Here is a 71,507-nt window from a genome sequence, read left to right on the forward strand (position 1 = left end):
TCAAAATAAGACGGATCACTGATTGTCTGCGCTTCTCTGTGTGAGTCTGCTCTTGTTGAATGGACAATGGACATGTGAGTGCATGCGCCCGGCAGGGTTATGTGTCGATTGGACACTTCGTTGCGCGCTGTATCGCGTACCGAAAATAGACGATCTACAAGCTCACAATGCTTGGTGCTGGGACGCAGTGTGAGCTTGTAGATCGGCTATAATTCTGTGCGTGACACAGCGCTTGATTAGTATACTAAAGCTTTACTGGAGATGCGGCGTTTAGAGAGTAAGAAAGGGCACATCTCTTAGCCTTGAATGCTGCCTGGAGAGGACACCTTTTTTTACCAAGGGGTAAAAGGGCAGGGGCTCAAGCCCCCTTTCATGTCTATAGTGTGCACGTGCATGGTTCTGTAATCAATGTGAAAAGCAAAACATTGGACATATCAGTTTTAAATGTCATGTTGTATTTGATGGGGAGGGTTAGGGGTGTCAAGAATTTCACAATACAATACATGTTGGGCATGATATCTATATGATATATTATACAGCAAGTGTTCTCTATTGATGATGCGTCGGGAGCAGTGCTGAGCGCTACTTTGAAAAACCCAGACGGGCGGTGCTAAAACCAAGTGTTTCTGAAAACTCGTTCCTCCTATCAGGATCGGTAGCTTTTGTGTAAATCGTCGGACTGTGGATCCGTGCGCTCCGTAGTATGCGGGATCGAATCCCACTCCAGTCAGTACTTTTCCGCGATGCAACGTTACTGTACTGGCAATTTCATTCCTCCTTTGTTTGAATATTGCACATTACCTTCACAGGTGGTGAATGGAGTGATCCTACGCAGTAGAAAATACATAAAACATAACAGATGGAAGTCCAGTCCAAAATCCAGGTTTAGGTGCATTTATTGTAGTTTTGCAGTTTTAAGTGAACATACCATTGAATGCAGGGTTATGTCTAGTGGTTCTGTCTGTTTGCTCTCGCTGCTACTGGTAGAAACGGTGTGGCTCCTAACCACCCTGTGTCCTCTGATCTCTGATCTACCTAATCAGTGCACCTGAAACCCCTTAAATAACCACCCAGTGCTGTCCAAACTAGAGCCCGCCACCCAGTGTCCAAAAGTAATAATGCCAACTACGAAATAATATACTACCATCAAAATGGCTCCTACATACCGGCCCCTAATTGTCTCAAGTGTAACGACACAATTACAATAGAACATAGGGAGCCATATTCAAATTCACAATCGTTTGGCATCTTTTTTTTTCACAATGACTTTGCCAATTTCAAAAGAAAACAAAAAGTGTGTAGTGTTGGCATTCAATGTTCATTTGTCTTTCAGTCTTTTCCTCTTCCTATGGCCAGAGGTTCGAGTACATAACCCGTGTTGGGATCTGTATGATGGAATGTGTGTGTTAAAGTCCAGAGGCACCACTTCACGGGAGCCGTCCGTGTTTCCATAGAACCTCACTGTCTGAGGTGTTTTGCGAGCCTTAGCTGGCATCTTCTCCTCCCTGTGTTTCTTTGATGAAAGTGGTTCAGTGTTTGTCGAGAACTTGTTGTCTCTCCTTTTCCTGTCCTCAGTTGGCTGTCTGTAGCCACTTTTCCGTTGTGTGTACTTCCTGTTGCGCTTGTTGACTTTCACCACCTTAATGGCTCTTTCACAGAAGTCCTGATTGTTCTTCAGGACGGAGATTTGATTGACAGCAGCCGCAGGGCAGCCAATCTCATCCTTGACATTGTAGTCTCCCATCAAGGGACCATAGATGACCCACCCCAATAGGGTCCTCACAGCATATGGTCCTTCAGTCTGGCTGTTGACCACCTCCAAAGGTTCCAATAACTTTGAAGAATTACCGCCAATCAGTAGGTCAACACCAGAGTCTATTTCATGTAGTTTGATATGTTTCAAGTAAGGCCATTTTGACAGGTCCTGTTGTCTTGGGATGTTGTGTTGTGAAACGGGCATGGTTTTATGAGTCAGCACATCAGGGAGTTGAATGAAATCATTTGTGTCCATTTTAGCTATTTCCAAACCGGTGATATGGTAACTGGTCTCCGGCTTCACTTGGTTCATGGTACGGAGTAGAATATTGGTTTTGTGTCCGGGAATGTTCAGCCTTCTCATTAGGTTCTCAGTACAGAATGTAGAAGTGCTTCCATTGTCCAAAAAAGCATAGGTTTGCAACACTGTGTCTCCCTTGTGGCTCTTCACCTGAACAGGTACGATTGAGAAGATGGAACTTTCATCACCGGCCCCAATATGACCACAGGTGTGAGGCGAGATGACAGCATTGTTTTCTATTGATTTCTGTTCTGTTTGTTCAATGTGGAGCATGTCAGGATGATTTTGTTTACATTTATCACAAGTTAGACGACTTCTGCAGTTTCTGCTTATGTGTCCTCTGTTCAAACAGGCAAAACAGACTCCCTTTTCCTTTAAGAAGTCTATCTTCTCTCTGTGTCTTTTCTTCATCATCTGTGGACACCGCTCCAATGTGTGACCAGTTTTATTGCAGAACAGACAGTAATTATGAGAGCTGATGAATACATCCTTCTCCAATCCATTTGACTCCATGGCTGTTTTTATGGGTGTTACTGATGTGGCAAAACTGCTTCTTCTTGGAATGTCTCTTGGTTTGCTGATGGTTGAGGTTTTGACAGTTGTAGCCTGCTTAACATCCTGGATGTTTCCAAAAAGCGGGTCAGACAGTATTTTGACCTGTCGTTCAATGAATTTGACCAGGTCTGAGAATTTAGCACGATGTCCATGCTTCTCCAGTAACTCACATGCCTTGTTTCTCCAGTTTTCCCTGAGCTTGTAAGGCAGTTTCATCAGAATGGTCCTCATGTGTGAAACAACATTCAACTCCTCCATATAGGCTATATGTTCCATTGCATTGCAACAGCCTCTTAAGAAGAGAGAGAATGCCTCCAATCCTTTCACATCCTCTTGCTTTATAGCTGCCCAGTTAAAAACCTTTTCCATGTATGCAGTTGCAATTTTGTGCTCATTTCCAAAATGTTCTTTTAACAGATCTTTTGCCCTGTCATAGCCTTGTGATGGTGGTAGATGTTGGCAGCTGCGGACCAGTTGTTTTGGATGCCCTCTTGTGTATTGTTCGAGGAAGTGTAGGCAGTCACTGTAATTGTCAGTCTTGCTTTCCACTCCTCTTTCAAATGCTCTGATAAACCCTTCATATTCTAATGGGTCACCATCATAAACAGGGATATCTCTTGGGGGTAAAGTAGCATACAGATTCTGTTTAACCAATAAAGCAGTTATATCATTCTGTTTTGTTAGCACATTGAAAACATCACTTGCAGGGGGTGCAGTATGAATGACATGACTTTGAACAGCCTTTTTTCCATGAACCTGTATGTAACAGAGTTATTATTGTGTTTGAAGTCCGTCAAAATTCATTTGTATTCTGTTCTATCTATGCAAGGCTCCCTTTTATTTTCCCCCTGGTGTAACTGCGCCCCTTGTGGCGGGTGGTGTTTATATTAGTCCCAGGAATCCAGCAGCACGCCCCTTTCTGCTGCTGCGTTTCCTTGTTATGGTATGTCACACACAGCTCCGCGAATTTTCATGTATTAAGTTACAAAACGCTAATTTCACTTAAATCAAAGTATATGTTGAGTGATATGAATGTTGTGGACATGTTTTGCAATTGTCAGTAAGATGAAAAATGTACTGTTTTGTCTTTTATTCTGACGTGATAAGCTGCATGCAGCATGGTATTATGACACAACAGTAATGGCGGTCCCATTTGAAATGTATTGTTTCTGCTCTGATGTTTAGGGGCTGTGTCTTGATACTGCACACCACCAACCACACTGTGTCTGTTGTTGTTGTCTGACAGGTATGTTTTGTGAAGGGAAATTAGTTCATTGATACATGATTGTATTAATTTTATGAGCCTTTTTGCATAGAATGTTGTATTTTATTTTTATATTAATTCATTGTAGCATTTTCTAAAAATGCTAAAAAGAAAACAGGTTCATGGCTAAATTTATGTCAATTAATTCATGTTGTTAAAAATGTTAAAACTATACGATCACATTGTGAATATGCCCTTTCTGCTGCTGCGTTTCCTTGTTATGGGGCTGTGTCTTGATACTGCACACCACCAACCACACTGTGTCTGTTGTTGTTGTCTGACAGAGTTGGCAATAAATGCTATGAACCTGAGAGAAGTGTGGCGTCATCAATCTGCTGGGAGTGAGCCAAAATATAGGGGTTACATCTGGTGCCGTGACCTCGTGTCTACAGAAGATCAGCCTACAGCCGATCCGACTTCCAGCAGTGTGTGGTTCGACTACCTTGGAGCTCTGCTTGAACAATCAGGTTTCAATAGTGTTATACTGTGGTGGTATTGAAGCAGAGAACTGGCACTGGCCTTTGGCAATTTATTATTTTGTGGCTGCTACATTACATGCCACCCATGCAAGTGTTTATTTAAAAAAAAAAAAAATCTAAAGTCCTGTTATACTCTATTGTATTTGACTGTATTGTATTGGGAGTGGTCTTGAGGGACAATTACCGGACACTCTGGGTGATACAAAAAGAGAGACAGTGGACAGTGAATCATTTTTTTTTGTTCTTGTCATATTTTTTTTTTTTTTTGCACATTATTATTTTTTATTTCAAGAGTTTGGTAAATCAATTTTTCACTCATTGACTTTGTGATACAGTTGAGTGGATATGGCAGAAGGTACAGACACAAAGTTACAGGGTACAGACCCTGAGAAAATTGATGTACGTGCTAAAGTGGGTTTTGGTAGGGGGATGATGTTACCACCTGCTTCATTGACCTTGCCGAGTCATGTGGGTTCTCTTGGTTTTCGGGAGGGTGTTCTCGATACGTGTGGGCGTGGGGCTAGTCTTTTGGGTGACCATAATGCCACTTATACTTACTCCTCCACCCCCACTCGTCCCCATAACGGTGCCCCCCAGACCCCTTACACCCCCGGCCCCGTCCATCCCGTCCATGGTGTTCAGTTCCCCTACACTTCTACCCCCTTTCATCCTCATAATGCTGCCCAGGCCCCTTGCCCTTCCGCCACTACCCCCGTGCCTAGTGACACAGACAGTACACTCAGACTATTGGGTGTTTTGATTACAGACCTGGGCAAACACATTGGAGATTCAGTCACAGCGAGATTGCTGTCGGATAGAGAGGCTACCAGTAACCTGGGCAGTGAAGGCGGACATTCACAAGCTAGTAGCACTGCAGTGGACCTCTCTCAGCTCAGCTTGACCCTCAAATCTGACAGCAAAGAACCTCCTGTCTTCCGCGGTGAGCTAACGGATAAATGCTCAGTACATGAATGGGTGGACCTGATGTCGATGTACCTGAGAAAGAAGAATGTTAAGGTTGCTGACCAATCTGATGAGATTATGAGCAAGCTCATGGGCAGGGCCAAAGACGTGGTGAGGATAGGGATACGCAGTGACCCATCGCTTACTGTCGAGAAGCGGCCTGACACAATCTATGCTATTCTAAAGCAGCATTTCAGTGACCTGTCCTACTCATGCATGCCACTGGCTGATTTCTACAGCACGCTTCCCAGAGCTCATGAGAGTCCCATTGATTACTGGGTGCGTCTGAATAAAGTGGCTGATGTAGCAGAGGAGTGCCTTCAGCGTCAGGGGAGGAGCATGGGCGACCTGACCAAGGAGGTGGCTATGATGTTTGTGAGACACTGTAATGAGCCTTCCTTGTCTGTTGTCTTCAAGTGCAAGCTGGCGAATAGCTGGACAGCCAAAGAGGTCCAGGAAAGGATTGACGAATATCAGAGGGAGGTGAAGTCCAGGCCCAGTAGGTCTCCGGTGGAACGTTCTGCCAGACAAGCTATTGCTGTGGTGGATGATGGTACCCAGTGTGTGGAAAACGTTGAGCCTGAAGCAGTGTTGCAGTGCCATAGGCAGGGTGTGGGTCAGTACCAGCGTCAGCCCCAGCGTCAGCCCCAGAGTGTGGAGCTTGCTTCGATGCAGGCCAACATGGATAGGATGTCTAAGATGCTTGGTGATTTGTTGGGTAGCTTAACTACTTCTGCAGGTGCTCCTGCCTCCCAGGGCCAAGACCCATCATTTCAGAAGAGGAGGGTCTCGACGACCAGAGTTTGCAACATTTGCAGTGACAATTCTCACTCTACCATTGCACATTGTCAGCTACACCGCCTGTGTTTCACATGTCACAAGCCAGGCCACATGAAACTCCAGTGCCCCAATAGCGCGTCCCCACTTGCACCACAGTCTGTTCACCAGTCCGCCCCTGCCTCCTCTTCTCAAGAGGGAAACTAGATTGCCCACGCTTTGAGAGGGGAAGTGTGGGCCTCAGTGATGACACCCTCAGTCTAAGTGATGATTTGCAGTCAATATATGAGTCAGTTTGTGAGAGTCTTCCCAGTACCCAGAAAGTCATCTTTCAGAACACGCAACGTGTGGAAGCCAGTGATAGCTTGTTTTACACGCCAGTAGTTGTCAATGGGTGTGAGACAGTGTCTGGCATGTTGGATTCCGGTTCTATGGCGTGTTCTGTGAGTGAGGCTGTGGAACAGAAGCTCATCGATGTTGGCATTATAGACTGTGACGATGGGAAGGCCGTGGATATTGTTCTGATCGGATGTGGAGGGCAGAGAGTGCGTCCTAAGAGAGTTTGTGACCTACAGCTCGAAGTTTATGGGTGTAAAGTGATTGTACCCACTCTTGTTGTTCCCGGTCAGGAGGATGAGCTCATTGTGGGGACAAATGTGATAAAGTGTCTGACACGCAGATTTAAAGAGTCACACAAATACTGGGAGATGATTGCTGGGACGGCTAGATCTGATGTTGGAGGGCATGATGAGTTCCTTGCCATGCTTGCTGGCATCCATCGGTGGAGAGGTGAGGTTGTGCCTGACTTCGTGGGGACAGTCAAACTCAACAGTGCTATAACACTCTTGCCTGGACATGAGCATCTGGTGTGGGGGAAACTCCCGGAGAAATCACGTGGGGCCCCAGGCTGCACCGTGGTGGTTGAGCCGACACGGTCTCATTCTGTCCCAAGAAATATTCTCGTTGGCAGGGTGGTGACACCCTTGTGGGGGGATGGGTGGGTCCCTATGAAAGTCATGAACCCTACAGACAAGCCAGTAACGATCAAGAGAAATGCTAAGTTGGCAGATGTGTACCCGTGTCTGGCTGTTGAGGAGATGCAACCTGCTGAGAGTTCATGTTTAAAGTCCAACAGCCACCATGTTGCAGCAGAGCAGACCCCTGACTTTGACATGGCAGAGGTCCTGAGGGAACATGGTTTGAGTGACTTGGATCTCAACTCGTGTGAAGTGTCAGATCAGTGTAGGGGAAGGATGTGCAAGCTCGCCCTGAAATACTCTGACATCTTCTCCAAGCATAAACTTGACTGCGGTGAAGTGAAGGACTATGTCCACAAGATCCACCTGATGGATGAGAAGCCTTTCAAGCTCCCTTGGAGACGTGTTCCACCAGCTCACTACCAAAAGCTCAGAACGACACTAAACGAAATGGAGGAGAAAGGCATCATAAGAAAGTCGAATAGTGAGTTTGCTTCACCACTGGTCCTGGTGTGGAAAAGGGATGGAGAGTTGCGCATCTGCACCGACTTTCGCTGGCTAAACGCCCGGACAGTGAAGGACGCTTATCCTCTCCCACATCAGGCTGACTGCCTTGCTGCACTGGGAGGCAACGCTCTGTTCAGTACCATGGACCTCACGTCCGGATTCTATAATGTCCCCCTCGACGAAGATAGCAAGAAGTTCACTGCCTTTGCTTCACCTGTTGGGCTGCACGAGTATAACAGACTTCCTCAGGGACTATGTAACAGTCCAGGGAGTTTCATGCGCATGATGATGAAGATTTTTGGAGATCAGAACTTCATGAACTTGCTCTGCTATCTAGATGACTTGCTGGTCTTTGCGCCCAGTGAAGAGGAAGCTGTGGACAGGCTCGAGATGGTCTTTGAGCGGTTGCGGGAGCACAACCTCAAGCTTGCCCCGAAGAAGTGCCACCTTCTGCGCCGCTCAGTTCACTTTCTGGGCCACGTTATTGATAGTAGTGGCGTGTCAACAGACCCTGCTAAGGTTGACGCCATACAACAGGTGTCCAAATCAGACTTAATGTCTCCCGATGGTCGGACCCCATGCCCCAGTAAGATCAAGTCGTTCTTGGGTCTAGTAAACTATTATGGGCGTTTTGTCCCACACTGTTCTACACTGGCGAAGCCTCTCATCCAGCTAACAGCCGAGACAAAGGTCAACAAGAATAGCAAAGGGAAGACGAAGAAACGTGTACATGTGTACAGAAAGCTGTCGGCTGAGGATTGGACCACAGAATGTGACAAGGCACTGCAAGATCTAAAGGATGCCCTGCTTAATAATGTCATGTTGGCCCACCCCGATTTCTCCAAGCCATTCATCCTGTCCACTGACGCGTCGACTGACGGTTTGGGTGCTGTACTGTCCCAGGTTGCTCCGGGTGAGAAACGGGCTCGTCCAATAGCCTTTGCTAGCAAGACTTTGAACAAGGCCCAGAAGAACTACCCTGCTCACCGTCTGGAGTTTCTGGCGCTGAAATGGGCGGTCTGCGAGAAATTCAGCCACTGGCTTAAAGGGCATGCTTTCACCGCTTGGACAGATAACAATCCGCTTGTCCATATCCTCACTAAGCCGAAGCTAGACGCAGTCGAACAACGCTGGGTTTCGAAGCTTGCTGCCTATGAGTTTGATCTCAAGTACATCCCCGGGCCGAGAAATGTGGTGGCAGACGCCCTCAGCAGGAAGCCTTTTGTGGGGAAGAAGATCGGTGAGCGCCTCGTCTGTGAGCCTTATGAGCGTCTGCTGAGGGAGTCCGAGGCTCTGTCTGGAGGTGACGTGCAAAAGGCCTTCAGGTCGTCAAATGTCCGCCAGGCTACTCAGAAAGCCTCAGAGTTAAGTGAGTACCTGTCACCTGTATCTGCAGCGTCCTCCGCTTGCTCCATGTCTGGGGGTGAGGTCTCGGCTCTCCTGGACTGCCACAATGAATGGGATACAGCTACGAGAATAAGGTCCACGGTGCTGGTTGACCATGTCCAGACTGTCATGTCCATTGGCCAGGACGTTCTGCCTTCTATCTCCAAGCAGGAACTCAGAGACAGGCAACGGGGAGATCCTGATTTGGCGAGGGTGTTGTTCTATGTCGAACGGCGTCGCCGAGCTTCGAGGAGGGAGAGGCCTAATGAACCTGTGAGCGCTTTGAGGCTTATGAAGCAGTGGGACAAGTTAGTGGTCGAGGATGGCATACTGTACCGTGTGTCCAAGGATCCAGTCTCCAGGAAGAAGAGACACCAGTATGTGGTGCCTTTGTCACTGAGGAAGGATGCTCTGTGTGGGTGTCACGATGACGCAGGTCACCAGGGTCAGGACAGGACCTTCTCCCTTGTAAGACGGAGGTTCTACTGGAGCTCTGTGGAGCGAGATGTACGTGACCACGTCAAATGCTGTGCCAGGTGTGTGATGAGCAAGACGCCGGAGCCGGAGGGCCGTGCACCTCTCGAAAGCATCAGAACTACTGCGCCGATGGAATTGGTGTGCATAGACTTTTGGTCTGCAGAGGATTCCAAGAACCGCCCTGTTGATGTTTTGGTCGTGACGGACCACTTTACTAGGCTGTCGCATGCCTTCTACTGCCCTGACCAGACTGCTAAGCAGGTTGCGCGGAGGTTGTGGGACAACTTCTTCTGCTATTACGGGTTTCCGGAGAGGATTCATTCTGATCAGGGTGCGAACTTTGAGAGCGAGTTGATAGCGGCCCTTCTTCAAGTCTCTGGTGTCAAGAAGTCCCGCACCACTGCTTATCATCCAATGGGGAACGGTTCGGCCGAGCGTTTCAACCGTACTCTTGGAGGTATGATCAGAACCCTCTCACCTCGTGCAAAGCAGGCTTGGCCTCAAATGTTGCACACCTTGACCTTCATGTACAACAGCACCACGCATGAAACGACTGGTTTCCCCCCTTTCTACTTGATGTTTGGCCGTGTTCCCCGCCTGCCAGTTGACGTTCTGTTCAAATCTGCTCTGAGAGACGACAGTGAAGTTTCGTTTCCGCAGTATGTTGAGGAGCTGAGGAGGGACCTCCGTGAAGCCATGGTCCTGGCAGAAAAGCATGCTGGTGCTGAGCAGAGACGACAGACAGACTTGTACAACCGGAGGGTTAAGGGAGTGGAGGTCGAGCCCGGTGACAGAGTTCTCCTGGCAAACAAGGGAGAGAGGGGACGAAGAAAGTTAGCGGACCGATGGGGTGATGTGGTTTACACCGTGGTCAACTGCAACCCACAGACCCACACCTTTGAGGTTCGTAATCCCATATCGGGCCAGTCAAGGATCGTTCACCGTAACTTGTTGCTGTGTGTCAATTTCTTGCCAGTCCTGCCTGAGAATGATGAGTCAGACTCCTTTATCTCTTCCTGTGCTTTGGAAGAGGATGTTGATCTCTCCAGTGGGCGCCTCACTCAGCCTGATGCTGCCTCTCTCATCTCCACCTGTGATGCAAGTAGGCTTGATGCCGTGGACCTCTCTGTCCAACACACTCACCCTGACTGTGCATCTGTGATCTCCTCCAGTGGCCCGAGTGAGACTGATGCCGTGGATCTCGCCTCTGTCCAACTCACAAAGACTGTCTCTGGGGTGGACAATGCCACCCGTACCCAGGACTGGGTCTCTCAAATCCCTGTGGTGGCCCTTGATTCGTCTGCCCCAGTCCCTGTTTCATGTGCCCCAGCCCCTGATTCGTCTGCCCCAGTCCCTGATTCGTCTGCCCCAGTCCCTGATTCGTCTGCCCCAGGCCCTGATTCGTCTGCCCCAGTCCCTGATTCGTCTGCCCCAGGCCCTGATTCATGTACCCCAGCCCCTGTTTCATGTGCCCCAGTCCCGGTTAGTGCTCCGGCCCATGATTCATTTGCTTCAGCCCCTGCTTCATGTGCCCCAGTCCCTGTTTCGGGTGCCCCTGGTAATGGTCCGTGTTGCCCAGGTGACCGTGGGTTTGTTTCATCTGACACTTTCCGGGCAACGCCGTCTGGTCGTCGTAGGACCAGAACGGGCCGTGTTGTCAGACCTGTCAACAGGCTTATCCAGACTATGAATAGTCAGACTCTACAGGCGATTAATTAGCTGAAAACGTGGGCTGATTATGTCTTCAGTGTTGACACATTCCGTTGTGCTCTCTACCTGTAAATGGGTTGTAATTCCTTTTTGTTTATTTCCGTATCTCTGAACTGTACTGTTGTGAATGGTTGGACTGAGATTGAAATGAATTTGAGAAGTGTATACAGGCACTTTTTGTGTCGTCAGTGAAGGGTTTGTGTAAAGTACTGCACTGCCCTCCTGGGTTCTTTATTGAACAGCCTAGTGGCTTGACTGAGCGCATTGATTTTGTATGTGTGCTATGTTCGTTCAACGTGATGCTCATGTGATACGTTGGGATTCACAGGACACTATGTGTTACTACTTAAATGTTTCCCATGCCATGTATGTGTTTTGGAATTTTGCCGAATTCAGGAGAGGAGAATGTAACAGAGTTATTATTGTGTTTGAAGTCCGTCAAAATTCATTTGTATTCTGTTCTATCTATGCAAGGCTCCCTTTTATTTTCCCCCTGGTGTAACTGCGCCCCTTGTGGCGGGTGGTGTTTATATTAGTCCCAGGAATCCAGCAGCACGCCCCTTTCTGCTGCTGCGTTTCCTTGTTATGGTATGTCACACACAGCTCCGCGAATTTTCATGTATTAAGTTACAAAACGCTAATTTCACTTAAATCAAAGTATATGTTGAGTGATATGAATGTTGTGGACATGTTTTGCAATTGTCAGTAAGATGAAAAATGTACTGTTTTGTCTTTTATTCTGACGTGATAAGCTGCATGCAGCATGGTATTATGACACAACAGTAATGGCGGTCCCATTTGAAATGTATTGTTTCTGCTCTGATGTTTAGGGGCTGTGTCTTGATACTGCACACCACCAACCACACTGTGTCTGTTGTTGTTGTCTGACAGGTATGTTTTGTGAAGGGAAATTAGTTCATTGATACATGATTGTATTAATTTTATGAGCCTTTTTGCATAGAATGTTGTATTTTATTTTTATATTAATTCATTGTAGCATTTTCTAAAAATGCTAAAAAGAAAACAGGTTCATGGCTAAATTTATGTCAATTAATTCATGTTGTTAAAAATGTTAAAACTATACGATCACATTGTGAATATGCCCTTTCTGCTGCTGCGTTTCCTTGTTATGGGGCTGTGTCTTGATACTGCACACCACCAACCACACTGTGTCTGTTGTTGTTGTCTGACAGAGTTGGCAATAAATGCTATGAACCTGAGAGAAGTGTGGCGTCATCAATCTGCTGGGAGTGAGCCAAAATATAGGGGTTACATGTACATTTTCAGTTTAATGTGTTATATTTTGGGTTTGAACATTTTGCCTGGGGAGAGAATATTGCATTAGGGGTGTCATGTAGTGAGCTTTGGCAGAGTTTTCCTGAAGTGATTGTTTTGGCCTCACAACCTGTGGCTGGGAGGGAGGAATTGTAGTTTCCATTGTCACATTTATTTTTTGTAGATCAGGTAAGTATGTATTCGCATTGAATGTGGTTGTTTCCCTTGGAGCAGCAGCTCCTTTCTTCGAGTTTGTCTTGCTTGACACTCTAGATGAACTCCTTGATCCCATTGTTTCCAGTATGTTTGCTTTTGCATTTGCTGCTGCCAGTTGAGTTTCCATTTCTAATTGCTCCTTTAGCATTCGGAGTTGTTCCTGTTGCATTTCAATGTCATGTTTTTTGTGCAATGCAGCCATCTGTTCCGTGAGAGCAGCCCTTTCAGCCTGGGCTATGATGCGAGCAGATGCAGTTGAAGATGTTTTTGATGCAGTTGATTTGTGTGTGGATTTTGACTTTGAAACATTTGATACACTGTCATGGGGTCCAATATCATCAGAATGTACTGTACTTAACATCTCACTTTCAACAGTGACCTGTGTTTCCTTTTCAATAGTGATATGCATTGGTGGTTCATTCGGAACAGTGACATGTATTTTCTGTTTCACTTCTGAGATCCACATTTGTACATCCTGCACAAAAGCTTCCAAAATATCAATTTTTGGTCGAAACCATGCATTTTGTCTTTCAGTTTCATCCTCAGGTAGTGGCAACTCCACTAATGAGGAATGACTTTCTCTTGCTTCTCCACATAGATTGATTAATTCCTCCAAATGACATTTTACTGCATTTACATTTTCATTGGAATTCATGAGCTCTTTCAATGTCTCTCTGGATTTAGCAGCCTTTTTTACACACAAACGTCTTGTCTTCTGACATTTTTCAATCAACATTTCCAAGCCCTTGCTGGTATGTTTGATAACTCTTTTTTCCTTTTCAGGATCCTGTCCAATGTCGCCATCTTGTGGCTGGGCATCTCCATTGCCCCCAGACATGATTGTTCATTCACAATTTTCCAACAGCTTCTGCGTTCACAACTCACCCTATAGAGCTGCGCAGGTGTTTCCAATCACCCTAATCGGCAGTAGCGTTTGGCTGTGAAACAATCTGTCCTGAGTCCTCTGATGTCCAATCTTCTTCACTCGTCCTCGTAGAGCGTCGTTTCTACTGAATGTACTGGCAATTTCATTCCTCCTTTGTTTGAATATTGCACATTACCTTCACAGGTGGTGAATGGAGTGATCCTACGCAGTAGAAAATACATAAAACATAACAGATGGAAGTCCAGTCCAAAATCCAGGTTTAGGTGCATTTATTGTAGTTTTGCAGTTTTAAGTGAACATACCATTGAATGCAGGGTTATGTCTAGTGGTTCTGTCTGTTTGCTCTCGCTGCTACTGGTAGAAACGGTGTGGCTCCTAACCACCCTGTGTCCTCTGATCTCTGATCTACCTAATCAGTGCACCTGAAACCCCTTAAATAACCACCCAGTGCTGTCCAAACTAGAGCCCGCCACCCAGTGTCCAAAAGTAATAATGCCAACTACGAAATAATATACTACCATCAAAATGGCTCCTACAGTTACTTCTTGCGGTCAATTTATTTACTCGAAGTTAAGGTTAGGAATAAGATTAGGGTATAATAGACATCATTTTACTGAGGTAAATGTCATTGATATTTTTAGGGGAGGGTCATTCTTTTTTTTTTAATCACTTGGGGAGGGTCATCGATTTTTTTTCCCATTCAGAGGGAGGGTCATGGCATTTTAAATTAGGGCACATATATTTCCTCCATACCCCCCCTTCTGTAAATTTCGACTGGTCCCTTACAGTTTTTTTTTATAGAATAGAATTTGTTTCCTGTCTTAAAATCTCTATGGTACGCTGTTCATTTTAAATCTCTCTACACGGTTTGTGATATTGTGTATCCACTCACTGTATGTGTGTGTGTGTGTGTGTGTGTGTGTGTGTGTGTGTGTGTGTGTGTGTGTGTGTGTGCGTGTGCGTGTGCGTGTGTGTGTGTGTGTGTGTGTGTGTGTGTGTGCGTGTTGTATGCTTGCATGGTTGCAGATGGACGCCCTGACCCAGCTTACAGTGACGCAGTTAGCAGAGGTCTCGTCCACACCTGGTCAGCTCACCTCATCTTCTCAGGTCGCCATGGTGATGAACCACGTTCCCAACAAACACCTCACAGCGTTCTTCGATGACTTCTCGCCTGCCATCCTGGTGAGAGGGGGACACATTTCAACATTAAACTGCCTTTTCCAGTGATGGAAAGTAATTAGGTATATTTAGACGGTAGAGGTATATTTAGATGTAGAGGTACTTTGACTTTACTTGAGTATGTCAATTTTTCAATACTATACTATACTATACTACACTGCATCTCAGAGGCAAATCTAGTACATTTACTCCACTACAATAATTTGAAAACTTTAGTTACTAGTTACTTTGCAGATTTGGATTATCAATACAAAACATATGTATAATATTAACCAATTACTTACTTAATCTCCATTTCATTACTCTCTTTTTCTGCAGGCTCATGAGAGTTCGTTCCCCGCTACAGTGAGGTCTGCCATGTTGCAAGTCGTGTTTGACCGCGCCAACCTCTCTGAGCCCTCTGTGGAAGACAGCAGTGTGCAAGCGTGGCTTCACATGCGCCTACGCCCCCTACTGGTTGACCTCTCACCGAGCCATGTCGGCCCTTACTTCAGCATTGTGGCAGGGAGGAGCTGTGCCACAAAGCAGCAAGCGTAAGTGGAGCACCTTTACCTGTTCTTTTCCTTGGGGATTGGGGGATTGCCCTTGGCCTTTAGCTGAAAGTTTTTTTGTGGGAAACATTGGGTGTATTCCCAGTGGGTGAGAGATCATGGGGTAAAAAGTATTATATTATCTTGTAATATAATACTATAATATAATATATCCTGGTTGACACACTTACTTTTTTATTGTTGTTGACCTACAAACTAGTGGCACAGTAACAATATCTTTAGAATTTGACCTTTTAGTATGCCTTCTCTTTTTGTGACGCAGAGTTACTGTCCTGAATGTGATTCTATCAACGCTTGGGGACGTCACACAGACGGAGATACACAATCACATCATTCAGTCTCTCAAAGGTAAAGGACGACCACAAAGTAAACACTGTAGCTCATGAATGAATGAATGAATGACAGGCAGCATTCTTACTGTACATCTATCTCCCCTGTTCTTATAGGATCAACTCCTCTCCGCTGCTATGGTGACAACTACAGATGTGCCACTTCAAAACTTCACATGTCCTGCCATCGCCAAGACAGTAAATTTTCAGGGGATTCCCAGGGCAATAAGAGGGACAAAGAAGGGCATTTAAAATGGTGAATTATTTTGATGATCACTGCTTTTATGATGCTAATTAATTTGAGCAACTGGTCAAATCACCTTTCGCCTCATAATGAGTCTGACACCTTATTCAACACACATTCTTTTGTTCTCATGTATATGGTTGTCTGTTGAAGGGAAAAATGGGGGGGTGTAGTGACATCTTCTTTTCAGGGGCAAAACAGTGCATTTTAAGGGCAGAAAAGGGAGGAAAAACATGCATTTTCAGGGCACTTTCAGGGAAAGAACAGTAACGTGTGAAGTTTTGAAGTGGCACATCTGTACAACCACCGTTTCTATGGTTTCTTGGAGAGCTCATTCATGGGATTCCAGTTCCCCAACCTGTCCACGTTCATGTCGCTCATGCCCAGCGACAGGATGCCTCAGGTGTGTGTGTGTGTGTGTGTGTGTGTGTGTGTGTGTGTGTGTGTGTGTGTGTGTGTGTGTGTGTGTGTGTGTGTGTGTGTGGAGGGGGGGGGGGATAACCAGTGGTCTAAAGTGACTAAGTACAAGTACTGTACTTGAGTACAATTTTGAGGAATTTTTCCTCTTTTTTTCCCCCCTTTTGCTTCTACTTCACTACATCTCAGAGACAATTTTTGTAAAAAAAAATCCAAGATAAAATACGCTAAAGACCTGAAAGTGCAGCACAAAATAGACGCTCAGGGTATCATCACGTTGCTGTGGTTTCCAGCATAGCGGTAACGCAGCGCTCCTATTGAAAACAATTCAAAACATACGCTGCACTCAGGGAAAAAAACGCCTTGGGTGGACACACAGCCCCTATGAGAGAAATGGCTGCTGTGTGAATAATGCTCACGTTTCCGTTATGCTACTGTAACTGTGTCTTCAGCTGCTGAACTCCATGCCACCTTCAGACCTTGGCAGTTTCCTCCGTCGCCCTGGTATTGTTGACGATGAGGGACAACTCTGCCAGATCTACCAGAACTACATTCAGACTACTGTGTTCCTGGAGAACGTAGGCACTACACAACCACAGAGCAGACACTCATGTGTATATGTATAGTGTATACATGATACTGTATACAGTATAGAGCAGTTGTTCTAACATTTTCATGTCAAGGACCCCCAAATTGCTATGTATTTGGACGTAGACCCCCATTTGGCTGCAGTCCAGAGACCCCATAAGAGAAGATTTGTTAAAAACTAAAATATAAAAAAAAAAATGTGAAAAGTCAAAAGTTATGCTAACATAAAAATCTTGTTTCTATGGTGGTCCGTTGTACTGTGAACTCCCTCAAGGACCCCACTTTACGTATTGTATTGTATGCTGACTGCAGGAGAGACTCCCTGCGGTTGTGCGGCGTCCCACGCTGCCTCGCGTCTGGCCCCTGGCTCTCAACAGCAGTGATAGGTCACAGGTCAACTTCTGGTTCGATCGCAGTCTCACCGATGACTTGGTCTTCCTCAACAAGAACCTGCTCACCTCCACCACCACACAGGGTGCCACCTGTCTGTCCTTCCAAAAACTGTAAGTGGACTTAAATAAATGCTTTTCAGTTAAATGTGATAAGCTTGATATTTAGTACTCCAGTTCTGCACAGCTATTGTGTCTGTGATGACCGGTTCTACATTACATTGTACGGTATTTTATGTAAAATAATTTTTCATAGTCATACATCATGATTTCATGCTTTGTCTGTTTTGACTGAATTTTTTGTTCAATTCTTCAGTGTTTCAGTTCTGGGCACACACAACTACAGCATCGCAGACTTTGCAGAGAGCGACGCGTACGGCGTCATCAAGGCCTACCTTGTCTCAGGTCACTTTTTCATCGTTGTTATTTGTTTTTGTTGTTATTTTTTAAAGTGTTTTTTTACAAGTTTGGATTCAAGATTTGATTCCAAAAATGTGTTACCGTATATACTTTTTTATATTTTATTGTGTTTACAGGAACGACGCCCAAGTGTTACGATGCCAACGATCCGGAACTGAACTCTACCGCCTGGTTCGCTCAGTACATAGGCCCCTTCATGCCTTTCCTCACACTACAGGACCTCAATACTTTTGGTTCTATACAGGTATTGCTCAGTAGGAAGGAAACTTTATATTTGTATGAATGTACAATATACATATCATCGCTGTTGCGTGGAAACCTTGTATGTCCAAAACTGTTACTTTTCAGGAAATGGAAAAAAGAACCAGTGTTCAAATGGATCCAATGTAGTTATTTTTTTTAAATCACTTAATCACTGTCAGCCTTGCCTCCCTATTTTTGGCATGGCAGAGGCGAATTTGCTAATAATCTACAGATCTACAAGGTCACAACGCATCGTGATGCAACATTTTGTGAGCTTACCGATCTGCTATTTATGCTACTTTTGTGTGACACTGTCATACGGCAAAGTATAAAATACGGCATTTAACACACTTAAAAAGATGAAATGTGGAGATACAAGGTTTCTGCTTGACAGTGATGATATGCATGTATGTACTTTATGCATGTAGAAGATGAATGGACGGATGAGAAATGCATATAATTGTGAGGGATAGTGGACATCCTAACTCCTCTGTGTTTATATCCTGTCTAGGTCATGCAGGTGTTCACTGTAAACCCGCTGAACATTGCTCTGCTCAACCATTCAGTTCTGGACGCCAACTTCACCGCCTACTACACTGAACTGATCTACCTACAAGGCCCCAACTTCAATCCCCTGCTGTAAGTCTGAACTGTGAAACGATGAGCTTAACCCTGGCATCCCTATTTTAGTGTTTTTTATTTTAATTTTTACAAATCAAACCCAGTGCCTAAATGTGTCAGCTCACTGACGATCTCCACTCACTGCTTCCAGGCTTCCTCTGCTGTGTCGATGCCTTGCCCCTGGTGCATCTTTCAGTCAGCTGACCTCCTCACAGAGCATGATCATTCTGTACAACCTGACAACACACTGCACAGACCTCGACCCAGAGGTAACACATTCACACACATGCGCCGCACACATTCATGCTTTTGACACTGACGGGTTGTGTTTAAACCTTAATCTCCCATTTGCTGCAGATTGCTGCTGCTTTGGCAGGCAACAGTGGTGGCAACCTCAATGCAAACTACGTCACTGCCCTCGGCAGTCAGAGCGTGGGCTTATCCTCCGGCCAACTCACCGGCGCAACGCCGGGAGACATCCATGCCTCGCTTGGCAAATTATTCCCATCCTTCAATATTTTTTTTAAATAGCAGATCGACAAGCTCACACTGTGTTGCATCGCAATGCGTTATGAGCTTGTAGATGTATATTGGGTTAAAGTGGTTTTGGTGATGTTGGCCCCCCTGGAACCTCCTCAAGGATGGGGGACCATACTTTGAGAACCACTGTGTGTGATAGAGAGAGAGAGAGAGAGAGAGAGAGAGAGAGAGAGAGAGAGAGAGAGAGAGAGAGAGAGAGAGAGAGAGAGAGAGAGAGAGAGAGAGAGAGAGAGAATCATAATATGAAGGTGGGAGATAGACAATGTTTGCTGCTTGCCTCACCAACAGCTGACCTGCATGTACAACTACATCAAAGGAGAAGCAGATGTCACCACCTTCAGCGACTACCCTCCAGATGTTCTCCTCTATTATGAGTAAGTACAGTATGAATGATACTCACAGCTGCCCTTAATGATATGGACTTAACCCATTAAGACCTGAGGCCCATTCTGCAAATGCCTTCAAAACCGTGACTTCTCTGGAGTGAGTGTGGACAATCTGAACATTTTTACTGAAAACATTGATTTGATTGTTTGTACTTGACACTACAATTTCAGTAACTTAATAACCTTTCAACCTGGCGTATATTTTGGGCATGTCATCACAGGATTGCAAGATTTTCAAAAACGTAATAGCTGATTTGCGAGTGTGACATTATAATTCGATTACGTATAAAATAGGGCTTCAGTGGTTAAATCTCATATCCTGCCCTCTCCTATTATGTCCTGTCTGTCTCTCTCTTGTCTTAAACGTGTCCAGATGGAGGTTCTACACCTCCTGACTCCGAAGCAGACTGCAGAGATGCTGCTGGTGCCTACTCCTCCAGAGAAAGACGTACATCATCCATGCAGTGTTTGACCATCTGACACAGTCTCAAGGAGACTTTCCTGAGTTCCTGCACCACCTGGTTCTGCTCGCTAGAGAGGTAACCTCATCTGTAGAGCGTCTTATGACAGCTTAAAAAACGTACAGCAAAATATAATAGTAATTATAATAATAATTATTATTATTATAATGCATGGACTTTTATTTTATTTCTTAGGTTAAGCCACCCTGTGATGTCTACCAAGTCATGTGAGTGTGTTGTGATGATGTTAAATGGCTTACATTTTAAAGGGGTTACACCATGAATGTAAAAAAAATATATTATATATAAATATTGCCCCCTAATACGTATTAAACAGGTTGTAAGCCTAAAAAAACAATATTGACCCATGTAATCCTTCCCCTAGTCCATGACGATGACTGGTCCATCGGCGTCTGCGGTTCTGGATGTGATTGGAGAGCTGAGAGTGTCGATTCTGACTGATGAACAGTTGAGGGACAGTGATGTTATTGGGAAGTGGTTCTCCGGACGTTTGAGAGGGTTCCTGTCATCTGCATCAGGAGAGTTTCTATACTGCCTCAGCAGAAGGAACTTCAGCTGTAACACATACCAGCAAGTGTAAGTATTGAGCTGGAGACTTCTTCCATCTGTATACCCTTTGACTGAATTTTCCCACCTGGGGCTATCATCTTTATGTGGATGTATTTCACATTTAATCTCCAATAATGGGGTGTTTGGATGAAAAGCATAGTTAAGTCACAATGTTTTGAATTTCTTTTATTTTTTCTTGTGAGTAAAAAGTCGGGTAGCACTTTACAATAATGACCCGTTATAAAGCATTTATAAACGTTTATAAGTAGTTTGTAGACTATTAACAAATCATTAACAACCTGTTTGTTGACATTCGTAAATGATTACTAAAACCTTTATAACTACAGTTACAAATCATTTGTAAAGTATTAGTAAGTAGTGAACTATTCATGAATAAGCCATTTATATACATCTGTAAAAGATTATTAAATCATTTGTAACGACCCATTCTAAAGCATTTATAAACGTTCATAAGCAGTTTGTAGACTATTAACAAATCATTAACAACCTGTTTATTGACATTCGTAAATGATTACTAAAACCTTTATAACTAAGGTTACAAATCATCTATAAAGGTATTAGTAACTATTCATGAATAAGCCATGTATAATACATCTGTAAATGATTATTAAATCATTTGTAACTGATGTTACATAATATATACAAGCTATTGGTAGCTTGTTCATGGTTAACATATGCTTTGTTAAACATTCCTAAAGTATCTATACATCCTTGGTACATGTTATTATGTGCCCTATAGTAAAGTGAAGACAGTTCATCATTTACAACTGTCTGTTAATGTGTTTGTTCATGTTTAACATGCTTTGTAAAACATTCCTAAAATATCTATAAATCCTTTGTACATGTTATTATGTGCCCTACAGTAAAGTGAAGACAGTTCATCATTTATGACTGTCTGTTAATGTGGACTTTCTCCTTACCTGTTGCAAACTACCTGGCTTTCATGAATGCAGACACCAAACAATTACTAGAATTATCATTCATGTTAAGCAAATGATGCGTAAGACATTCGTATGTAAACCATTTGTGGTGTTAGGGACCAAAAAAGTCACTACAAAGTACTACCAATCAACTCTAAATTGTCTGAAACGTACTCCTAACAGGTTTTTGGGGGGACGATTTTGGCCTCCACACTTAGTGATTATTTCGGATTTAACTTTCGTTTCGGTGGTGACCAACTTTCGTTTCGGTAGTTTGATTACAAAATGTAAGTTGTGTAAAAAATAATCTGACTATACTAAGTTGCTATTTGTTTGTTTAAGTCAGGCTATACTCTACTCAGAGTCATAAGTTTACAAAATGTACTAAAGTACAGTGAACGTCTGTGCGGTTTGTCTTCATCACTGAAAATATCGTACATGTAAACTGATGTCACGTGCAGTTGGGGTGAAGAAACACAACCATTTCACTCCTAATAATACCTATTTGATTTGACTTGCTGCTGTAGCTGAGGCTTGAACCTGTTACCTGCGGCTCACTAGTCAGTGACTCTATCCATTCACCTACAGCTGTTTCCTTGGAATCTGCGGTTCTGAAACGTTTTGTTGTCAACCCCCCAAATTGACATGTATTTGGGCAGTGGACCCCAATGTGAAAAGATGTAGTGTCAGGGCCCCCCATGAAAAAGATTTATATTTATGCTGTAACATATTTTTTTAAAGTTATTTGTCTTGTTTGTTGTTCAAGTCAAAGCACCAGGAAGGCTGTACTTGTCAGCCATCTGTTAGCTCAATGGGTTGAGACGCAGTATTCATGATCCAGAGGCCATGAGTTCAAATCCCATTGATGTCTTTCCTATGATTCTTTCCTTTGCAGACTGGCTTCCAGAAGATCAACTGAAAACTACCAGGAAGGCTGTACTTGTCAGCCATCTGTTAGCTCAATGGGTTGAGACGCAGTATTCAAGATCCAGAGGCCATGAGTTCAAATCCCATTGATGTCTTTCCTATGATTCTTTCCTTTGCAGACTGGCTTCCAGAAGATCAACTGAAAACTACCAAGAAGGCTGTACTTGTCAGCCATCTGTTAACTCAATGGGTTGAGACGCAGTATACATGATCCAGAGGCCATGAGTTCAAATCCCACTGGTGTCTTTACTGTGATGCTTCCCTTTGCAGACTAACTTCTAGAAAAACAAGTTAAAACCACCAGAAAACCTGTAACTCTCAGCCAACAGCATAGCTCAACTGGTAGAGCGTCTGTCCAATAACATGACTTGACCTGACTTGAGTGGGTTCGATTCCCACTCGAGTCAAGTGTCCCCGGTAACTTGGGGCAACGGATAAATTGACTGATATCCTTAGTGATGCTTCCCTTTGCAGACTAACTTCTAGAAAAACAAGTTAAAACCACCAGGAAACCTGTAACTCTCAGCCAACAGCTTAGCTCAACTGGTAGAGCGTCTGTCCAATAACATGACTTGACTTGAGTGGGTTCGATTCCCACTCGAGGCAAGTGTCCACTCAAGTCAAGTCAAGTCATGTTATTGGACAGACGCTCTACCAGTCGAGCTATGCTGTTGGCTGAGAGTTACAGGTTTCCTGGTGGTTTTAACTTGTTTTCTAGAAGTTAGTCTGCAAAGGGAAGCATCACTAAGGATATCAGTCAATTTATCCGTTGCCCCAAGTTACCGGGGACACTTGACTCGAGTGGGAATCGAACCCACTCAAGTCAAGTCAAGTCAAGTCATGTTATCGGACAGACGCTCTACCAGTCGAGCTATGCTGTTGGCTGAGAGTTACAGGTTTCCTGGTGGTTTTAACTTGTTTTCTAGAAGTTAGTCTGCAAAGGGAAGCATCACTAAGGCTTGACTTGACTTGAGTGGGTTCGATTCCCACTCGAGGCAAGTGTCCACTCAAGTCAAGTCAAGTCATGTTATTGGACAGACGCTCTACCAGTCGAGCTATGCTGTTGGCTGAGAGTTACAGGTTTCCTGGTGGTTTTAACTTGTTTTCTAGAAGTTAGTCTGCAAAGGGAAGCATCACTAAGGATATCAGTCAATTTATCCGTTGCCCCAAGTTACCGGGGACACTTGACTCGAGTGGGAATCGAACCCACTCAAGTCAAGTCAAGTCAAGTCATGTTATTGGACAGACGCTCTACCAGTTGAGCTATGCTGTTGGCTGAGAGTTACAGGTTTCCTGGTGGTTTTAACTTGTTTTTCTAGAAGTTAGTCTGCAAAGGGAAGCATCACTAAGGATATCAGTCAATTTATCCGTTGCCCCAAGTTACCGGGGACACTTGACTCGAGTGGGAATCGAACCCACTCAAGTCAAGTCAAGTCATGTTATTGGACAGACGCTCTACCAGTTGAGCTATGCTGTTGGCTGAGAGTTACAGGTTTTCTGGTGGTTTTAACTTGTTTTTCTAGAAGTTAGTCTGCAAAGGGAAGCATCACAGTAAAGACACCAGTGGGATTTGAATGGCCTCTGGATCATGTATACTGCGTCTCAACCCATTGAGTTAACAGATGGCTGACAAGTACAGCCTTCCTGGTAGTTTTCAGTTGATCTTCTGGAAGCCAGTCTGCAAAGGAAAGAATCATAGGAAAGACATCAATGGGATTTGAACTCATGGCCTCTGGATCTTGAATACTGCGTCTCAACCCATTGAGCTAACAGATGGCTGACAAGTACAGCCTTCCTGGTAGTTTTCAGTTGATCTTCTGGAAGCCAGTCTGCAAAGGAAAGAATCATAGGAAAGACATCAATGGGATTTGAACTCATGGCCTCTGGATCATGAATACTGCGTCTCAACCCATTGAGCTAACAGATGGCTGACAAGTACAGCCTTCCTGGTAGTCTTCAGTTGATCTTCTGGAAGCCAGTCTGCAAAGGAAAGAATCATAGGAAAGACATCAATGGGTTTTGAACTCATGGCCTCTGGATCATGTATACTGCGTCTCAACCCATTGAGCTAACAGTTGGATGACAAATATAGCCTTCCTGGTAGTTTTCACTTGATCTTCTGGAAGCCAGTCTGCAAAGGAAAGAATCATAGGAAAGACATCAATGGGATTTGAACTCATGGCCTCTGGATCATGAATACTGCGTCTCAACCCATTGAGCTAACAGATGGCTGACAAGTACAGCCTTCCTGGTAGTTTTCAGTTGATCTTCTGGAAGCCAGTCTATAAAGGAAAGAATCATAGGAAAGACATCAATGGGATTTGAACTCATGGCCTCTGGATCATGAATACTGCGTCTCAACCCATTGAGCTAACAGATGGCTGACAAGTACAGCCTTCCTGGTAGTCTTCAGTTGATCTTCTGGAAGCCAGTCTATAAAGGAAAGAATCATAGGAAAGACATCAATGGGATTTGAACTCATGGCCTCTGGATCATGAATACTGCGTCTCAACCCATTGAGCTAACAGATGGCTGACAAGTACAGCCTTCCTGGTAGTCTTCAGTTGATCTTCTGGAAGCCAGTCTGCAAAGGAAAGAATCATAGGAAAGACATCAATGGGATTTGAACTCATGGCCTCTGGATCATGTATACTGCGTCTCAACCCATTGAGCTAACAGTTGGATGACAAATATAGCCTTCCTGGTAGTTTTCACTTGATCTTCTGGAAGCCAGTCTGCAAAGGAAAGAATCATAGGAAAGACATCAATGGGATTTGAACTCATGGCCTCTGGATCATGAATACTGCGTCTCAACCCATTGAGCTAACAGATGGCTGACAAGTACAGCCTTCCTGGTAGTCTTCAGTTGATCTTCTGGAAGCCAGTCTGCAAAGGAAAGAATCATAGGAAAGACATCAATGGGATTTGAACTCATGGCCTCTGGATCATGTATACTGCGTCTCAACCCATTGAGCTAACAGTTGGATGACAAATATAGCCTTCCTGGTAGTTTTCACTTGATCTTCTGGAAGCCAGTCTGCAAAGGAAAGAATCATAGGAAAGACATCAATGGGATTTGAACTCATGGCCTCTGGATCATGAATACTGCGTCTCAACCCATTGAGCTAACAGATGGCTGACAAGTACAGCCTTCCTGGTAGTTTTCAGTTGATCTTCTGGAAGCCAGTCTGCAAAGGAAAGAATCATAGGAAAGACATCAATGGGATTTGAACTCATGGCCTCTGGATCTTGAATACTGCGTCTCAACCCATTGAGCTAACAGATGGCTGACAAGTACAGCCTTCCTGGTAGTTTTCAGTTGATCTTCTGGAAGCCAGTCTGCAAAGGAAAGAATCATAGGAAAGACATCAATGGGATTTGAACTCATGGCCTCTGGATCATGAATACTGCGTCTCAACCCATTGAGCTAACAGATGGCTGACAAGTACAGCCTTCCTGGTAGTCTTCAGTTGATCTTCTGGAAGCCAGTCTGCAAAGGAAAGAATCATAGGAAAGACATCAATGGGTTTTGAACTCATGGCCTCTGGATCATGTATACTGCGTCTCAACCCATTGAGCTAACAGTTGGATGACAAATATAGCCTTCCTGGTAGTTTTCACTTGATCTTCTGGAAGCCAGTCTGCAAAGGAAAGAATCATAGGAAAGACATCAATGGGATTTGAACTCATGGCCTCTGGATCATGAATACTGCGTCTCAACCCATTGAGCTAACAGATGGCTGACAAGTACAGCCTTCCTGGTAGTTTTCAGTTGATCTTCTGGAAGCCAGTCTATAAAGGAAAGAATCATAGGAAAGACATCAATGGGATTTGAACTCATGGCCTCTGGATCATGAATACTGCGTCTCAACCCATTGAGCTAACAGATGGCTGACAAGTACAGCCTTCCTGGTAGTCTTCAGTTGATCTTCTGGAAGCCAGTCTATAAAGGAAAGAATCATAGGAAAGACATCAATGGGATTTGAACTCATGGCCTCTGGATCATGAATACTGCGTCTCAACCCATTGAGCTAACAGATGGCTGACAAGTACAGCCTTCCTGGTAGTCTTCAGTTGATCTTCTGGAAGCCAGTCTGCAAAGGAAAGAATCATAGGAAAGACATCAATGGGATTTGAACTCATGGCCTCTGGATCATGTATACTGCGTCTCAACCCATTGAGCTAACAGTTGGATGACAAATATAGCCTTCCTGGTAGTTTTCACTTGATCTTCTGGAAGCCAGTCTGCAAAGGAAAGAATCATAGGAAAGACATCAATGGGATTTGAACTCATGGCCTCTGGATCATGAATACTGCGTCTCAACCCATTGAGCTAACAGATGGCTGACAAGTACAGCCTTCCTGGTAGTCTTCAGTTGATCTTCTGGAAGCCAGTCTGCAAAGGAAAGAATCATAGGAAAGACATCAATGGGATTTGAACTCATGGCCTCTGGATCATGTATACTGCGTCTCAACCCATTGAGCTAACAGTTGGATGACAAATATAGCCTTCCTGGTAGTTTTCACTTGATCTTCTGGAAGCCAGTCTGCAAAGGAAAGAATCATAGGAAAGACATCAATGGGATTTGAACTCATGGCCTCTGGATCATGAATACTGCGTCTCAACCCATTGAGCTAACAGATGGCTGACAAGTACAGCCTTCCTGGTAGTTTTCAGTTGATCTGCTGGAAGCCAGTCTATAAAGGAAAGAATCATAGGAAAGACATCAATGGGATTTGAACTCATGGCCTCTGGATCATGAATACTGCGTCTCAACCCATTGAGCTAACAGATGGCTGACAAGTACAGCCTTCCTGGTAGTCTTCATTTGATCTTCTGGAAGCCAGTCTGCAAAGGAAAGACATCAATGAGATTTGAACTCATGGCCTCTGGATCATGTATACTGCGTCTCAACCCATTGAGCTAACAGTTGGATGACAAATATAGCCTTCCTGGTAGTTTTCACTTGATCTTCTGGAAGCCAGTCTGCAAAGGAAAGAATCATAGGAAAGACATCAATGGGATTTGAACTCATGGCCTCTGGATCATGAATACTGCGTCTCAACCCATTGAGCTAACAGATGGCTGACAAGTACAGCCTTCCTGGTGCTTTGACTTGAACAACAAACAAGACAAATAACTTTAAAAAAAATGTGTTACAGCATAAATATAAATCTTTTTCATGGGGGGCCCTGACACTACATCTTTTCACATTGGGGTCCACTGCCCAAATACATGTCAATTTGGGGGGTTGACAACAAAACGTTTCAGAACCGCAGATTCCAAGGAAACAGCTGTAGGTGAATGGATAGAGTCACTGACTAGTGAGCCGCAGGTAACAGGTTCAAGCCTCAGCTACAGCAGCAAGTCAGGATGTCAAATCAAATAGGTATTATTAGGAGTGAAATGGTTGTGTTTCTTCACCCCAACTGCACATGACATCAGTTTACATGTACGTTATTTTCAGTGATGAAGACAAACCGCACAGACGTTCACTGTACTTCAGTACATTTTGTAAACTTATGACTGAGTAGAGTATAGCCTGACTTAAACAAACAAATAACAACTTAGTATAGTCAGATTATTTTTTACACAACTTACATTTTGTAATCAAACTACCGAAACGAAAGTTGGTCCCTACCGAAACGAAAGTTAAAACCGAAAAAATGACAAAGTGTGGAGGCCAAAAACGTCCCCCCGAAAACCTGTTAGGAGTACGTTTCAGGCAATTTAGAGTTGATTGGTAGTACTTTGTAGTGACATTTTTTTTGGTCCCTAACATTCATCGAGCTCTGGACTTAGTAAATTCACCATTGGGTCACTACCGAAACGAAAGTTGGTCCCTACCGAAACGAAAGTTAAATCCGAAAAAATCACTAAGTGTGGAGGCCAAAATCGCCCCCCCCGAAAACCTGTTAGGAGTACGTTTCAGGCAATTTAGAGTTGATTGGTAGTGCTTTGTAGTGACATTTTTTTTGGTCCTGTGTGACGCAGGCCCCAGCTCCTGGACTTTCTCTTCTGGGATGAACGACTCACTGACATAGGCCTGACGTTGTGGATAGAGACATATTAGTGGAATGAGACATATTAGACGGGACACCTGCAACTGGAATCACTTTATTTGCGATACCTGTTCATTCATGCAATACGTTTACAAGACTTTTATCTTGGTGGTAATGTGGTCAGACAATATTAAATATTATGGTAAAAGGACAACAGCCTCACATGCAAGAATACAATGCAAAATACATTGGAAACAGACTTTCCAAATGTCTTCATGAAGTTATCATTTAATTGGATGAAATAAGCCAGGCGCACAAGAAAATACCAACTGTTGACCACTTAAGCCTTATTATATATTTTGTAGTGCTATTTTCAAAAATATCTAGCAGATCTTTAAAGGTAGGGTAAGTGATGTTTTTTTTTTTTTTTTGTTAAAACGTTATACTATATTCTGATAGTAATAATTGCTACAGAGCGTTTGTTCGGTCACAGGGATCTCTCCAGCTCTTTAGTAAACAGAATTATGTACATTTTCAGGTAGGTGACAACATTTAAGCCAATCAGGAGAGAGTACTGAAAATGCATTTTCTGTTTAATAAAGAGCTGGAGAGACATAGAGACTAATTTTACTGAACAAACACTCTATAGCAATGATTACTATCAGAATATAGAGCTATTTCACACTTATTTTAACAAAAGTAAATCACTTACCCTACCTTTAAGTTTCGCCTGTAATGACATGCCCAAAATAGGCACGCCAGGTTGAAAGTGGTTAATTGAACTCAGACAATCTAAAACATGGACCTTTACTGGTCCATTTGGGGGGATGTTGCTTCATATTCAGTGACCCACCTCTTGCAGCAGAGAACAATGCTGGCGTACTCCTCTTGGTCCACTTTGTCCAAGATGGCGGCCAGGTTGTGTTTCACAGTCGTCGCGCTGAGGCAAGAGTTGAACTGTGTCTCGTCGTCGTAGTCGAAGGGGAAGGTCTCGTCGCCGATCGTCACCTGTGTGATTTGTCCCACCGTGCATTCAGTCGCTGTGACAGAGCAGAAGAGGCAGGGAAGGACAGCTTGTTACACACATTGTGGGTGTTGTTAATCACCTGCCCAAGGCCTTTGGCTTAACCCATTAAGGCCTGAGGTTCCGATTCTACAAAACGTCGTCTAAATCCTAACAGTTTTATGAAAAACGTATGTTACTATGTCAGTGGTTCTCAAACCTTTTCATGTCAAGGACCCCCAAAATTATATGTATTTGGCTGCCGACCCCCATCTGAAAATGTTTTGTTCCAGGGACCCCCCAGATGCAAAGATTTTAGTAAAAAAAATATGCTTTAAAAATATGTATATTCAAAGATTTGCTAAAATGTTCACGATTTTTCAAAAATAGCTCATAGCTTGTATATCTGCTATTTTTGAATATCCAAAGTATAAAAGAATGGTTTAAGTGGTTACACAGACACGCAATTCCTGCGTTTAATGGGATGAGTGGTTTTATTTTATTTTACGAAAATAGCAGATCTACAAGCTCATACAGGTCGTGTGACCTTGCAGATCTGCTATTTTTGCTATTTAACGTTTCTTGAAATTCTTTTACAAATGTCTCCCCTATGATGACAAGCCCAAAACAGGGACGGCAGGTTTAAAGTGGTTACAGTATGTTAGGTCACCAAAGGAAACAAAAGCACCAAGACAGTGGTTCGCAAAGTGGGGTCCAGGGACCAGGGACCCCACGGAAACGCCCTAAGGGTTTCCCCAACAGTGGGTCAGGAGCGGACGCATTTTCATGGGGCGCGAGTAAATATATATATTTTTCATTTATGAATAAAAAAATATATATTTCAAAAGATTGTGAAAAGAAAGAAAAATCATACATTAAAAGAAAAATCTAACATCTTTCAAAGGAATGTCATAAATAAAAGAAAACAATTTAAGAAATTCCATAAATGTATAATACTTTTAAGAAGTAGTGAACATAGCGTATCTACATCTACAAGTGCACAACGTTGTGCGTTTGTAAATAAGCTATGTTCCCAGGGAGACATCACATTTATCTTTTTGGTCTCGAGCCAAAACGTTTGGGAACCACTGACTCCACTGAGAGATGACAGCAGGCAGAAATAGGAGCTGAGACTTACTGGTGGATCGTTTTGTCCTGCTGTTCCTAATGGAATGCCTGATGGCTTTCTTCATTCTCCTCTTCTTCCACCTCTTCACTCCATCCCGCCTAAGGACTTTAAGGAATGCCTTCAGGAACTGTCGCTTAGTTTTCTGCTCGGGCAAAATGAAAACGCCAATCCCAATAAAAGTGATGGACAAACAGACAGACATGACCAAATGCACGAAGCAACAGAAAAGTGGAAATGATGTTAAAGGGATAGTTCAACCCAAAATTACATTTTTTTTCCTATCGATTAGTCACCCCATGGAGACTTGAACTCATAGGAGTGGCATTTGATGACCGGCAGCGGTTCCGGTAGGAGTCTCCTTTGTGTCTCCTACCGGAACCGCTGGTCATCAAATTATTGGCTTAGGAATGCGACAAAAACAAAAAAAAAATCCATGAATTCAAGACTCCATGGGGTGACTAATCGATAGAAACAAAGTATTTTTTTGGGTGAACTATCCCTTTAACAGAGCCAAGGCAATCTATTACTCACTTTATCAAACTTATCGTAGAAGGTCGATGATAAGTACAGTGGCAGAATACCCAGGTTGTTCAAAGTGTCTCTATTCCATGTTGCAGGATCTCTGGGTGCACAAAAAAATTTAATACGGTATTTCAGTTGTCATTGAAAAACAAAAAACATCATCAACGTTCAAATTGTCGGAGGTTACTTTTCAGCAAATGGGGAAAATAACCTGTTGTCCATTGGATCCCATGTAGTTGTTTGTCGTATGCTCTTGTTGATACTTTTCACTTATTAAATATTTTTAAATCCCACACGCAGACTGGTGACCCTATTTTGGGCATTTTATTATCAGTGGTGTAAATTAACTAAGTGCATGTACTCAAGTACTGTAAGTAAGTACAATTCTGAGGTATTTTTTACTTTACTGGAGTATTTCCAATTTTCAGTACTTTTACTTCTACTCCACTACATCTCAGAGGCAAATATAAATAATAAATCATTATTATTATTTGAAAACTTTAGTCACTAGTTACTTTGTAGATTTTGATTATTATTACAAAACCACTTCAGCCCTATATACATTTCGCCTATTTGAAAATAGCTGATCAACAAGTTCACAATGCGTCGCGATGCAACGCATTGTGAGCTTGTAGATCTGCTATTTTCAAATGATTTTTATGCATTTTATAGACCTGAAAAACATTCTGCATAATGAGTACTTGAACTACTTTTGGTACTTTAAGTATATTTTGATGCCAATACTTTTGTACTTTTACTCAAGTCAATTATGATTACCGGACTTTTACTTGTAACAGAATGTTTCTACATTGCTGTATTGATACTTTTACTTATTGTAAGTAAAAAGTTTGAATACTTTTTCCACCACTGCTAATAACTGAACTGTGCTTGTCGTTGCTTACCCGTATGTCGTTGTCCCTGACAACAGGAGGGTTTCCATGGCAGCCGCTCGATTTGTGTTGATATTTGGGCAGTTCTTTAGTTTCTCCAGGATGGATGAGTGAGAATTCGTAATATAAGCCGCACTAATCTTACAGCACATGTTACCCAAAACTGATATGTTATCCTCTGTCAAGGTTGTGGTTGTTATACCCTAAGACAGAAAAAAAAGGGGGGAAAAATACGAATAAACTTAAGCACATGAAATCTGTGAAAATAGCAGATCTACAAGCTCATAGATCGATTTTGTGTACAGGGAAAAAAATAGGCAGCCTAATATAGACCCCTGGGGGACTCTGGTCAATGAAGTGGTTAAAGGTTTCGGTTCATTCATGAAAATAATGGCATCAGAACTATTAGTATCACAGCATTGAAATTGGATTGTAAGCTATCTATATTGTCCTGTATAACTGTTATATGTTAGTTATAATGTGAAGGTTTGAAGATCATCTGTACAATGTTCTCCCTGAGACCCAATGTCAGTGGATTTGACTGTCATTATCAGTAATAGTTTAATTTGTGTGGGTCCGGTGGTTACTGGTTACTCTCAACTCACCAGGCAAGTCCTGGCATTTTTTAACAGAGCAGTACGTTTGTAGCTGAGAGCACTGGAGAAGACGGAGAAATCTGCACCAGCCAGCTCTTGGAAATAGGCTCTGCAGTTCGCCGGTGGCACCAGAGAGTAAAATAACCATTATTGCAATTAAATATCACAAAAACTAAATTGAACCAATCCCATCATAGCCCATAAGCCGTTGGTTCTCAAAGAGGGGTCCGGGGACCCCCAGGGGTACTTGAGGGGGTTCCAGGGGGTCCCCAGCAAAATGTGTTAATATAGCATCACAATAATTATGAACTTTTATACTTTGGCTATTCCTCCTCAGCGTCGCAACGTTTTTCCTTCTTTTTAGTATTTTTAAGCCTTTTATTTTTTTACATTAAAAGACGTATGAAAAAATTGCCTTTCCCTGTTCTCAAGTAAAATATTGATATGCGATTAAAATGTGATTAATTGTGATTAATTCATTAGCCTACAAAGCCTCTAATTAATTTGATAAATGTTTTTAATCGAGTCCCAGCCCTAGTTCTTATTATATATATTTATAATGTTCTTACCCTTCATCACAGACACCTGTAGCAGAGTCTCCAAACTTTGATCCGGTGTACACAAACTGACCGTTGGAGATTTCCCCAGCAGAGCCACATGACTTCCCTGTGGAAGAGAAAGAGATATCCTTCAATACACTGGTATGAAATATCCAGTGGTGTAAAGTAACTAAGTACATTTACTAAAGTCCTGTACTTAAGTACAATTAGAAGGTACTTTTACTTTACTGGAGTATTTCCAATTGTCTATACTTTTACTTTACTGGCAAAAATATGTTGTCATTTCAAACCTTAATGTGCATTGTTACATTTTCTATTATCTTTACTTTATGTTTTTACCGTTCCAGAGAACATAACAAGGTGGGACACAAACTCAGCCAATCCAGTTGGAGATGCAGTCGGAGTCAAACACTGCGTTGATGACAACGTCTTTCTCAGCAGGAAGAGGCAACACCACAAGTTCTGCACTCTGCTTTGGAGACAGGAGCCTTACAGCCTCCAGCTGGACAGAAAGACAGTCAAGAAAAGATTATCACCACCACTGGATTTTATTTGATAATAATAAGGTAACTATTTGGTCTAATCATTCTTTAGAGTTTTTTTTTATGTGGCAGCGATGAAGTCTTACAGGGGAGAAGCCTGGGTTGAGATTCAGGAATTCTCTGACAGACACAAGGGCTGAGAATGGCCCAAAGTTGTTCTGCAGCCAGTAAGCACTGCTGTTGTAGGGGACAGATCAGAACAAAGTATTAAGGCATTCAAACAGAAAAATGGCTGCAAATACCAGTCAAAACATTTTCCAGTAAAGATATCCCATTCTAATTGAGAATAGAATGGGAATATATTTATTTAGCAAATACATTTGAAAATGAGAGCCAAACTGTTATTGAGATATTGCAGTTAGTCAGTACCTGGCTGTGGTCGGGAGAGGAAAGGGAGGATTAGTTCCTTCAGGCCCAAATGCTGCTGCTGTGAGGTCATGTTGTCAAACTGATGGCTAAACTCCTTCAAACTGGTGAATCAAACACAGAATGAGAAATACTTATTTCTTAGCTTATTGGTGAAGCTAGAGAAAAGGCAACGGAGTCATCAAAATAAAAATCATCCCCCAGGAAGAATGAAGGTGCACAGAAAAGTCTATGGAAATCCAGCCAGTAGTTTTCAAGACATCTTCTTTGGGACCAAAGTGACAGATGGACGTATAGACCAAACAACCAACATACAGTAGCCATCCTTAGAGCCCTGCTGCTAGTGGGGCTAAAATACATGCAGGTCAATACTTACACTTGCTGGTATGAGTTACAACTGAGATTCCTGCTGCTAAGGCAGCGTAGAAACCATGCAGATGACAGGAACCCTCTCAAACGTCCAGAGAACCACGTCCTGATGACATCACTGTCCCTCAACTGTTTATCAGTCAGAATTGCCACTCTCATCTCTCCAATCACATCCAGAACCACAGACGCTGATGGACCAGTCATGGTCATGGACTAGGGGAAGGATTACATGGGTCAATATTTAATATTATTAAATTTTCATTAATATTACGTGAGGATATTTAGTGTATGGAATAGTAGATAAAGATTCCCGCTCTATAATAGAGATATTCTTTCAAATCTTGATAGACTGTTTGCCTGACAGTGATTTTTTTTATTAGCATTTTTTTTCATTAGCAAATCTTTTTAAGATTATCAAAAACATGAGCTTTAAATTTAAATAATTTCAGAATTCAGATGTGTTACTTTTAATTCGTTTTAGAGATTGTTCATTCTGTCTTCACCATAAAAGTTGTTTTCAGTGTCTGGTTAGAGCTACTTTTTGTACCATGTTGGTAAGAAGATCCAGAGCTGCATCCAACACCCCAGAGGTCTTAGAGAGGAACAGCTTCCAGACTGGTCTGGAACCAGTGGAGCTGGGGGACTGGTTACACTTCATCACTGATGCCAGATCCTGTGCTGTCAACATGGACACCTGGGTGGAGATAATGGACAAAGCAGAACAGAAAAAACAGGAAACCTTTAATGAAGTCAAAATTGGAAAATAATAACTGTTGCGTTCAATGTGAGAGACTTAAGTGGCTTGCCAAAGTCACAAAAGCGTCCATTCATCTGTCCGTTGTTGAGGAGGAGCTGTAGTGCAGTGCTTTGGTAGCCGAAAAGGAAAACATATCAAATGTTTCTTGAGTTGCAAAACGAAAAGTTTTTTCATTAAATATATTTGAGATATTGTAGGCATTGCCTCAGAACACTCACCTGTTAATTCCAACACAAATGTCTGTTTCTGTGAAAACATTAATTAATTAATTCATTATGAAAATAAATCACAATAAAATTCATAACAATGAATCAAAACTACTATACACTTACCATTTGCTGAAGTAACATTGCACTTGGGAAAGAAAGAAAGAGTGAAATGTTTTTAATTTGGTGACATTTAGTCAATTAGACTTTAAAATGTGAATATAGTTTCAGGTACCTACCTCTCCACTGTAGATGATTGCAGCCTAAGTATAGACAGAAAAAGTTTTGTTGATTTTTGAAATGCAATGGGAAAAACATAACCACTGCTAATAACGTGTGCACATAACAGCATAGTGATACATCACTTTTAACTCAGGTAGATACAGTCGAAGATCTCACCTGGTGGAATTTGATGAAGCAAAGTCAGCTTGTTGTATGTGATGGATGATGCTACACTCGGTGGAAGAGTAAACATGGCCAGGTCCAGTCTGGTGAAACTGAGACCCAACAAGTTGGGGTTAACATAGGCCAAAAATAATGATTTACATTATTTCTACTTGGTCTTCAAAAAACAAAATATACTGATAGATAACTTACATTATTTTGTACGACAAGCAGGAAATTTCACCCTGAAAAATGACAAATAGAGTTTGTGATTTTAAACCAAATGTGCATAGTTACAGTTTATATTACTATCATTACTTCACAGTTTTTACCTTTCCAGGGAACATAACAAGGTGGGACACAAACTCAGCCAATCCTCTCTCCTTTGGAGATTTGGTCAGATAGTCAAACACTGCGTGGATGACAACGTCTTTCTCAGGAAGAAGAGGCAACACCACAAGTTCTGCACTCTGCTTTGGAGACAGGAGCCTTACAGCCTCCAGCTAGATGGAAAGAAAGTCAAGAAAAACTTGATCACCACCACTGGACTTTATTTTATATTTAAAAAGTAATTATCTCTTGGAGTTAATAATTCATCATTGTTATGTAATGTAACAACTTTAAAGTCTTACAGGGGAGAAGCCTGGGTTTAGATTCAGGAATTCACTGACAGACACAAGACCTGAGAATGCACCAAAGTTGTTCTCCAACCAGTAAACACTGCTGTTGGACACACAGCCTCGGTCTGAAGGGGACAGATCAGAATGAAACATTAAGGCATTGAAAGGTGTCTGGAAATACAGTCAATATATTTTCCTGTAAAAAAGATAACATTTTAATAGATTGTAAAAATAGATAGATAGATTGCAGTTAGTCAGGGACAGGAAAGGGATTATTAGTTCCGTCAGGACCACTTGCTGCTGATGTGAGGTCATGTTGTCGAACGTATGGCTAAACTCCTGCAATCTGTGGATCACATCAAAATACAATGAAAAATACTTGTTTTCACTTCTTCGTTTTTCTGGCCAATTCCCATCAGGGTGCGCCACATCATCTGTTTCCATCTGCTTCTGTTTTCGGCATCTTCCTTGGTCACTCTAGCCACCTGCATGTCGTCTCCCTCCGCATTCATAAACTTCATCTTTGGTCTACCTCTTCTCCTCTTGCCTGGCAGCTCCATCTTCAGCATCCTTCTCCCAATATACCTCTCATCCCTCCTCCGTATATATCCAAACAAACATCCAAACCTCGCCTCTCTTGCTTTATCCCCAAACCTTCTAACCTGGGCTAATCCTCCAATGTAATCATTGGCATCCTCAATTTTGCCACCTCTAGTTCCGCCTCCTGTCTTCTCATCAGTGCCACCATTTCCAAGCCGTACACATCTTCCCTCTCACAAATCACCCCTGACTCCATCAGTTCCACCCTACCTATCGCTTCTTCAGCTCTCTTCCACACTACCCATTACTTTGGACTCAATTCAACTTCACTATATGACTTTTTACTCACAAGAAAAAAGAAAAGAAATTCAAAACATTGTGACTTAACTATGCTTTTCATCCAAACACCCCATTATGGGAGATTAAATGTGAAATACATCCACATAAAGATGATAGCCCCAGGTGGGAAAATTCAGTCAAAGGGTATACAGATGGAAGAAGTCTCCAGCTCAATACTTACACTTGCTGGTATGTGTTAGCTGAGGTTCCTGCTGCTGAGGCAGTATAGAAACTCTCCTGATGCAGATGACAGGAACCCTCTCAAACGTCCAGAGAACCACTTCCCAATGACATCACTGTCCCTCAACTGTTCATCAGTCAGAATCGACACTCTCAGCTCTCCAATCACATCCAGAACCGCAGACGCCGATGGACCAGTCATCGTCATGGACTAGGGGAAGGATTACATGGGTCAATATTTTTTTTTTAGGCTTACAACCTGTTTAATACGTATTAGGGGGCAATATTTATATATAATATATTTTTTTACATTCATGGTGTAACCCCTTTAAAATGTAAGCCATTTAACATCATCACAACACACTCACATGACTTGGTAGACATCACAGGGTGGCTTAACCTAAGAAATAAAATAAAAGTCCATGCATTAGAATAATAATTATTATTATTATAATTACTATTATATTTTGCTGTACGTTTTTTAAGCTGTCATAAGACGCTCTACAGATGAGGTTACCTCTCTAGCGAGCAGAACCAGGTGGTGCAGGAACTCAGGAAAGTCTCCTTGAGACTGTGTCAGATGGTCAAACACTGCATGGATGATGTACGTCTTTCTCTGGAGGAGTAGGCACCAGCAGCATCTCTGCAGTCTGCTTCGGAGTCAGGAGGTGTAGAACCTCCATCTGGACACGTTTAAGACAAGAGAGAGACAGACAGGACATAATAGGAGAGGGCAGGATATGAGATTTAACCACTGAAGCCCTATTTTATACGTAATCGAATTATAATGTCACACTCGCAAATCAGCTATTACGTTTTTGAAAATCTTGCAATCCTGTGATGACATGCCCAAAATATACGCCAGGTTGAAAGGTTATTAAGTTACTGAAATTCTAGTGTCAAGTACAAACAATCAAATCAATGTTTTCAGTAAAAATGTTCAGATTGTCCACACTCACTCCAGAGAAGTCACGGTTTTGAAGGCATTTGCAGAATGGGCCTCAGGTCTTAATGGGTTAAGTCCATATCATTAAGGGCAGCTGTGAGTATCATTCATACTGTACTTACTCATAATAGAGGAGAACATCTGGAGGGTAGTCGCTGAAGGTGGTGACATCTGCTTCTCCTTTGATGTAGTTGTACATGCAGGTCAGCTGTTGGTGAGGCAAGCAGCAAACATTGTCTATCTCCCACCTTCATATTATGATTCTCTCTCTCTCTCTCTCTCTCTCTCTCTCTCTCTCTCTCTCTCTCTATCACACACAGTGGTTCTCAAAGTATGGTCCCCCATCCTTGAGGAGGTTCCAGGGGGGCCCAGCATCACCAAAACCACTTTAACCCAATATACATCTACAAGCTCATAACGCATTGCGATGCAACACAGTGTGAGCTTGTCGATCTGCTATTTAAAAAAAATATTGAAAGATGGGAATAATTTGGAATATTTTTAAAACTTATAATATTTTCAAATGGACAAACACACACACACACACACACACATACATACACACACACACACACTCACCTGTGTCTCCTTCAGTACGACCTTCCTCCTCCTCTTCTTCCTCCTACAGGATTTGACCAGCTTCTTGATGAGAACCTTGGCCATAGTCGTCACTCTGGTGCATGTGAACCCTTGGAGCACGTATGATGTCAAACTATGCACACACACACACACACACACACACACACACACACACACACACACACACACACACACACACACACACACACACACACACACACACACACACACACACACACATTACCCATTACACTGTGTCATACCAAATGCCACATTACTTTGGCCACCTTGGAAATTATTATTATTATTTTTTTTTTAGAAGAAATGTGTTCACAACTTACTTATCTGGACTGCTTTCATATCCAGCAGCTACTGTGTCAATGAACAATACTGCCTGGAAAAAGAAAATAAGCAGCTTGTTTGAACATACATCTACCTGTGTGTGTGTGTGTGTGTGTGTGTGTGTGTGTGTGTGTGTGTGTGTGTGTGTGTGTGTGTGTGTGTGTGTGTGTGTGTGTGTGTGTGTGTGTGTGTGTGTGTGTGTGTGTGTGTGTGTGTGTGTGTGTGTTTGTTTACTTTATGTGTACATGAAGTATGCATGTGTGTTGCATTCCCTACCTGCTCTTGTTTCCATTTCTTTGGGTTGAGCACAGTGACAGAGGAGCTGGTGAAGCCCTGCAGCAGGGCGCGAGGGATCTCGCCAGCCAGATCATCAGGAACATTCTGTATGATGTTCGCACTGTTGCTGTTCACTGATATAATCTAGTGTGAGGAAAAAAAGGATGTCGGAGCGTAATTGTTATATACGAACCTGAAGGAGATCACAACCCCCCCAGTAGAGAAGCAGACATAATAATAATAATAAAAAAAAATGAGAAAAATAAATCAGCATCAGCATCAGTAATGAATCACTTCCATTTTCTTCTGTTCTCTTTTTTACTTCACCTTTTCTCCCAGTTTTAGTGGTTATGTCAATTCTACAACAAGCTCAGTTTGATTGAGTCCACAATGCTATATGCAAGATACTTTGTATCATTCTTGTTTTCTAAGCAATGTGTTTACTCTATTCTATCTAAATAACATGCATACAGTAGCACATGTAACTCTCATACCTGGGTGACAACGGTCTGCTTGATGACTTGAGGCGCAGTCACCATGTGTGTCACAAACGTGGGATTCTGGCCGGCAGTAAGAAGCTGAGAGCCGCTGATGCCATTAATGGTGGATGCAGGAAGGCCCACCACCAGAGAACCCAGAGTGAAGGCACTGTTGATCTGTGGGTGGAAGCATGGAGATAGGTTACCACACGCATGAGAGCATGACTGATGTTGTACATCTTTATCTTTGGCACTGGGAGAGACCTTGTTTTGCATTTTCCTTCTGTGAATCCAGGACAAGTCACACACACACACACACACACACACACACACACATACACACACACACACACACACACACACACACACACACACACACACACACACACACACACACACACACACACACACACACACACACACACACACATACATACACACACACACACACGCACACGCACACGCACACGCACATAAACCGACCTGAAACAATCCTGAAGTCATCAGGGCTTGGATGATTGCCATGGCCTGACCCAGATTCCAGCCGCTTACAGCGCTGAGAATGCCAAGCGAGGCATGGATGTCTCCCGGCGTTGCGCCGGTGAGTTGGCCGGAGGATAAGCCCACGCTCTGCCTGCCGAGGGCAGTGACGTAGTTTGCATTGAGGTTGCCACCACTGTTGCATGCCAAAGCAGCAGCAATCTACAACAAATGGGAGATTAAGGGTTAAACACAACCCGTCAGTGTCAAAAGCATGAATGTGTGCGGCGCATGTGTGTGAATGTGTTACCTCTGGGTCGAGGTCTGTGCAGTGTGTTGTCAGGTTGTACAGAATGATCATGCTCTGTGAGGAGGTCAGCTGACTGAAAGATGCACCAGGGGCAAGGCATCGACACAGCAGAGGAAGCCTGGAAGCAGTGAGTGGAGATCGTCAGTGAGCTGACACATTTAGGCACTGGGTTTGATTTGTAAAAATTAAAATAAAAAACACTAAAATAGGGATGCCAGGGTTAACCCATTTAGACCGGGAATCTGTGTCATTTTTAGATTTCTTTGGCATTGTTTTTTTCAAATCTTTGAATATATATTCTACAAATGTCTACTAAATCCTAAAAAAAACTTATGTTGCTATATCAGTGAACACTTTCATGTCAAGGACCCCCAAAATGATATGTATTTGGCCGCGGATCCCCATCTCAAAATATTTAGTCCCAGGGACCCCAGAAGCAAAGATTTGAGTTAAAAATGTTCTCTTTAGAAATATATATATTCAAAGATTTGCACACATTTTCACTATTTTTCAAAAATAGCAGATCTACAAGTTCATAGCGTGGCACTTGGTCGCAATATAAACTTGTAGATCTGCTATTTTTGAATAGCCAAATAAATCGAAAATGACACAGACGTGTTCCCGGATTGAATGGGTTAAGCTCATCGTTTCACAGTTCAGACTTACAGCAGGGGATTGAAGTTGGGGTCCTGTAGGTAGATCAGTTCAGTGTAGTAGGCGGTGAAGTTGGCGTCCAGAACTGAATGGTTGAGCAGAGCAATGTTCAGCGGGTTTACAGTGAACACCTGGATGACCTAGACAGGATATAAACACAGAGGAGTTAGGATGTCCACTATCCCTCACAATTATATGCATTTCTCATCCGTCCATTCATCTTCTACATGCATAAAGTACATACATGCATATCATCACTGTCAAGCAGAAACCTTGTATCTCCACATTTCATCTTTTTAAGTGTGTTCATAGATAAATGCCGTATTTTATACTTTGCCGTATGACAGTGTCACGCAAAAGTAGCATAAATAGCAGATCGGTAAGCTCACAAAATGTTGCATCACGATGCGTTGTGACCTTGTAGATCCGTAGATTATTAGCAAATTCGCCTCTGCCATGCCAAAAATAGGGAGGCAAGGCTGACAGTGATTAAGTGATTTAAAAAAAATAACTACATTGGATCCATTTGAACACTGGTTCTTTTTTCCATTTCCTGAAAAGTAACAGTTTTGGACATACAAGGTTTCCAGGCAACAGCGATGATATGTATATTGTACATTCATACAAATATAAACTTTCCTTCCTACTGAGCAATACCTGTATAGAACCAAAAGTATTGAGGTCCTGTAGTGTGAGGAAAGGCATGAAGGGGCCTATGTACTGAGCGAACCAGGCGGTAGAGTTCAGTTCCGGATCGTTGGCATCGTAACACTTGGGCGTCGTTCCTGTAAACACAATAAAATATAAAAAAGTATATACGGTAACACATTTTTGGAATCAAATCTTGAATCCAAACTTGTAAAAAAACACTTCAAAAAATAACAACAAAAACAAATAACAACGATGAAAACGTGACCTGAGACAAGGTAGGCCTTGATGACGCCGTACACGTCACTCTCTGCAAAGTCTGCGATGCTGTAGTTGTGTGTGCCCAGAACTGAAACACTGAAGAATTGAACAAAAAATTCAGTCAAAACAGACAAAGCGTGAAATCATGATGTATGACTATGAAAAATTATTTTACATAAAATACCATACAATGTAATGTAGAACCGCTCATCACAGACACAATAGCTGTGCAGAACTGGAGTACTAAATATCAAGCTTATCACATTTAACTGAAAAGCATTTCTTTAAGTCCACTTACAGTTTTTGGAAGGACAGACAGGTGGCACCCTGTGTGGTGGTGGAGGTGAGCAGGTTCTTGTGGAGGAAGACCAAGTCATCGGTGAGACTGCGATCGAACCAGAAGTTGACCTGTGACCTATCACTGCTGTTGAGAGCCAGGGGCCAGACGCGAGGCAGCGTGGCACGCCGCACAACCGCAGGGAGTCTCTCCTGCAGTCAGCATACAATACAATACGTAAAGTGGGGTCCTTGAGGGAGTTCACAGTACAACGGACCACCATAGAAACAAGCTTTTTATGTTAGCATAACTTTTGACTTTTCACATTTTTTAAAAAATATTTTAGTTTTTAACAAATCTTCTCTTATGGGGTCTCTGGACTGCAGCCAAATGGGGGTCTACGTCCAAATACATAGCAATTTGGGGGTCCTTGACATGAAAATGTTAGAACAACTGCACTGTGTGCAGTATCATGTATACACTATATATACACATGAGTGTCTGCTCTGTGGTTGTGTAGTGCCTACGTTCTCCAGGAACACAGTAGTCTGAACGTAGTTCTGGTAGATCTGGCAGAGTTGTCCCTCATCGTCAACAATACCAGGGCGACGGAGGAAACTGCCAAGGTCTGAAGGTGGCATGGAGTTCAGCAGCTGAAGACACAGTTACAGTAGCATAACGGAAACGTGAGCATTATTCACACAGCAGCCATTTCTCTCATAGGGGCTGTGTGTCCACCAAGGCGTTTTTTTTCCCTGAGTGCAGCGTATGTTTTGAATTGTTTTCAATAGGAGCGCTGCGTTACCGCTATGCTGGAAACCACAGCAACGTGATGATAACCTGAGCGTCTATTTTGTGCTGCACTTTCAGGTCTTTAGCGTATTTTATCTTGGATTTTTTTTTACAAAAATTGTCTCTGAGATGTAGTGAAGTAGAAGCAAAAGGGGGGAAAAAAAGAGGAAAAATTCCTCAAAATTGTACTTAAGTACAGTACTTGTACTTAGTCACTTTAGACCACTGGTTATCCCCCCCCCCCCTCCACACACACACACACACACACACACACACACACACACACACACACACACACACACACACACACACACACCTGAGGCATCCTGTCGCTGGGCATGAGCGACATGAACGTGGACAGGTTGGGGAACTGGAATCCCATGAATGAGCTCTCCAGGAAACCATAGAAACGGTGGTTGTAGTTGTCACCATAGCAGCGGAGAGGAGTTGATCCTATAAGAACAGGGGAGATAGATGTACAGTAAGAATGCTGCCTGTCATTCATTCATTCATTCATGAGCTACAGTGTTTACTTTGTGGTCGTCCTTTACCTTTGAGAGACTGAATGATGTGATTGTGTATCTCCGTCTGTGTGACGTCCCCAAGCGTTGATAGAATCACATTCAGGACAGTAACTCTGCGTCACAAAAAGAGAAGGCATACTAAAAGGTCAAATTCTAAAGATATTGTTACTGTGCCACTAGTTTGTAGGTCAACAACAATAAAAAAGTAAGTGTGTCAACCAGGATATATTATATTATAGTATTATATTACAAGATAATATAATACTTTTTACCCCATGATCTCTCACCCACTGGGAATACACCCAATGTTTCCCACAAAAAAACGTTCAGCTAAAGGCCAAGGGCAATCCCCCAATCCCCAAGGAAAAGAACAGGTAAAGGTGCTCCACTTACGCTTGCTGCTTTGTGGCACAGCTCCTCCCTGCCACAATGCTGAAGTAAGGGCCGACATGGCTCGGTGAGAGGTCAACCAGTAGGGGGCGTAGGCGCATGTGGAGCCACGCTTGCACACTGCTGTCTTCCATAGAGGGCTCAGAGAGGTTGGCGCGGTCAAACACGACTTGCAACATGGCAGACCTCACTGTAGCGGGGAACGAACTCTCATGAGCCTGCAGAAAAAGAGAGTAATGAAATGGAGATTAAGTAAGTAATTGGTTAATATTATACATATGTTTTGTATTGATAATCCAAATCTGCAAAGTAACTAGTAACTAAAGTTTTCAAATGATTGTAGTGGAGTAAATGTACTAGATTTGCCTCTGAGATGCAGTGTAGTAGAAGTATAGTATAGTATTGAAAAATTGACATACTCAAGTAAAGTCAAAGTACAGTACCTCTACATCTAAATATACCTCTACCGTCTAAATATACTTAATTACTTTCCATCACTGGAAAAGGCAGTTTAATGTTGAAATGTGTCCCCCTCTCACCAGGATGGCAGGCGAGAAGTCATCGAAGAACGCTGTGAGGTGTTTGTTGGGAACGTGGTTCATCACCATGGCGACCTGAGAAGATGAGGTGAGCTGACCAGGTGTGGACGAGACCTCTGCTAACTGTGTCACTGTAAGCTGGGTCAGGGCGTCCATCTGCAACCATGCAAGCATACAACACACACACACACACACACACACACACACACACACACACACACACACACACAAACACACGCACACACGCACACACGCACACACGCACACACACACACACACACGAACAGTGAGTGGATACACAATATCACAAACAGTGTAGAGAGATTTAAAATGAACAGCGTACCATAGAGATTTTAAGACAGGAAACAAATTCTATTCTATAAAAAAACTGTAAACAATACCGCTGAAAAGTTGGAGTAGAGCGTCCCTAGGTCACGGAATGAGACAACAGCAGCAAAGGCTCCAAAGTTCTTCTGCAACCATTCTCCACTGGCTGGATATTGTGAACTACAGCTAGGATCTGGACCAGGAAGTACATAATACATCAATGTGGATATTTCATTTTTTATCTTAAGATCATTATTATTTTAAAAGCTACATTCCATTCGGCTGCTAAATGCTGATAAATAACTGAAGCGCTTTTTTTTATTTATTTATGTGTGTATACCTCAACGACAGTATGCAACTATTTAAAAACCTGCACTATGTATACGCACATTATGTACTTTTTTCTACTGTGTGTTTTTGAATACATATATCTATGTCTTTTTCTATGCATTGCTGCTCTACTCTGAACACAAGGAACAATGTACAATGTACTAGGTCGATCAATATGAGCGTTCTCTGTTTCGTGTTTTTACTGTTGCTCTACGTATGTCATGTCATGGTGAGATCCGTAGAAACTGAATTGCCCCCCGGGGATAAATAAAGTCATCTGAATCTGAATCTGAATCTGAATCTGAAAAGCTACATTCTGGTTCTTATTTTAATGAATACAACTGGTAGACTTAATGGTCCGTAACTCAAGAGTGTAGAAATGTGTACACCCATAGAGTTATATTGAGGACTTTGAAATAGAAAATGTATCAAATGGGGGTCTGTGGCCTAATCAATGCATAATTGGGGGTCTTTGAAATATAGATAATCACTACTGTAGGATATAAGGTGTTCATCAAGCTTGTGCCATTGATTTGCAGTTAGGATGAATGGAAGTCCTAACCTGTGGTTGTGTTCCTGGTGAGGAAGGCCTTGATGAAGTACAGGTACACAGTGACCGGTCTGGAAGGCTCCATCTGTGACTGGTGCTCACCCAAGACCTCAACACTGTGGTTGACAGGGAGCAGTTGAAAGGTCATTCATTATATTGTATTTAGTTTAGCAGCAAAGTGATTGGTAAAATGTTGTATTGAATGAATGTATACAGACACATATACATAACTTACATAATGTAACACATATACATAACTTCTACACTACCCATGGTGGTCATCTGCCAATGAACCACGCAGCTCAACTATGAACATCTCTAGCATAGGGGCCCTTGAATAGTTACATTCATATTGTTTGAGTTTACTGATCGTTGGCTCTTGTGGCAAAGAACAGGTCTAAGGTACAGCATATACTGTGTGTATGAGTGGAGCACTCTGGTACAACACAACAGTGAAGCTCACAGCCAGGTTATGTACAACAGTTACAGTGTTGGGGGCTATGACACTTACAGGGCTTGGTAGGAGAGGCAATTTAGGTTTTTAGTGGTGAGACAGGACAGGAAATCTTTGGACACAGCTGGCAGGAATGGGCTGAGCCTTTGCTTGAACCACAGATCAATAAACGCAGGTTTCTCAAAGTTGTCTGAGCTGAAGGTGTCCAGTCGGATCTCTCCAATGGAATCCAGAATCAGCGATGTTGCAGGGTTGCTAGGGTTAAACGTCTACAAGGAACGGGGAGATGCAAGCAGAATTCTTCACAAATGTTTATCACAAGATTTATATTAGTAAATGTTTTATTTTAAAGATAAGGACATTGGGATTATAAATGGTATTATAATGGTATTTTGAGTTCATAACTTGGGAGAGTAGTTTCATTTTCCAATAGCAACTCCTGGTCAGTTAAGAAAAAAATGCAATACATCCTATAGTTGTTCCTAGCAGTTATTTGTTTTTGTTTTCTGTGTCTAGTTATAACTAAATATTTTACCGTGTTGGCAAGAAGATCCAGAGCTGCATCCAGCACACCAGAGGCCTTGGACAGGAACAGCTTCCAGACTGGTTTGGAACCAGTGGAGTTGGGGGACTGGTAACATTTTAAAACTGCTGCAAGATCCTGTGCTGTCAACTGGGACAGCTGGATGGAGATAATGGAGAGAGTAGAACAGAAAGAAATACAGGAAAAGTTGAAAGAGGTCAAGATGAGAAAGAGTAGCCTACTGTTGAGTTAAATATGAGAGACATAATTAGTGGCTTACTGAAGCACAAGCGTATTCTTCAATGCCGTAGTCGCAAAAACGTCCACTCATCTGTCCATTGTTGAGGAGGAGCTGTAGTGCAGTGCTTTATAAGATTGGAAAATAAAATAAAACTTTTCTTACAAAATGATTCTACATGAAAATAAATCTGATCAGAAGAGTTGCCTCAGAAAACATACCTGTTTACTCCAGCACAAATGTCTTTTTCTGAAAAGACAAAGGAGTAAATGGATTAATGATAATAATTAACAAAACAAACAAATATATTTAACATGAATAAGTCAAGAAAATGTATATAATACTTACCATTTGTAGGAGTAACATTGCACTTGGGGGAAAAAAAGATTTAAATGGTTGTGAATTAGCAGACAATGAGCCACTACTCTGCTTAAGATTTAATGCTTAAATTCAAATGAAGGTACTTACCTCTCCGGTGTATATTGTGCAGCCTAAGAAAAGAAAATTGGATATAATAAGGATCTGGTTCAATTTTAAGAACACCATGGCTAAGCAAAATGACCATTGCAAATGAAGTGTAAACATATACAGCAGATCTAGAAGATCTCACCTGGTGGAACTTGCTGAAGTAAAGCCAGCTTGTTGTTTGTGACGGATGATGCTACACTCTGAGGAAGAGTAAGCAAGGCCTGGTCCAGTCTGGTGAAACTGAGACCCAAAAAGTTGCGGTTAACATAGGCCAATAATAATGAATTAAATAACTTTGACCTGGTCTTCAAAAAACAAAACAAAACAAAAATATTGATATAAACTTACACTATTTTGTATGATGAGCAGGAAATGTTTCCCTGTCAAATGACAAAAAAAAGAGGTTGTCATTTCAAAACAAACATCCACAGTTACTGTTTCTCTCATTATCATGCTATAGTTTTTACCGTTCCAGAAAACATAACAAGGTGGGACAGAAACTCAGCCAATCCCCTCTCCTCTGGAGACGCAGTCAGGTAGTCAAACACTGAGTTGATGACATAATCTTTTTCAGCAAGAGGCAACACCACCAGTTCTGCACTCTGCTTTGGAGACAGGAGCTTTACAGCCTCCAGCTGGACCGGGAAAAAACATACAGAAAAATATTATTATTATTTTATATTACAGTAACATATATATATATTATATATTATATTAAGTAAGTAATTACCTATTACGTGTATGTTTAATAATTTTTCCATGTTATGTGTGTATAAGCTTAAGTCTATAAGTTATAAGTCTTACAGGGGAGAAGCCCGGGTTGAGATTCAGGAATTCTCTGACAGACACAAGGACACAAGGAACGGCCCAAAGTTGTTCTGCAACCAGTCAACACTGCTGTTGGACACACAGCCTCGGTCTGGAGGGGACAGATCAGAATGAAACATTGAAGGGATAGTTCACCCCCAAAATGACTTTTTTTCTATCGATTAGTCACTCCACGGAGACTTGAATTCGTGGACGTTTTTTTGTTTTTGTCGCATTCCTAAGCCAATAATTTGATGACCGGCAGCAGTTCCGGTAGGACACACAGGGTCTCCTTTATGTCTGCTACCGGAACCGCTGCCTACCGGTCCACTGGTCATCAAATTATTGGCTTAGGAATGCGACAAAAACAACAAAATATCCATGAAGTCTCCATGGGGTGAACTATCCCTTTCAAACAAAAGGGTGTATGAAAATGTCAGTCAATAGTAAATTATCCATTAAAAAGAGCCCATAGACTCATTATTTATTATTGAGATAATGTAGTTAGTCAGTACCTGACAGTGGGAGGGACAGGAAAGGGAGGATTAGATCCTTCAGGACCAAATGCTGCTGCTGTGAGGTCATGTTGTCAAACTGATGGCTAAACTCCTTCAAACTGTGAATTAAACAAACACACAATGAGAAATAATCTTCTCTATGACGGACTTATTATTCTAGAATCTAGAGGAAAGTTATCATTGTGAGTATGACTTAACCTTATGGGGACCTAAACTCTTAAATCAAACAACATGTCAGATCAAACCAATATTCAAAGTGAATTACATTAGCATATTAATGTGATTGGGTTATAATGATGAATAATAGCTTCCAGGTCAATACTTATTACTTACACTTGCTGGTATGTGTGACAGCTGAGGTTCCTGTCACTGAGGCATTGTAGAAACCATCCCGATGCAGATGACAGGAACCCTCTCAAACATCCAGAGAACCACTTCCTGATCACAACACTGTACCTCAACTGTTCATTAGTCAGCAATCGATAGTCTCATCTCTCCAATCACATCCAGAGCCACAGACGCCAATGGACCAGTCATGGTCTCAGACTAAACAAAGGATTACATGTGTCAATATGATGTTTGACTAAATTACTTTCAGTGTTTGGTCATTGTTGTATACCAATTCATTACACAATTTAGAAGTTTAATTTGAGTTTATTTCAGTGTCTGGTTAAAGCATTTTTTAATACCGTGTTGGCAAGAAGATCCAGAGCTGCATCCAACACCCCAAAGGACTTGGACAAGAACAGCTTCCAGACTGGTCTGGAACCAGTGGAGTTGGGGGACTGGTTACACTTCATCACCGCTGCCAGATCCTGTGCTGTCAACATGGACACCTGGGTGGAGAAAACGGAGAGAGCAGAACAGAAAGAAATACAGGAAATGTTTAAAGAAGTCAAGATGAGAAAAGGTTCTGTTGTTTAAAATATGAGTGTACGAAGGGGGACACCTCTGTTTACTTTTATATAGAATATACTGGTTGAGGCGGCGAATATGGACTAGATTCCGGTCAGAGAATCAGGGGGGTATGGAGAAGGGATTTCTTTCCAATCATTTATTTCTCTCCAAAGGGCATTGGGTTATTGGTCTTACAACAGTATGAATGTGTGAGGGTGAATGTGTGGTATCGTTTCATGGACGCACAAAGGATAGGGGATCAAGGAACAAGGGAACAGGAGGAAACATACAGAGATCTTCGTGTCTGACTGGTCCTGCTTATGTCAAACACTCTACTGACTAAATAGACTGTCAGTGGTAAGTACCATGTCAGGCCACTAGGCGTCACTGACAGGCATTCTACAATGAGGGACTTAAGTGACTTACTGAAGCACAAACATAATCTTCAATGCCATAGTCACAAAAACTTCCACTCATCTGCCCGCTATTGAGGAGGAGCTGTAGTGCAGTGCTTTGGTAAAGGAAAGGAAAAAAAGGTTCAATCATTTCCTACATTACAACAACATGATTATTTATTAAATACATCTGAGAAATAAAATTCACCTGTTAACTCCAAGACAAATGTCTGCTTCTGTGAAAACAGAGCAAAGAGAATTAAGGATTGAAAAAAATAACTAGAGAATATGTTCTGGGAATGTAAGTGGTTTGGAAACTATTTCTGTTCAAAGGGATTTAGGAAGGCATGGCGTCTCTGACGCGTGTTTTTGAAACACAAAACTAGTAATGACATAAGTTCCATGTGTTGATGCCTGAACATAAGGACAGATGCTCCTATATACATACAACACTCTTGATGAAGGCACAGTTATTGCTGATATTGTTCAACTTGACTGAAAAAGTTAAACTATAACTGCACTTTGACCATAATGTTTTATGCATTTTCTCCATACTCTATCTTCTATTTGTTTCTTGACATATTTTTCTCTATTTAAATGCCTTATGTAAAGAATATTGATATTGCCTTTGTGTATGAAATTTGCATTTACAAATACATTTGGCCATACTTGACAATGTTTCACAAACTACTAGGTCAAGAAAAGCATACAACACTTACCACTTGCTGGAATAAAGTTGCACTTGGGGGAAAAAGGGGGAAAATAGTTGTGAATTTGATGACATTTAAATAATACTCTACTTAACGTTTAAAATTTGAAAACAAAATTAAGGCAAATACCTCTCCACTGTATATGATGCAGCCTAAGAATAAAAGTGTAAATACTGTAAGGCCTTGGTTCACTCTTAAAACACCATGGCATAACAAAATGACCATTGCAAATCAAAAGTAAATGTAACAACTAAGTTAAATATCACTTTACGTCCTTTTGATAGAAGATCTCACCTGGTGGAACTTGCTGGAATAAAGCCAGCTTGTTGTATGTGATGGATGATGCTACACCCAGAGGAAGAGTAGGCAACGCCTGGTCCAGTCTGGTGAAACTGAAGATCAACAAGTCGGGGGTTAACTTCAGCTAATAATAATGAATGGAATCCCATCTACCAAGTCTTCAAAATCCACAATATATTGATGGATTGACGGATATATACACTTACATTATTTTGTATGATGAGCACGAAATGTTTTCTTGAAAAGTTACAAAAAGACATTATAATTTCAAACCAAATGTGCACAGTTACTGTTTCTATTATCTTTACTTTATTGTTTTTACCTTCCCAGAGACAAGGTGGGACACAAACTCAGCCAATCCTTTCTCATTTGGAGATGCAGTCAGGTAGTCAAACACTGCATTTATGACAACGTCTTTCTGAGCAAGAGGCAACACCACAAGTTCTGCACTCTGCTTTGGAGACAGGAGCTTTACAGCCTCCAGCTGCACAAGAAAAACAAGAACAATTAATTGCTGGATTGTATTTTATTTAAAACAATCTAGTAATTAATATAGGTCTAATCATTCTTTGGTGTTTTATAGGTGATGAGGTCTTACAGGGGAGAAGCCTGGGTTGAGCTTCAGGAATTCTCTGACAGAAACAAGACTTGAGAAAGGCCCAAAGTTGTTCTGCAACCAGTGAACACTGTTGTTGGACACACAGCCTTGGCCTGGAGGGGACAGATCAGAATGAAAAATATTCAAACTGAAAGGTATCTAGAAATAATACATTTTCCATACGATCTGTTATTGAGATATTATAGTTACCTGACTGGGACAGGAAAGGGAGGATTAGTTTCATCAGGACCAAATGCTGCTGCTGTGAGGTCATGTTGTCAAACTGATGGCTAAACTCCTGCAATCTGTGAAGAAAACATAAGACAGAATGAGAAATACTTGCCTTCAATGAGTCTCTCTGAATGATTGATTAGTATAGATAGGGGAACAAAAAACGTTTAAAATAATTTTGACTTAAAGCTACATTGTAACGTTGAAGTGCATACTGTAAAAGGTTATTTTGATGTCCCTGCTCTATTGAGAAATTTAGAGATCATGTGGTCTGGTAGGTCAACTACTGGTTACCACTTCTACTAGTACAAGTGGTACTGCCTTAAAGTGCCTTAGAGCCCTGCCGCAAACAGGGCTAAAAAACATCCAGCTCAACACTTACATTTGCTGATGTGTGACAGCTGAGGTTTCTGCTGCTGAGGCATTGAAGAAACCTTCCCAATGCAGATGACAGGAACCCTCTCAAACGTCCAGAGAACCACGTCTTGATGACACCACTGTCCCTCAACTGTTCATCAGTCAGCATCGATAGTCTCACGTCTCCAATCACATCCAGAAGCACAGACGATGATGGACCAGTCATGGAAGTAGACTGGGGTAAGGATTACATGGGTCAATATTTATTTTAAATTTGTATCACTATAACGTGAGGATATTTGGTATATGGAATAGTGGATACAGATTCTGTCTCTATAATAGAGATATTTTTTCAAATCTTGATAGACTGTTTCTATATGTACCAATAAAATTATTTCTTCTCTATCGCCTGCACTCTATTTATGTTAACATTATATGCGTATGCTAAATACCTACATTGTAAATTATAAATTGCATCTGCCCTTTTAATACATTTTGTTGATTGGTCATTGTATATTCAGTATACAATTTAGCAGTTTAATTTTAGTTTATTTCAGTGTCTGGTTAGAGCTACGTTTTGTAGCATGTTGGCAAGAATATCCAGAGCTGCATCCAACACCCCAAAGGACTTGGAGAGCAACAGTGTCCAGACTGGTCTGGAACCAGTAGAGTTGGGGGACTGGTTACACTTCATCACCGCTGCCAGATCCTGTGCTGTCAACATGGACACCTGGGTGGAAAGAAGAGCAGAAAGAAAATACAGAAAATGTTTAAGTCAAGTCAAGATGAGAAAAGCTACTGTTGAGTAGAATTGAGAGACTTTAGTGGCTTACTGAAGCACAAGCGTATTCTTCAATGCCATAGTCACAAAAACTTCCACTCATCATCTGTCCATTGTTGAGGAGGAGCTGTAGTGCAGTGCTTTGGTATAGAAATGGAAAATAGGATCAAACATTTCTTGCATTACAACAAAATTATTCTTAATAAAATAAAGCTGAGATGTGCTGCTTAAAAAAAACTCACCCGTTAACTCCAAGACAAATGTCTGTTTCTGTGAAAACATGAGAGTAAATTAATTAATGTATTAATTTATCCATATTTATGTACGTGTGAAATCTGCTGTACAAATAAACTTGCCTTGCCATATTATAATGTTTTTTAAATTACTGTACTGTAGGTATAGAAAAGTATAAACACTTACCATTTGCTGGAATAATGTTGCACTTAAGGGAAAAGGGTGAAATGGTTGTGAATTGACTGAAATTAACATAATACTCTGCTTAACATTTAAAGCTTGATTACAAATTAAGGTCAATACCTCTCCACTGTATATGGTGCAGCCTAAGAAAAGAAAAGTGCAGATATTAGGCTTTTGTTCATTTCTAAAACACCATGGCAAAACAAAATAACCGATACAAATCAAAGGTAAATGTAACAGCAATGTTTACATCATGTAGATAGAAGATCTAACCTGGTGGAACGTGATGAAGTAAAGTTAGCTTGTTGTATGCGATGGATGATGCTACACAGTCAAGAAAAGATTCCTCACCACAACTGGATTTTATTTGATAATAATAAGGTAACTATTTGGTCTAATCATTCTTTAGCGTATTCTTTATGTGGCAGCGATGAAGTCTTACAGGGGAGAAGGCTGGGTTGAGATTCAGGAATTCTCTGACAGACACAAGGGCTGAGAATGACCCAAAGTTGTTCTGCAACCAGTAAGCACTGCTGTTGGACACACAGCCTTGGTCTGGAGGGATAAGAACAAAATATGAAGGCATCCAAACAGAAAAATGGCTGTAAATACCAGTCAAAACATTTTCCAGTAAAGAAAATGTCCCATTCCAATTGAAAATAGAATAGGAATATATTTATTTAGCAAATACATTTGAAAATGAGAGCCAAACTGTTATTGAGATATTGCAGTTAGTCAGTACCTGGCTGTGGTCGGGAGAGGGAAGGGAGGATTAGTTCCTTCAGGACCAAATGCTGCTGCTGTGAGGTCATGTTGTCAAACTGATGGCTAAACTCCTGCAATCTGTGAATCAAACACAGAATGAGAAATACTTATTTCTTAGCTTATTGGTGAAGCTAGAGAAAAGGCAACGGAGTCATCGAAATCAAAATGAGTCATCCCACAGCAAAGTCTATGGAAATCCAGCCAGTAGTTTTCAAGACATCTTCTTTGGGACCAAAGTGGCAGATGAACGTATAGACCAAATAACCAACATACAGTAGCCATCCTTAGAGCCCTGCTGCTAGTGGGGCTAAATTACATGCAGGTCAATACTTACACTTGCTGGTATGAGTTACAGCTGAGATTCCTGCTGCTAAGGCAGCGTAAAAACCATGCAGATGACAGGAACCCTCTCAAACGTCCAGAGAACCACGTCCTGATGACATCACTGTCCCTCAACTGTTTATCAGTGAGAATTGCCACTCTCATCTCTCCAATCACATCCAGAACCACAGACGCTGATGGACCAGTCATGGTCATGGACTAGGGGAAGGATTACATGGGTCAATATTTAATATTATTAAATTTGCATTACAATTACGTGAGGATATTTGGTGTATGGAATAGTGGATAAAGATTCTGGCTCTATAATAGAGATCGTCTTTCAAATCTTGATAGACTGTTTGCCTGACAGTGAATAGGGAATTTAGCTTTTTTTTTCATTAGCAAATCTTTTTAAGATGATTAAAAACATGAGCTTTAAATTTAAATAATTTCATATGTGTTGCTTTTAATTCGTTTTAGAGATTTTTCATTCTATCTTAACCATAAAAGTTGTTTTCAGTGTCTGGTTAGAGCTACTTTTTGTACCGTGTTGGTAAGAAGATCCAGAGCTGCATCCAACACCCCAGAGGTCTTAGAGAGGAACAGCTTCCAGACTGGTCTGGAACCAGTGGAGCTGGGGGGCTGGTTACACTTCATCACTGATGCCAGATCCTGTGCTGTCAACATGGACACCTGGGTGGAGATAATGGACAGAGCAGAACAGAAAAAACAGGAAACCTTTAATGAAGTCAAAATTGGAAAATAATATACTGTTGAGTTCGATGTAAGAGACTTAGGTGGCTTACTGATGCACACGCGTATTCTTCAATGCCATAGTCACAAAAACGTCCATTCATCTGTCCGTTGTTGAGGAGGAGCTGTAGTGCAGTGCTTTGGGTGGAAAAAAAGATCAAATGTTTCTTGAGTTGCAAAACAAAAAGTGTGTTCATTAAATATATTTGAGATGTTGGAGGCTTTGCCTCAGAACACTCACCTGTTAATTCCAACACAAATGTCTGTTTCTGTGAAAACATTAATGATGAAAATAAATCACAATAAAATTCATAAAAATGAATCAAAACCACTATAATAATACACTTACCATTTGCTGAAGTAACAACTTGGGAAAGAAATAAAGAGTGTTTCAGGTACCTACCTCTCCACTGTATATGATGCAGCCTAAGAATAAACAAGCACAGAAAAAAAAATGATTTCAGAAATACAATGTGAAAAACATAACAGCCACTGCTAATAACATGTGAACATAACAGCATAGTGATACATCACTTTTAACTCAGGTAGATACAGTAGAAGATCTCACCTGGTGGAATTTGATGAAGCAAAGTCAGCTTGTTGTATGTGATGGATGATGCTACACTCGGTGGAAGAGTAAACATGGCCAGGTCCAGTCTGGTGAAACTGAGACCCAACAAGTTGGGATTAACATAGGCCAAAAATAATGATTTAAATTATTTCTACTTGGTCTTCAAAAAACTAAATATACTGATAGATAACTTGCATTATTTTGTACGACGAGCAGGACATTTCACCCTGAAAATTACAAAAAGAGTTTGTGATTTTAAACCGAATGTGCATAGTTACAGTTTATATTACTATTATTACTTCATAGTTTTTACCTTTCCAGAGAACATAACAAGGTGGGACACAAACTCAGCCAATCCTCTCTCCTTTGGAGATTCGGTCAGATAGTCAAACACTGCGTGGATGACAACGTCTTTCTCAGGACGAAGAGGCAACACCACAAGTTCTGCACTCTGCTTTGGAGACAGGAGCCTTACAGCCTCCAGCTAGATGGAAAGAAAGTCAAGAAAAACTTGATCACCACCACTGGACTTTATTTTATATTTAGAAAGTAATTATCTCTTGGAGCTAATAATTCATCATTGTTATGTAATGTAACAACTTTAAAGTCTTACAGGGGAGAAGCCTGGGTTAAGATTCAGGAATTCACTGACAGGCACAAGGCCTGAGAATGGACCAAAGTTGTTCTCCAACCAGTAAACACTGCTGTTGGACACACAGCCTTGGTCTGAAGGAGACAGATCAGAATGAAACATTAAGGCATTGAAAGGTGTCTGGAAATACAGTCAATACATTCTCCAGTAAAAAAAATAATATTTTAATTGATTGTAAAAATAGATTTGGAAATGAAAATTTCAACCGTCTGTTATTGAGATATTGCAGTTAGTCAGTACCTGACTGTGGTCGGGACAGGAAAGGGATGATTAGTTCCGTCAGGACCACTTGCTGCTGATGTGAGGTCATGTTGTCGAACTGATGGCTAAACTCCAGCAATCTGTGAATCAAATCAAAATACAATGAAAAATACTTGTTTTCAAATCAACTTCAGTTGTTTGTTTTTCGGCCAATTCCCATCAGGGTGCGCCACATCATCTGTTTCCATCTGCTTCTGTTTTCGGCATCTTCCTTGGTCACTCTAGCCACCTGCATGCCGTCTCTCTCCGCATCCATAAACCTCCTCTTTGGCCTTCCTCTTCTCCTCTAACCTGGCAGCTCCATCTTCAGCATCCTTCTCCCACTATACCTCTCATCCCTCCTCCGTATATATCCAAACAAACATCCAAATCTCGCCTCTCTTGCTTTATCCCCAAACCTTCTAACCTGGGGTAATCCTCCAATGTAATCATTGGCATCCTCAATTTTGCCACCTCTAGTTCCGCCTCCTGTCTTTTCATCAGTGCCACCATTTCCAAGCCGTACACATCTTCCCTCTCACTCTAGCTGGAACCCTTCTCTCACAAATCACCCCTGACTCCATCAGTTCCACCCTACCTATCTCTTCTTCACCTCTCTCCCACACTACCCATTACTTTGGACTCAATTCAACTTCACTATATGACTTCTTACTCACGAGAAAAAAGAAAAGAAATTCAAAACATTGTGAGTATGACTTAACTACGTTTTTCATCCAAACACCCCATTATGGGAGATTAAATGTGAAATACATCCATATATAAAGATGATAGAATTACAGTAGGTGGGAAAATTCAGTCAAAGGGTATACAGATATAAGAAGTCTCCAGCTCAATACTTACACTTGCTGGTATGTGTTACAGCTGAGGTTCCTGCTGCTGAGGCAGTATAGAAACTCTCCTGATGCAGATGACAGGAACCCTCTCAAACGTCCAGAGAACCACTTCCCAATGACATCACTGTCCCTCAACTGTTCATCAGTCAGAATCGACACTCTCAGCTCTCCAATCACATCCAGAACCGCAGACGCCGATGGACCAGTCATCGTCATGGACTAGGGGAAGGATTACATGGGTCAATATTTCATTACGTGTGAGCTCATTTGGTGTAAAGAATAGTGGACAGGGCTTTTCGCTCTACAATAGAGAACTTTCATTCCAAACCTGGGTGGACTGTATGTGGACAAATAACAGCTTCTGGGCTTCATTTGCTCGAGTAACAGGGCACTTGGGAAAGAAAAGGGTAAAATGCATGTTAATTTGCTGACAGTCAATACTCTGGTTAGAGTTTAAAGCCTAAATATAATTCCAAGTACTTACCTTTCCACTGTATATGATGCAGCCTAAGAAAAGACACATTTTTTTACTCAACTCAACTTTATTTATATAGCACATTTAAAACAACCACAGCTGCCACAGAGTGCTGTACAGTGCATAGGTAATACAGTAAGTAAAACGAGAGTTATGCATGTAACTAAGGTTCTACGAATTCCGGATGACCGCCAGAGGCAGTGTTTTCAACACCTGGATATTCATCGCGCGCTCGCGCATAGGTCGAATATTAATACCAACAAAGTCACTCGTGACCTGTGTACGCGCACGTCACCTATATAGGTACGGTGTACACAGCGATCATCCTCTTGAAATCTTTTCGTCGAGAATGAGATTCCGAGTGACAGTCAACTCTGGCGGTCATCCGGAATTCGTAGAACCTTAGTTATATGCATAACTCTCGTTCTACTTCATTCCTCCTGACCGCCAGAGGCAGTGTTTTCAACACCTGGATGACTAATACCAACATAGTCACGAGGAACCTGCCCTTACCTGACCATCAGTTGCAGGTTGAAGAGGCCGACAGCACCGCCATCGCCACGGGATGAGGGGCGGCCACGTTCACCCTATAGAAGCGGGCAAACGTGCAGGAGGAAGCCCACGCTGCTGCAGCACATATGTCAGCCAGTGGGACACCCCTCAATGCAGCCCAGGAGGTGGACACGCTCCTGGTCGAATGACATCTCACAGGAGGAACAGGCAAACCCTTGCGTTCGTAGGCCTGCAGAATGGCATCAACAATCCAGTGAGAAAGTCGTTGTTTGGACAGAGCACACCCTTTCCTGTGCCCTCCATAACAGAGAAACAGTGCGTCCGACTTCCGAAACACAGAAGTCACGTCCACATACTGCCTCAGGGCCCGGATGGGGCACAGCAACCCACCATCAGGATGCGATCCCTCCGTTCCTGGCTGTGGGGCATAAGCCGTCAATCCGACAGGCTGGTTGATATGGAAGGCTGACAGCCTTTTAGGAAGAAAGGAGGGGTTGGGCCACATAGTAACCCCCGACCCATCCGAAGCCCACCTCAAACAGTCCCTAGCGACAGACAGGGCCTGGAGTTCTCCCACTCGCTTGGCAGATGTAATGGCGAGGAGGAAGGCGGTTTTAACCGACAGCCACCTGAGATCAGCCCGCTCCAGCGGCTCGAACGGCGGAGAACACAGTGCTTCTAGGACCGTAGGCAAGTCCCACGAGGGCACCCGAGTGACATGCGGGGGGTGCAATCTCAGAGCCCCCTTCAGATAGCGACTCACCAAAGGATGAGATCCCACAGTACGACCGTCCACCAGCCCATGCTGAGCCGAAATGGCGGCAACATACACCCTCATTGTAGAGGCTGAGAGCCCCTTATCCAGCAAAGTCTGTAGATAGCGGAGCAGCATTGGTACAGAGCACATGACTGGATCCGCCTGTTGGCCCTCACACCAACTACGGAACAATTTCCATCGGTTAGAGTACAGCGCTCTAGTGGAGGGTGCACGAGCGTTAAGCAAGGTATGGACAACCGCCTGGTCGCAGGAGTTCATCAGTGAACCCGGCCTCTCAGGGGCCAAACATGAAGCTGGAGCCGATCTGGCTGGTGATGCCAAATGCGGCCCCCTACTTGCGACAGGAGATCCGGCCTCGATGGGAGAGGCCAAGGTGCTCCGTTGAGAAGCCGTCGGATCATGGGAAACCATATCCTCCCCGGCCAGTATGGAGCCACCAGCAGCACCGTGTGACCGCATGTGGCGATTCTGTGAAGTGTCAGCCCGAGCAGTGGAATTGGAGGGAATGCGTACAAGAGGCAGTCTAGGGGCCATGGGTAGGCTAATGCGTCCTGCCCCAATGGACTGGTTGGATCCGACAGGGAGAACCACAGTCGACAGTGTGTTGATGTGCTCGAAGCAAACAGATCCACTTCTGCTCTCCCGTACCTCTCCCAGATCTCCTGGACCACTGAGGGGTCCAATCTCCACTCGCCTGGAGGAGGACTCTGGCGAGAAAGCATATCTGCAGCCTGGTTGTGAACACCTGGCAGATGTACTGCCCTGAGACTGGCAAGGCGAGGAAAAGCCCACTGAAGAAGTCTCTGAGCCTCCTGCAGAGACTGCCTGGACCTGACCCCTCCCTGATGGTTCACATGGTAGACCGTTGACGTATTGTCTGATCGGACAAGGACATGTTTCCCTTCCAAGGCTGGAAGGAAATGTTTGAGGGCTAAGTACACTGCGCGGAGCTCCAGTGCATTTATATGTAGTCCCTGCTGAGCGGCCCAGGTTCCTCTGACTGTCCTGTGATTCCACACAGCCCCCCAGCCTGAGAGAGATGCATCCGTCACCACTATCTCCCGGCGAGAGGGTAGTGAGCCCATGGCGACGCCCCGGCACAGACTCGCCCTCCTTCTCCAGGGTTCTAGCAGCCCACGGCACTGGCTGGAGTTCCTCACCAGCCTCTTCTGGTGCCTCTTGGGGTCGAGGCCTAAGCCGTTGACCAACAGCTGCAGGGGGCGCAACGAAAGGAGTCCCAGGGGCACAATTGCGGATGCCGCAATCAATGTGCCCAGCAAACGAAGGAGCAGGCCGTATGTCAGCCTTGTACTCTCCCGTACACGAGCAACAAGGCCCACAATATCCTCCACTCTCCGCGGGGAGGGGCAGGCCCGCATTGAAACTGAGTTGAGGGCGATGCCGATGAACACAGTGGTTTGACTGGGAGCCAGAGAGCTCTTGGCGAGATTCACCGTGAGCCCTAGCTGAGCGGCATGGGCCAGAAGGGTGGACGTATCGCTGAGTGCCTGCTCTTGGTTCGAAGCACATACCAGCCAATCGTCTAAATACGGGAGGATCCGCATGCCTCTGGCTTGCAGCGGAGCAAGCGCCGCCGCTACGCATCTGGTGAAGATCCGGGGGGCGAGAGAGAGCCCGAATGGGAGCACCCGGAACTGATAAGCCCGCTCCTTGAAAGCGAAGCGGAGAAACTGTCTGTGGTGTGGTGCTATTGGCACATGAAAATAAGCATCTTTCAGGTCGATGCTTGTGAACCAATCGTTTTCTGACACAGCCTGGAGAACATCCACTGTGCGCAGCATTCGGAAACGAAAAACCTTCAGGTACTGATTCAACTGCCTGAGGTCGAGGATCGGCCGAAGGCTGCCGTCCTTCTTCGGAATAAGGAAATAAATGGAGTAGAACCCTCTTAGCTGAGCTGAACCAGGTACATACTCTATGGCTCTCTTCTCTAGGAGCTCTGAAATCTCCCGGCTGAGGGCTTGAGACCTCAGCGGGTCGTCGACCACCGTCATTCGTACCCCTGTGAAACTTGGGGGCCGACGTCTGAATTGAATCCTGTAACCCTTGGACAGCGTTGTCACCACCCAAGGGTCTGAAGTCAAGGCTTCCCAGCGGCTGAGATGTTGCGGGGTGAACCGGCTGGGGCCCGGGTCGGGAGAGTCACCTCCGACCCCCCTGGTCCTGAAATGGTTTAGAGGATTGGCTGGCAGGGGCCCCACGCCTAGGAGCCCTGCCTGTGGGCGGCCGGAATGAAGGCTGTTGGGGGCCCTGTTCGGGTTGGCCCTGCCTCGGAAAGGGACGTCTGGCTCCCGAGGAGCTCTGGCCCCTGGCTGCAGGGTACGGAGTACCCGTGCGTCTATGCTGAGGTGGCGGTGCTGGGCGTAAGTCCGCAAACTGGCGCCTGGACTTGTTCGCTTGAACACTGCGCTCCAAGGCCTCTTGAGCTGCGGGCCCAAACATCTGGCCCGGAATGACAGGCAGTGTGCGGAGTGTCCTCCTGCACCCTTCCGACAATGGGGCCTGGGCGAGCCACACCTGGCGCCGGGCCAAAGTCAGGGTGGACATCAGTCTGCCAAGTTCCCTCGTCATATAAGCGAAAGCGTGGAGTGAGGCCTCACTCAGGCTCTGTGACGGGGCATTACCCCCCGCCGTGCGGAGGGACTGGTCTAGGGCAAGTATAAGGTGGGAAAGAGAATTTCCGATACGCGCCGCCCGGGCTGCTATATCGTAGCTCCTAGTGAGGTAGTCATCGGTGACCCTGCATTGTGCTCGTGGACAACGAGCATCTGGTCTGAGGGCCTCATCTGGGGACAGTATTAAGGATGCAATGGCAGGGTCCATAGCCGGCACGTGGTCTAACCCATGTTCCCCCGCTTTGTCCATGGCCGCCAAGGTCCTGCAGTCTCGTGACAGGTGGAGACCGGCCTTGGCCCTGGGATCCGACCAACATCGCTGAAGCTCCTTAATGAAGTCCTCAGACGGTGGCACACTGAAAGAGGACTGCTGAGCGTGCCTGAAGAAGGCATTAGGAGGGGGGGCCTCCCCAGGGGGGGCATCCAGCCCAAGCTGTGACAAGGCCAACTGAATGGCCTCCCTAGCTGCATTGAACCCAGGCCCATGAGCATCTGCTCCAGACCCCTGAGAGCCTGCCACTGAGTGGGTGGGGGACCCGCCCTCTTCTTCTAGGTCCTCATGCCCTGCCGTTCCGGACGCAAACTGGGAGTCCGAGGCTGCAATAGACATCGCATCGTCCTCATGTTGATCAGCAACATTGACAGTATCATGGTCATAGTCCCCATCTCCGCTCTGGAGTGGAGACGCCGGGGCCACAGCATCAGTGCGGGGAGCCACAGGCTGCAGGTTGAGAAGAAGAGCCTTAATTTGAGCAAACTCAGAGGTCAATGTGTCCACTTTGCGAGACAACGGATCCTCCCTACGTCTCTTCTCGGCGCCTGAGGCCTCAGTACATAGGCGCTGGCGCTTAGAACTACCCCTTACAGGGCTCAATACCGGCATTCCTGAGGGAGGCACCTGGGTGTCCTCCTCAGCCATAGCCAACCTTTCTTCCCTCTCAGTGAAAGACATGGTACCGCAATTAGTGCAAGCGTCCTCTGTCAAGGCTTGCCTCAGGTGCCCAATGCCAAGACAGTGTGGGCATAGGTCATGGCCATCCTCTGATCCCAGAACAGCCGAACACGTGTTACAGATGGCGTACATTGCCAGCGCCAAGCAGCAACGGAGGCTAACGGTATAATAATAACAGTGGGCCGCGCACCGCGGTCCCTCAAAAGCGGCAGAGCGAAACACTCCCAACGCTAATCCTTATTATTATTTTATTTCTATTGTTGTCCAGCGACCAGCAGCAGCGGGGCGAGACACACCCCCAATGCTTGCGGTATATATCCAAGCGGCAGGGCGAGAAACACCCTCAACGCTAGTCCTCCTTCCTTTTTTTTCCCTTTGTCCAGCGACCAGCAACAGTGGAGCGAGAGACACCCCCAATGCTAATTGCTAACGGTGTGCTAATACACTGGGCCGCGTACCGCGGTCCCTCAAAAGCGCCAGCTTTCTTTTATTTTATTTTTATTCCTGTCCAGCGACCAGCAACAACGGAGCGAGAGACACCCCCAATGCTAATTACTGACGGTGTACTAATACACTGGGCCGCGTACCGCGGTCCCTCAGAAGCGGCAGCTTTCTTTTATTTCTATTCCTGCTAAATGCTAACGGTATAATAACACACTGGGCCTCAAAAGCGGCAGGGCGAAACGCCCCCAACGCTAATCTTACTATTCCTTTATTCGTATTTCTGTAAACACACACTCACCGTCGCCAATGCACGGCTATGGCTCCACGCTACTCCGTGTCACAAACAACAACAGTGGAGGGGGAAAGCTCACGATGCTAGTGTCGTTAGCTCCAGTGCTAGCAAGCAGCCGCCACAGCTGCAGGGCTGCTCCTATACGCGTCCTTTCTTTTTCTTTGTCCTTTTTTCTCTCTTTTCGGTTCCTTCCGATGCCCCTATGAACGGGGTAATCCAATATATAAAGCAGGCTACGCAGCCTCTGGAGGACGGAACCGTAGTCCGTAGCTCCAACCGTTGGTTGCAAGGCTCCAAGCGCAGCTGCAGTAGTTAATCGACCTACGCTCCGGAGGCGAAAAGATGAAAGAGGATGATCGCTGTGTACACCGTACCTATATAGGTGACGTGCGCGTACACAGGTCACGAGTGACTTTGTTGGTATTAATATTCGACCTATGCGCGAGCGCGCGATGAATATCCAGGTGTTGAAAACACTGCCTCTGGCGGTCAGGAGGAATGAAGTAGAAACAGAGATTAAAAACACAGAATACAAAGACAAACAGAACAAGAAAAGGAGGGGGGCTAGTTCAGGAAAAGAGGTCTCATGCTGTGTTAAAAGCCAAAGAATAAAAGTGCGTTTTAAGCAAGGATTTAAAAATGGCCAGAGAGGGGGCCTGCCTAAGCTGCAGGGGAAGATCGTTCCAGAGCTTGGGGGCAGCGACTGAAAAAGCTCTGTCCCCTCTAAGCTTCCGGTTCGCCCACGGGACCTCCAGCAGCATCTGGTCAGCTGACCTGAGGGAGCGGGCAGGAGAGTGGGGGGGGAGGAGCTCAGAGAGGTATGGAGGGGCGAGACCATTTAAGGCTTTAAAAGTAAAAAGCAGAACCTTGAACTGGATTCTAAAGTGCACGGGCAGCCAGTGGAGAGTGGCGAGGATGGGAGTTATATGCTCTCTCCTACGCGTGCCAGTTAGCAATCGGGCAGCAGCGTTCTGAATCAGCTGGAGCCGAGCAAGGGATTATGGTATTGATCTGACAATTGGCAAAAAGTCAGAAATTGGAATGTATGGAAATTGTGTTTATGCTACAACTTACTGCAATAGAATGAAGTTTTATGACTATAGTACATTTACCTACTTACCTACTTACCTTTCCACTGTATATGATGCAGCCTAAGAAAAGACACATTTTTTAATGTAATTAAAAACACCAAACAACATAAAGACCATTGCTAATTGCATGTAAACATCAATAATAGCATAGTGAAGCATCACTTTAGGTCATGTTTATAGAAGATCTCACCTGGTGGAACGTGATGAAATAAAGCCAGCTTGTTGTATGTGATGGATGATGCTACACTCAGAGGAAGAGTAGGCATGGCCTGGTCCAGTCTGGTGAAACTGAAACCCAACAAGTTGGGGTTAACATCAGTGAATAAATCAGTGAATAACAATAAATGAAATTCTTTCTACTGTACATTGTCTTCAAAAACAATAATACAGTATAATTAAATACAAACTTACATTATGTTGAATGATGAACAGGATATGTTTCCCTGGAAAAAAGAAAAGAAAAACAGAGGTTGTAATTTCAAACCATATGTGCAGTTACAGTGTCAATTATCTTTACTTTATAGTTTTTACCATTCCAGAGAACATGACAAGGTGAGACACAAACTCCGCCAACTCCTTTGGAGACTCAGTAGTCAGATAGTCAAACACTGCGTTGATGACAACGTCTTTCTCAGCAAGAGGCAACACCACAAGTTCTGCACTCTGCTTTGGAGACAGGAGCCTTACAGCTTCCACCTGGACAGAAATAACATAAAGAATTATCATTATTATCACCACCTGGAATTTATTTTATGGTATATTTATACATGTATCTATATGTATATCTATCTACATTATATATCTGTCTGTGCGTGTATGCATGCTTGCGTGCATGTGTATACAGTATACTACATAGTGTATTTTTCTTGCCAATAATAATCAATCAGTGGTAGCTTACAGGGGAGAAGCCTGGGTTGAGGTTCAGGAATTCTCTGACAGACACAAGAACTGAGAATGGCCCAAAGTTGTTCTGTAACCAGTAAGCACTGCTGTTGGACACACAGCCTCGGTCTGGAGGGGACAGGTTAGGATGAAACATTAAGGCATTCAAAAGTAAGATGTCTGGAAATATCAAATACTACTGTAAATTCTAGGTGTCAATGGAATTTCCAGTAAAAGTACTACATTCAAATATAATCTGAAATAGACTGTAAAATGGATCCACAATTGTTATTGAGATATTGTAGTCAGTACCTGACTGTGGTCGGGACAGGAAAGGGAGGATTAGTTCCATCAGGACCAAATGCTGCTGCTGTGAGGTCATGTTGTCAAACTGATGGCTAAACTCCTGCAATCGGTGAATCAAATACAAAACAGGATGAGAAATACTTGCTTTCAATTCAACTTCACTATAGATGACTTATTACTGTCGAGAAAAAACAGCCTTTCAAATAATTGTGAGTTTGACCTAACTTTATGGGTACCTAAGCTTTTCAACAACGCCGTTAAGGGATATTAAATGTGAAATACATGCATATACTGTAGTGTTGATAGAATTACAATAGTTGTAAAAGTTCAGTGAAAGGGTGAAATAAGGATGTAAAAACTCTCCAGGTCAGTACTTACATTTGCTGGTATGTGTGACAGCTGAGGTTCCTACTGCTGAGGCAGTATAGAAACCCTCCTGATGAAGATGACAGGAACCCTCTCAAACGTCCAGAGAACCACTTCCTGATGACATTAGGGTCCCTCAACTGTTCATCGGTCAGAATCGACACTCTCATCTCTCCAATCACATCCAGAACAACAGACGCTGATGGACCAGTCATGGTCATGGACTAGGGGAAAGACAAGGAATGGATCAATATTCCATTTAAATATGAATTACTATATGAGAGGACATTTGGAGAATGGAATAATAAGCATTCTCGCTCTATAATATTAGAGCGATTTATTTCAAATCTTGAAGGACCATGCCAATGTTACTACGTCATTGTCCATTGTCAACATAGTCAGCCACATAGTTTACAGAAATCTTGAAAATCTTTCACCGAATTGCTTGATTTAAAAATATATATATTTTGTTTGTATTGGTGCATTTAAATAAAGATTAATTAGACCAATAAACTGTACATGTAACTGTTTGTAAATCTGCACGGTATGCTTTATGAAGTATTTTTGTTATCTAACTTCATCTGCCATTTTCATTCCTTTCTGTGATTGGTCATACTGTACTGTATCTTCACCATAATACTTAGAAGTTAAATTTGAGTTTATTTAAGTGTCTGGTTAAAACTCACTTTATGTACCGTGTTGGCAAGAAGATCCAGAGCTGCATCCAACACCCCAGAGGCCTTGGACCTAGGAACAGCTTCCAGACTGGTCTGGAACCAGTGGAGCTGGGGGACTGGTTACACTTCATCACTGCTGCCAGATCCTGTGCTGTCAACATGGACACCTGGGTGGAGATCATGGACAGAGCAGAACAGAACGAAATTCAGGAAACGTTTAAAGAAGTCAAGATTAGAAAAGGTGCTGTTGAGTTAAATCTGAAAGACTTTAGTGGCTTACTGAAGCACAAGCGTATTCTTCAATGCCATAGTCGCAAAAACGTCCATTCATCTGTCCACTGTTGAGGAGGAGCTGTAGTGCAGTGCTAGGGTAGAGGAATGGAAAAGAAGATCAAACATTTCTTACATTGCAACACAATACTACTTTATAAAGAAAAGGGAAAAAAAGAAAGGTGAGATAAAAGAAAGGTGAGATTATGATAATGGGTTTTTGATTCAGGAACTCACGTGTTAACTCCAACACAAATGTCAGTTTCTGTGAAAACATGAGATAAAATGAAATAATGATAATTAATCAAAAGAATGAATAAATGTTTGATAAAAAAAAAGAAATCAAGAACACAATACACTTACCATTTGCTTGAGTAATGTTGCACTTGGGAAAGAAAAAGAGTGAAATGGTTGTGAATTTGCAGACATTCAGTCAATATTCTGGTTAGACTTTAAACTCTGAATACAATTCCAGGTACTTACGGCTCCACTGTATGTGATGCAGCCTAGGAGAATACAATTGCACATAGTTTTTGTTAATAACAAACACGATTAGAAAACATCCACTGCTAATTACACGTAAATATGAACAACAGCAAAGTGAAACATCACTTTAAGTTATGTAGATAGACAATCTCACCTGGTGGAACTTGCTGAAGTAAAGCCAGCTTGTTGTATGAGATCAATGATGCTACACTTGAAGGAACAGTAGGCATGGCCTGGTCCAGTCTGGTGAAACTGAAACCCAACAAGTTGAAGTTAATACCACTTTAATGAAATATTAACCACGTCTTCAATATCCAGGATATAGATAACTTTGAACTCACATTATTTGGAATGACGAGTCCCTGAGAAATTACGAAAAAGAGGTTGTCATTAAAAAACAAATGTGCATAGTTACTGTTTCTATTATTATTACTTTATAGTTTTTACCTTTACAGAGAACATAACAAGGTGGGACACAAACTCAGCCAACTCAGTTGGAGATGCAGTCAGGGAGTCAAACACTGAGTTGATGACAACGTCTTTCTCAGCAAGAAGAGGCAACACCACAATTTCTGCTCTCTGCTATGGAGACAGGAGCTTTACAGCCTCCAGCTGGACAGAAATAACACAAAGGAAAGCATTATCACCACAACTGGATTTTATTTGATAGTAACAAGGTAATTATCTCTTATAGCTCTAATAATGAATCAATGTTTTGTAAAGTAGCAGCTCTAAAGTCTTACAGGGGAGAAGCTCGGGTTGAGATTCAGGATTTCTCTGACAGACACAAGGACTGAGAATCGGCCAAAGTTTTTCTGCAACCAGTAAACACTGCTGGACGCACGCTGTGTGTTGGACACACAGGCTTGGTCTGGAGGGGACAGATCAGAACGAAACATTAAGGCATTCAAATATGAAGAGGTCTGGAAACACTAAATACTTTAGGATACTATTTCAAGGGTTAATGGGTTTTACATTAGACCGATTCCACTCAAACAATTTGGAAATGAGAGCCAAACAGTCTGTTATTGAGATATTGTAGTCAGTACCTGACTGTGGCTTGGACAGGAAAGGGAGGATTAGTTCATTCAGGACCAAATGCTGCTGCTTTGAGGTCATGTTGTCAAACTGATGGCAAAACTCCTGCAATCTGTGGGTCAAACAACAGCACACAGAATGAGAAATACTTGCTTTATATTCAACTTCACAATGGATGATTTATCCGTCTAGACTAGAGAAACAAATGTTTAATATAAAGATTGTGAGAGTAACTTTATGTTACAGTGACCAAAATACACACACAAAATACATAGAGTTACAGCAGATGTGACACATTTGTGACAGGGTAATATAATGTTAAAGGATTATCCAGCTCTGTGCTTACATTTGCTGGTATGTGTGACAGTTGAGGTTCCTGTTGCTGAGGCAGTATAGAAACATTCCTGATGAAGATGACAGGAACCCTCTCAAACGTCCAGAGAACCACGTCTTGATGACCTCACTGTCCCTCAACTGTTCATCAGTCATTTTTGACACTCTCATCTCTCCAATCACATCCAGAACCACAGAGGCTGATGGACCAGTAAAGGTCAGGGACTAAGAGAAAGATGCAATTGAACAGCTGATTATTGAGAGTTATTCTTAACGTTTCTCCCTAAAACTGATGAAGAGATAACAAAGTTCATCCTCTGGGTGCCCTCTGGTGGCCACTCAGAAACACAACAGGCTCTGTCCAAAAGGATATTTATTATTCATTAATTGATGAATTGATCATTTGACATTGAGTTGTTTCTATCCACATTCACCACATAAAAACATGAGACTTGGAACTTGAAAAGATGATGATTTTCAACTGAAAAAAAGTGTTCAGATGTTGCACCGTTGATGCACTTTGAAACACGTCTATCCACAAACCTTATTAGCAATTATATCCAAAGCTGGGTCCAAGACAAAGGACAGCTTGCTGAGCAGCATCTTCCATGTGACTTTAGACGCTCCGCTCATACCAGGCAGATGACATTACAGAAGAGACACCAGCTGATTCGCTGTAAAGTTCTTTAACTACCGTATGTGTGAGTGAGTGAGTGAGTGAGTGAGTGTGTGAGAGAGAGAGAGAGAGAGAGAGAGAGAGAGAGAGAGAGAGAGAGAGAGAGAGAGAGAGAGAGAGAGAAAGAGGAGGAAAAGTAAATTAATAAAGCAAGCACATGTAACACTTCATATGCATGTCTTACCTCCTGATTTTGTATTGTGAGACATAATGGTTATTCAGCCAGATAAGAAAGGTAGTGCTTAAAATCTACTCTGATTGAGGAATATGTCCATATGTCCTTGCTAATTGAATCCGATTTTGATCTGAATAAATAAATAAATAACAAAATAATTACCTCTGCACATGCATATTGCTCAAGGGTAAAATTTCAGGGTAAATCCATGGGACCAGATGTGTCCAAGTAATTCTGCAACTCATTGCTGTAAATAGATGTAGAAAATAAATACAAATTAATTAATAAACCAGTAAATATTTCAACAGGGTCAACACTGATATATTATAGAAAATGCTCAATACAGGCGAATGACTTTCATGTCAACTCCACTGCAGATCATACTACCTGTTAAATTAAAGGCAAGATGAAAGCAAATAAGGCTCCATTATGAATTAAGGGAAAAGTAGCTGATTTATGAGTTATATTATTTATGTAAGTGCTCTTACCATTGAAGTGAGTCACTGGGCACTGTGGATGACAGGTTGGACAATTTATAAAGATCATCAAATCAAAGGATTTAAAATGAGAGCCATAATAGCAATAGCAGTAGGAGTATAAATGAAATCTCACAGTGAAATTGGCTGTCAAACAACATGTCCAAATCAACACAGAAAAAGTTTAGAAAACGGCAATGAATTAAGTCTTCTCTTGAGTAGTAGACTAGAGTAAACAAAGTTAAATGTCCTGGCTCTTGTGTACATGATGGGAGGCATTTGTGCATATGCGTGCGTGCGAGTGTGTGAGTATAGCTAACCCTCTGGTGCAGAATGTCTCAGGTCATCTATGCTGGCCCAGACGGCTGGTTCTATCTCTGGTAGTACATATGGTATGGCCTCGTACAGACTTTCCACACTGGCACAATACAAACATATTAAGTAATATTTAAAAACAACAACTATTACCACAGAATACACATCAACATTGGAAACTGTTCCAAAAACTATGGGTTTAAAATGTGGATTTAAAATCCACATTTAAAACTATGGATTTAAAAAACACACTCACATGACTTGGTAGACATCACAGGGTGGCTTAACCTAAGAAATAAAATATCCATTAAAATAATGATAATTATAATTAGTATTATTATTATTATTTTGCTCTACAGATGAGGATACCTCTCTGGCGAGCAGAACCAGGTGGTGCAGGAACTCAGGAAAGTCTCCTTGAGACTGTGTCAG

General features: G+C 42.9%; 6 protein-coding genes and 3 long non-coding RNA genes across 9 annotated transcripts in view; 3 read left to right on the forward strand and 6 right to left on the reverse strand.

Moving 5' to 3' along the window:
* Positions 1–15,142: 15,142 nt before the first annotated feature.
* LOC311064329 lies at positions 15,143–15,740 on the forward strand. The gene is made up of 3 exons (XR_014602698.1): positions 15,143–15,240; positions 15,521–15,606; positions 15,705–15,740. It is a non-coding gene; the product is annotated as an uncharacterized lncRNA (long non-coding RNA).
* A 420-nt stretch (positions 15,741–16,160) lies between these two features.
* LOC311056093 (uncharacterized protein) lies at positions 16,161–18,488 on the forward strand (the record flags this gene model as incomplete). The annotated part of the gene is made up of 6 exons (XM_084072476.1): positions 16,161–16,234; positions 16,701–16,826; positions 17,149–17,339; positions 17,542–17,630; positions 17,762–17,899; positions 18,400–18,488. Exons 1-6 carry the CDS (start codon positions 16,169–16,171, stop codon positions 18,486–18,488), a joined length of 699 nt encoding a protein of 232 aa, XP_083928602.1. The 5' UTR covers positions 16,161–16,168.
* An 18-nt stretch (positions 18,489–18,506) lies between these two features.
* Positions 18,507–18,995, forward strand: LOC311035688. The gene is made up of 3 exons (XR_014599764.1): positions 18,507–18,527; positions 18,661–18,778; positions 18,867–18,995. It is a non-coding gene; the product is annotated as an uncharacterized lncRNA (long non-coding RNA).
* An 868-nt stretch (positions 18,996–19,863) lies between these two features.
* On the reverse strand, positions 19,864–32,033 carry LOC311056100 (mesothelin-like protein; the record flags this gene model as incomplete). The annotated part of the gene is made up of 5 exons (XM_084072487.1): positions 19,864–19,966; positions 29,191–29,377; positions 30,479–30,611; positions 31,001–31,091; positions 31,894–32,033. The coding sequence occupies 5 exons, from the start codon at positions 32,031–32,033 to the stop codon at positions 19,864–19,866; spliced, it is 654 nt and encodes a 217-aa protein (XP_083928613.1).
* Positions 32,034–33,410: 1,377 nt separating this feature from the next.
* LOC311056109 (uncharacterized protein) lies at positions 33,411–58,104 on the reverse strand (the record flags this gene model as incomplete). The annotated part of the gene is made up of 4 exons (XM_084072499.1): positions 33,411–33,539; positions 56,762–56,874; positions 57,041–57,141; positions 57,902–58,104. The coding sequence occupies 4 exons, from the start codon at positions 58,102–58,104 to the stop codon at positions 33,411–33,413; spliced, it is 546 nt and encodes a 181-aa protein (XP_083928625.1).
* Positions 38,002–49,119, reverse strand: LOC311033721 (uncharacterized protein; the record flags this gene model as incomplete). Its single annotated transcript, XM_084041331.1, has 28 exons — positions 38,002–38,023; positions 38,409–38,494; positions 39,484–39,627; positions 39,978–40,139; positions 40,446–40,664; positions 40,753–40,870; positions 41,419–41,546; positions 42,064–42,191; positions 42,323–42,411; positions 42,614–42,804; positions 43,120–43,245; positions 43,701–43,837; positions 43,936–44,021; positions 44,302–44,516; positions 44,838–44,993; positions 45,239–45,357; positions 46,057–46,160; positions 46,556–46,767; positions 47,034–47,180; positions 47,302–47,386; positions 47,481–47,508; positions 47,608–47,629; positions 47,728–47,750; positions 47,870–47,967; positions 48,076–48,107; positions 48,195–48,362; positions 48,532–48,605; positions 49,050–49,119. 28 exons carry the CDS (start codon positions 49,117–49,119, stop codon positions 38,002–38,004), a joined length of 3,189 nt encoding a protein of 1,062 aa, XP_083897457.1.
* Positions 58,105–64,217: 6,113 nt separating the features above from the next.
* LOC311056119 (uncharacterized protein) lies at positions 64,218–66,339 on the reverse strand (the record flags this gene model as incomplete). The annotated part of the gene is made up of 6 exons (XM_084072512.1): positions 64,218–64,305; positions 64,645–64,758; positions 65,113–65,135; positions 65,607–65,771; positions 65,974–66,086; positions 66,270–66,339. The coding sequence occupies 6 exons, from the start codon at positions 66,337–66,339 to the stop codon at positions 64,218–64,220; spliced, it is 573 nt and encodes a 190-aa protein (XP_083928638.1).
* A 972-nt stretch (positions 66,340–67,311) lies between these two features.
* Positions 67,312–68,308, reverse strand: LOC311056127 (uncharacterized protein; the record flags this gene model as incomplete). Its single annotated transcript, XM_084072522.1, has 6 exons — positions 68,217–68,308; positions 68,060–68,082; positions 67,940–67,961; positions 67,814–67,841; positions 67,587–67,671; positions 67,312–67,473 (listed from the first exon to the last, which is right to left on the reverse strand). Exons 1-6 carry the CDS (start codon positions 68,290–68,292, stop codon positions 67,312–67,314), a joined length of 396 nt encoding a protein of 131 aa, XP_083928648.1. The 5' UTR covers positions 68,293–68,308.
* A 2,779-nt stretch (positions 68,309–71,087) lies between these two features.
* Positions 71,088–71,507, reverse strand: part of LOC311060451 — a 441-nt gene continuing 21 nt past the window's right edge. Inside the window, exons 1-3 of the long non-coding RNA XR_014602261.1 lie at positions 71,445–71,507; positions 71,332–71,363; positions 71,088–71,178 (exon numbers count right to left, since the gene is read on the reverse strand). The exon at positions 71,445–71,507 is cut by the window's right edge and continues 21 nt beyond it. This is a non-coding gene — a long non-coding RNA (uncharacterized lncRNA). The remainder of the gene's footprint in view (positions 71,179–71,331; positions 71,364–71,444) is intronic.

Source organism: Gymnoscopelus microlampas (genome assembly GCF_963454915.1).
Source record: "Gymnoscopelus microlampas genome assembly, chromosome: 2".
Classification (NCBI taxonomy): domain Eukaryota; kingdom Metazoa; phylum Chordata; class Actinopteri; order Myctophiformes; family Myctophidae; genus Gymnoscopelus; species Gymnoscopelus microlampas.